Source organism: Nelumbo lutea, chromosome 2, assembly GCF_056320005.1.
Source record: "Nelumbo lutea isolate HS-2025 chromosome 2, American lotus-T2T, whole genome shotgun sequence".
NCBI classification, from domain to species: Eukaryota; Viridiplantae; Streptophyta; class Magnoliopsida; order Proteales; family Nelumbonaceae; genus Nelumbo; species Nelumbo lutea.
This window is the reverse complement of record NC_142685.1, coordinates 103,961,884-104,033,972: the sequence shown is the minus strand read 5'-3', so window position 1 is coordinate 104,033,972 and position 72,089 is coordinate 103,961,884. Positions and strand designations below refer to the sequence as shown.

The window sequence follows — 72,089 nt, the reverse complement described above, 5'->3', positions numbered from 1 at the left end:
CTGTATTCTGTCGGATCAGGGAGAGCTGAACCAGATGTGCAAGTTAAAGTGGTAGAAGGAGACATGGGTGTTTGGATAGCCTTAGATTCAGCCATCTTAGTCCGTTGGAGAAAATCCCTGGTGTATTAGGGTTGTAGGCGGGTTCAACACCTAAAAAATAATTGAGTTGATCAAGTTCCCGTAAAGCAAAGGTAGAACCAAGGGACTGCAAGAGGGAGTTAATTGCTGAAGTGTCATTGTCCGTGAAAAGGAGATCATCGACATACACCAAAAAATAAATGAGAGTGCCTCCATTGCGGTAAACCAAGAGTGAAGAATTAGTTTTAGATCCAACAAATCCATGTGCTTGAAGAAAATTGCTAAGACGGTGAAACCAAGCTCGTGGGGCTTGTTTTGCTTTATAATTGTTATGACCACAGTGTGAACATTGTAGCTGCATTAATTGATGGTATTTGAAGATCTGATGAGTTGTGAGGTTGAAGATCATTCAAACGAATTTTTTAACTAAGAAGCATACCACAAAAGTCATCAAAGGAAAGAGGATCTGCTCTTGTAGTGACAGATGTAACAAATGGTCCATAGTTAGGGCCAAGGCCTCCTAGAGCGGCCAAAATGAGATCTTCATTAGACATTGGGTTGTCTATTGCTGCAAGATTATTAGCAATGATACGACATTCTGAAGGTACTCAGTACAACTAGTAGATCCACTCTTGAGATTTGCTAATTGAAGTCTCAATAGTTGAACTCTCACACGAGAGGATGAGGAATATGTCCGAGTAAGTTTCTGCCACGCATCATAGGATGTAGAACAACTAACAACATGTGCGATAGTGGATTCAGTGAGGGAGGCAATGATCCAACTTAATATCATTCGATAATTTTGTTGCCAAGTATAAATAGGATTGACACTCACTGTGTCTTCAGTATTAGTTCTAGGGACAGGCTTCCTAACATAATGAGGAGGGCAGGGGTTCATACCATCAATATATCCCAATCGTTGGTGAATTCTGAAAATTGGCATGAGCTGAGCCTTCAATTGATTAAAGTTGTTCCCGCTCAACTTGATGGGAAGAAGGTGTGCAATGTTTCCCTTGTTTGATGGACTAAGTGCACTCATTGATCCATATGCTACAGTGGTTGCTCTAGAGGAGGTGCTTCCTTGTACCATGAGAGCCCTGATACGAGAGCTCTGATACCAGGTTAGGAAGAATGCAAAAACTGGACAGTATAGAAAAAAAAGGATTTTCTCTCACTAGATTGATTGTAATTGAAACCAAATATATACAGTTGTCAGTTACAATATCAATTTGAATTTCAAAAAAAGATACAGGGTAAATTTGGTTAGTTATAAAATAAGTAATTAATAGGGGAATTAGTGAATGATTGAGTCAGTTATTGTCGAATTGTACACATAGAGTTGATGCAGCAAAAGCTACACGCATGAATTTGATCCACCGGTGGTTCAACTAGATTTGAGTAATTTAATTAATCACTGTATATTTGGGCAGATCCTTAAATTGTGAGGCCATATAGAAGTACATAACTTCAAGTCATAGCAATTTACATACATGGTTGCTTTTGATTTTTATGGCTCTATATTTTGAACCATGTTTATGTAGGGGTTCCAAAATTGAGCATAATAACGACTTAATCTAGATTATTTTGAAAAAAAAAAAAGATTTTCTCAGTAGAAATGAACAAATAAATTTCTTCACAAAGTGAAAAAAAGAAAGAACTCAGTTTGATTGTGGTTCATATATAGTGGGATAGGTTCAATGCACGGATTCCCTTTATGTCTCCAATTCCATAGGGGAAGTGACCTATTAATTAGTTGCATGAAAGATCAATTCCAGACAAGAAAACTTCCCAATTTCTTTCATATGGTTCGTTTTCCCTTGCAAATGTTATGTTGTTGAAGCATGAACGTATCTGACCAGAAAGAATGTTGTGGGAGAAGCCCATTATGCTAAGCCTCTGCAACTTAGGAATTCTACCTTCAAATTGATTTCCTTCTAAGAGAAGGGCACCTAAATTTGAAAGTTCACCAATCCTTTCTGGAATGGCACCAGTTAAGTGGTTATAACTAACATCTAGAGTCACCAAGGAGGAGCAATTAGAGAATGCTTTTGACATTGGTCCTTTGAGCCCATTATTTTGAAGATGTACTTGCTGCAATGAACTTGGACTAAATTGAAGTTGGTCCAATTGCCATAGTTACATGTGGGACTGGCCCTTCATGACAATTATTAGGCATGGAAAGAGATATAAGTCATGATAAATTTCCCAACCATCCAGGTAGAGGACCATATATGTAGTTATGACTGACATCTAATTCTTGCAAATAATTAGAACTATTCAGCAAGCTATCAGGAAGGTTTCCCGTAAAGAACTTGTTGTCTAGGTACAAAATTCGCATGTGGGTTCATGATTTTTGAACTGCCGTTGACCTGGATGGTTGGACCGTTCTGCCTAGAAACCATCCAAGCAATTGGTTCCGTTTTACCCTAAATCTGGTGCTTGACCAAAAATGGTTGAATCGGTCAGTGACCCATTGACCCAAGCAGTTGAACCATCGATCATTTCAATGGTTTTTAGCTGTTTTTAAATTTTAATTATTTTTTTCCTTTTTTAATTTATTTTGTCATAATGGATCATCCATTCGGACTGGATGGTCGAACTGTCGACCTAGAAACCAATGGCCAGAATGGTTCCAATTCCAAGTCATTTTTTAAAATGTTGGTCCAATCCATTTAAGTAATTATTTCTAGGTTTGGAAAAATAACACTGATATCTCTATTGGGATCGAACCAGAGAATTGTTATGAGAAAGAAATAATTGAGACAAATTTACACAGGGATGAGGTGGAAGAAGAAGAAGAGGGCCTATAAAGTAGTTATTCATTAGATCTAAACTTTCTAATTTGGAATTATTCTCTAACAATCAATGGGAAACTTCCCCTTCAAGTTCTCGTTGTCAAAGATTGAACTATTCGCAAGCCGTGTTGATGGTAGAAGAAGCTTGGAATGGAACCATTTATGAATGTTAAACTTGATAAAATGAGAGATTTCAATTGGAAACTTGGAACCCAATTTGAAGAGTCGATTTCTACAACTAGGTTGTTGTCTACAGAATGAAACACCTCGAGTTTGGAAATGTTAGCTAATGAACTAAATGAAAATGAACCTTGGAAACGATTATAGGAAAGAGAAGTACTCAAGTGAGGTGAGATTAGGGGTGTCAAGGGACTGGCCAGTCCGATCCAATCCAATGTGAGTCTATTATAAATGGACTGGGTCCAATCCAATTCAATGAATGTTTTGGATCAATTTGGATCGGCCCAATTCAATGTCTGGACCGTTCAATCTGTTCAAATTCATTTTGATTTAGATTGGTTTCAACCCAAACCCGGTCCATTGACATATATATTCTTATCTTATATCAGTGGGCCAAATATTGGCTTAATCCAATCCAATCCAAAATAAATTTGTTACGGACGGACTATGTCCAATCCAATCTAATAAATATTTTGGACCAGATTGGTACAATCCAATATGTCTTATTGGTTAGTCCAATCCATCCAAATTGATTTTGGACTAGATGAGATCCAATCCAAAACAGGTCCATTGACACCCTTAGGTGAGACTAGTAATGAACGATGTATCAATGCTTCCTTGGTATTGATTAAAAGGAAAATCCAATAGTCAAAGGGATGTCAAATTTCGCAAACATGGTTCAATCATTTCTAAAGCGGTGGTATATCAGAACCACTGGGTTTGAGTTAATAAAGCTGGTGGTCTGGACCATCGGCTTAGATCCCCTTAGGCCGCCGCCTTAGTGTTACAAGTGACTCCTTCACCGCGCCGTCAAGCACCTACCGTCATGCCATCAGAGTGCCTACAACGTGCCTTCATGGTGTCATCATGGGTGTCATGGGTGGGCTATGTATGTATCTTGTAAGGGGGGACTGCCAATGGCGTTATTGTAATTATTTAGTATGATTTTCCACTCTTTTGATATTTTCTTTTGCACTCCCCCAAAAGCTTAACGTACTCTTTGAGGGGAGGTAGGTAGTCGAGTGAATCGGTAGCGTGTAAATGTTAAGCACAAGATCCCCTCGGCACTAAATTGTGTGCTTGTGAATGCCATCTATTAATTCAATACAAATAGCCTTTTGTTAATTCGTGTGCCATCTTGTTGCCTTTTTGTGTGTGTTTGCTTTGTTGCTTAGGCTTACTCGCCCTATTCGAGTGCCGCACAAGGCCTCAACAATTAACCCCGTGACATTAGGTCAGTTAAAATGTTTCTTCCATTTTTAAGTGGCGGTTTGGACCAACGGCTTAGATCCCCTTAGACTGCCGCTTTAGGTCAGTTAAAATGTTTCCTCCATGTTTAGGTGGAAGTCTGGACCGCTGGCTTAGATCCCCTTAGACCACCGCCTTAGGTCAGTTAAAATGTTTCTTCCATGTTTAGGTTGCGGTCTGGACCGCCGGCATTGCTCCCCTTAGGTTGCCGCCTTAGGTCTTTTTATATCTAAGGCAGCAGTTGTATGACAGTTGCCTTTGCTTTTTTTATTTTTTATTCTTTATATCAATTTGATTTCAACATTTTTTTGGTACCTGTTTAATACAAATAAAAAAATATTTAAATTATTAATTATTATAATATCCAAAAAATTACTTAAATACAATATCCAATTGACATATAAAATATACAAGGAATTTAAATTCTGTGCATAAGGCCCCATGAAATCGCAGACAACACTTAGTTGTTAGACAGTCTTTGTATGCCCTTACCTTCAATCAGAATGATGTACTTTTGACTTTTATTGTAAATAAATAAAGTGCATATTTGATTAATGTTCTTGTGGTGTGTTTCTTTGTTATACCCTTAAACTGGACACTTAATGAGACTTGTGTTAGTTTAGAATGTTCACAGCCGGTGGGTCAGTCTGGGAGACCTATCTTGATAAGGCTGAAACTGATGTGCCACCAAGTCGGTTGGGTGGCCTGTCTCAGCTGCCAGGGTGAGACCCAAGGCACATGCAGTGTAGGATTAATTAAATTTTTGAACTGGACCAGATTTCCAATATTTCCCTGGACTTTTGAGATTAATGGGCAAAAATGGAAAGTTACACCTGACCCCTAGACTCGATTATGATACTGCACTAGGTGTCGGATTGGGCTGTCTTTGATGTACCAATCTGTGAGATCCTTAGCGGGGGTCAAAACCTAGGTATGTTGGGACAGTCTGAGAATTCATCTGAGTGGGTGATCATAGTGACAGGATTAGCCCCTTTGTCGAGCAAAGGTAATGATCGGGGATGCATTCTCTCTGATGGAAACACAGACTATCGGTGTCCAATTTCAATCATTGAGATTTGATTTGCAAAATATATTTTATATGAGATATAAAAGTATATATATTACGATTTCTAAAATGTTTGCAAAAGGTTTTAATTCCCGGGATCCATATAAAAAGAATGTGCCACACTGTTCCTTGCAGCCGAGGGAGATGTCCTCTCTTGTCGGGCAATGTTTGATCATTATGGGCTGATAGGTTAAGTGTAAGGCCACTGAGGGTAATCCCTGATGGGCTAATCTTGCATCAGCCCATAGCCCCTGGGTTTTATATGGTGTCTTGGCCCAAGGACCACTTAATGTAAGTGTTGGGCCCAATAGAAGCCCATGTGATGGGTTTCAGGGGGTGCACTGTCCACAACAGTGTATTCAGCTAGGCCTTGTAACAAAGGCTAGGCCGAATCCATGTGGCTGATGTGTAGATCAATGCTTGTGTCCCACGCCATACAAAGAAGCCCAACTGGGCAATAGTTTGGAAGCAGTTTTGAGCACATAGACTTATTGGGCCTAAAGCCCATTTCGAACTGGCCTAATTTGATTAGTTAAATAGATGGGGTGGATCTGGGATTAAATTAGCATATATGATAGAGTCCTACCCTATCCACTCAGAGAGTCCACATCTGAATTCAGATCTGGAAACCTCCTGATAAGATTAGGAGAAGGCTGATCTAATCTGTAGATAAGATAAGGGTCTTATCCTTATCACTTAAAGAGAGTCCAGATTCAGATAATGATCTAAATTAGGAAACTCCTGATAGGATCAGAAGCTGATCTCTTTAAGCCTATAAAAGCAGGAAGGGGCGAACCATCCAAAACATCCCAGAAATTCCAGAGATACCAGATCTCAAATTATAGAGAGAAGAATACACAGTGTAACTGCGCCTTCTCCCTGTGATCCCTTCCTGCCACCGCCATACTGCCATTTCGTTCTCCAACATTATAGGAGTGGTCAAGATTGGATTTTGACATCAGTCTTTGGTGAAAGGCTGATAGGAAGTTGTGTTCACTGCCTCCATTGGATTCTTGCTAAAGAATTCGGTTCGTGGGATGAACCCTACTGATTCTGCTCCTCCATCCACTATGTCATCTTTAGTGGGAGTAGTCTTTGGTGATCTTCTTTGGGCGTGAACACCTCCATTGAGAGATACTATTTCTCTATATTAGGTATGTCCCTCTCCTACTGTTTCATTTCAAATCTGGTCTAGTTTATGGTTCAAGATTGATCCTTGAAAAATATGATTTTTCTAAAATAGGGAATATGATTCCTAGTTGAAGGGAGAGAAAATTTTTGAAATTCGCCCACCCTATTCCGCAAGATTTGGGCATCCATGTGATGGATCTCTCATCCCTTCAGTGGTATCAGAGCCATGGTTCAAGTCTTGAACCAAATAAACCAGATATGAAACCTGCGCAAATAAGCAGAAGGTGTTCTACCCGATTTGCGCATTTTAAAGTTTTTCTGGGAAATTTGTTCCCAATTGATGGGCGAATGATCTGAAATTAATTTTTATAAATCTGGAATTTATTTAGAATTGTTCTTTAATATTTTTTTGATTTATGGACTATTCATACAACTAGAGATCAAAATCTTGATTGGCGCAGTGAACCTGCGATTTGCAGTTTCTATTCATTCATTCTGGTTTGTAAATAATTTTTTTTTATTTTCTAAACTGAATGTATAGGATTCAATCTGATGTAATATTAATAGAAAATTAGGATTTCTATTTATTTTATTTTGGATCAAAACTGGCGGCGCAGGAAGGAGATTTCGTAGATGGGAAAATCGCTATCTACGATTTGTAGTTTGAGAAACTGCAAACTGGGATCTAACCTCTATTTTGCAAAATGGAATGTGCGAATAGCCCTACCTGACTGATTCTTGTTTGATCTTTTATCAGTATTTAATTTCAGATTAATTCTTTAATTAAATCTTTAATTAAAGATCAAACCCTAGACCCATTCGAACCAGATTGGTCCAAACTAGTTGGACCGAATCTAGGGTTCGATCAAGGCTGAATGTAAACCCTATTTTTCCCACTAATGGGCCTAAGGATTGATAATTAATTAAATGTTTAATTTCGCCCAACCTGTAAAGGCCCAGTTTTAAGTTGTTAAAACTGCTAAAAGCCCACTTTGCGGATAAATCTATATGGGTCGAACTGATCAACCCTAATTCAACCCATATACCTAGATAATATTAATGGTTAATATTATGGATTAAAAATGGGCTTCAAATGGGATTTACAAATATTTAATTGATTGGATCAATTTATCCTTGCATGTGATGTATGGATGTGTGATGTGCTTCAAGCATAGACCATAAGAATTTGGTCCATGCAGTTTCGATAGTGGCTCTTGCGCACACCATGGCTGAATGCACATCATTGCCATGGTGTCCCTTTTGGTCATTGGATGACCTCCCTTAGTGGTGGGTCACACACCTCCTAGAGAGGATATGTGCGGAACCCTAGCCAATTTGGGCCCACCGAAATCTGGCTTTATGAAAGTCAGTGGAAGCCACTTTGGTTTGACCTAGATCAAACTAGGGCGTAATTAGTGTTCCCTCCAGCTAATATGAGTGCATGTGATAGGGAAATTCATATGATGAACTCTCTAAAGGCCTTCCATCATTAGCATGAGGATGGGTCCTTCAGTAATGAGGAAACACACCAAAAAATGGGCTATCCATTTGCTGTTGGGCTTGTCTGAGTGTTTCATAAGATGATAGGGGTGTCATAGACCGATGTGGGAGGGCTCCACCAGAAAATGGGAACTCTCTCACTGTACCTTGGCGTTCACAAATATGAAGGGTAAGTACTCACTTGACAGAAAGGTTTACCTGAAAATGGCTTTGAACCTTGTCTAATAGAGGCCAAAGGGAAAACTCATATGATGAGTGGATATGATCCTTCAAAGAAAGGTGGTGGGGTTATGCAGTTGTAACAGTTGGCTCCGTGCACCCTATGTGATTTCCCACATTTCCAGAGACAACTCGTAGTCTCCATCATTGAGATGGGAGGGAAATCTCAGAGATGAATAAATGGGAATGGAACATAGATTAAAAGTCATATCTATGTAATGAACATGAATCAAGTTAGGTTGTGGACTGATGTTTGCTTTTTTATCAGAAAATGGCAAATGGACAATTTGCAAAGCTTCTTGATGACAACAAGCTGAAGGGCCCGAATTATGTCGACTGGTATAGGAACCTTATGCTGGTTCTAACTTCCAAAAAGTTAGACAAAGTAGCTAAAAATCCTACCCCAGAGCGTCCGGGTGATAGGGCTTTTGAGGCCCGGAGGAGAGACTATCAGGACTGGGAGGAGAAAAAATCCCTTGCCCGGTGTTACATCATTGCCTCATTAGACAATCTGATACAGAGGCAGTTCGATCAAATAGAGCTCGCCAAGGACATATTGGATAGTTTAAGAACAATGTATGAAGAGCAGAATCGTTCTACTCACCAAAAGGTCTTGAAAAAGTTCATGGCTGCTCAAATGTCCAAAGGGCAACAAGTTCACGACCATTGTCTCCGGATGATGTGCTACATCAATGAGCTTGAAGCTCTTGGATCCGAGCTGGATCTTGCGACCCAGATAGACATCATTCTTAATTCTTCACCTCCTTACTTTAATCCTTTCATCATGAATTATAACATGAATAAGCTGAATGTCAGCTTACAAGAGCTCAGCAACATGTTGCAACGAGTGGAAGAACTGATTAAAAAGGATGAGCTTGTAGCTATGGTTGTTGAAGCTAGCAAGACAGGCAAGAGAAAGAGGAAGGCAAAGAAGCCTCAAAAGAAAGCCACTAAAGGTAAGAAGCAGAAGAAAAACAAAGCATCGGACTGTCACTTTTGCAAACAGACCGGCCACTAGAAAAGGAACTGTCCTGCCTACCTGGAATCCAAGAAAGGTAATTTCGAATCTTGTGTTATAGAAATCAATTTATTGGTAGATTCTGCATCCTAGTGTATTGACTCTGGGGCTTCAACTCATGCGTGTAACTCACTACAGGGGTTCAAGGTAAGTAGAAGGCTGAGTGAAGGAGAAGTTACACTCTACTTGGGGACTTCTGCAAGTGTTGCAGCCACGACCATAGGAACCGTGGAGTTAATTTTTAGAGAAGGAACAATTGTACTCAAAGATTGTCTTTATGTACAAAATTTAAGAAGAATTTTGATTTCTATCTCAAAACTGTGTGCGGATGGTTATTCTGTCTTCTTTAGTAATACAATTACTATTAAAAGAAACAACAGATTCATCGCATACGGGGAACTAGAGAGTGGTCTCTATGTTCTACATCCTTCTCTAGAAACTAACATAACCGAAACTACGTCGGATGAAATCCCAAAGAAAAGAGTCTGTGATACAGTTAATCCCATGTGCCTGTGGCATTACCGACTTGGCCATATCGGTGTTGACCGAATCACAAGGCTGGTAAAGGATGGTCCTTTGCATTTTCTAACTGTAAAAGAGCTGTCCACTTGTGAGCCTTGCCTACAAGGTAAGATGACGAAATGGCCATTTAACGGTAAGCCTGAAAGATGTGCAGGCACGCTTGACCTTATACATACTGATGTATGTGGTCCCCTGAGTGTTAGGACACACAATCAACACGTGTATTTCATTACCTTTACCGATGATTTTTCATGATATTGTTACGTATACCTAATGAAACATAAATCTGAATCCTTTGAAAAGTTCAAATAGTTCAGACAAGAGGTCGAGAAACAGTTAGGGAGAGAAATTATAGCCTTCGATCAGATCGAGGTGACGAGTATCTCTCTGACGAATTCAAGGACTACTTAAAGGACAATGGGATAGTATCACAGTTGGCTCCTCCTGCTACACCACAACTTAACGGTGTTTCAGAGAGGAGGAATAGGACCTTATTGGATATGGTCCGATCACTTCTCATACACTCAAAGTTACCCACATCCTTTTGGGGTTACGCATTAATCAGTTCTGAACACTCCATATGAACTTCGGACCGGAAAGAAACCAAGTGTCAGACACTTAAAGATTTGGGGTTGTCCTACACACGTTGAAAGAACAAGTGTAAACAAGTTGGAATCCAAGACCAATCGTTGCCTTTTTGTAGACTACCCGAAAGGCTCTGTGGGTTACCTATTCTATGACTCAAGTGAGCAGAAGGTGTTCTGCAGCCATAATGCACAATTCTTGGAAATCGATTACATCCTACACACCCATCGTCAGGAAGTAGTTCTTGATGAGGAGAGCTCAGGAGCAATGGGAGATGTCCCACAAGTTCCAGGTAGTGACCAACCTAGAAGAACCACTCAGGTATCCAAGCCACCAGTCCGTTATGGTTATGACCAGGATAGTTACTTGGTGGAAACCTTGACTAGTGAAGAGGATCCTGTGACTTACGCGGAAGCTATTTGGACATAGATTCCCAGAAGTGGGTAGAGGCCATGAGAGCTGAAATGGACTCAATAGAGACCAATGGAGTCTGGACTCTAGTAGATCTGCCCTTCGGGGTAAAAGCAATTGGTTGCAAATGGATTTATAAGAGGAAGACGGGCCCCGATGGTAGGGTTGAGACCTACAAAGCTCATCTGGTGGCGAAAGGGTATACTCAGAAAGAGGGCATCGATTATGAGGAAGCCTTTTCGCCTGTGGCCATGCTTAAATCCATTAGGATCCTGCTAGCTGTAGCAGCATACCATGACTATGAGATTTGACAAATGGATGTCAAAACTGCGTTCCTGAATGGAAATCTTACTGAAGATATCTATATGCAGTAGTCACAAGGCTTCATTGCCGCTGGTCAGGAACACATGGTATGTAAACTTAACAGATCCATTTATGGACTTAAGCAAGCTTCTAGAAGTTGGGACATCCGTTTTGACTCTGTTGTCAAATCATTTGACTTCAAGCAGAATCCGAATGAGCCCTGTGTTTACAGGAAGTCTAGTGAGGATAAGGTTACTTTTTTGGTTCTGTATGTAGCTGACATTCTACTCATTGGGAATGATGTAGGAATGTTAACTACGGTGAAAGTATGGCTTTCATAGCAATTCTCCATTAAAGATCTTGGAGAAGCCTTCTATATACTGGGTTTTCGACTCTATAGAGATAGATCAAAGTGGATAATAGGATTATCCCAATCTGCTTACATTGACAAAATAGTCAAAAGGTACAACATGGAGAATTCCAAAAAGGAAATGCTCCTTTCAGGCACGGAGTCACTCTCTCCAAGAAGATGTCTCCCAAGACTTTCTTATTTTTTGAATCGAAGTTTTGTTGACGGGCCAATAGACTTCCTAAAGCCTTGAAAGTTTGTGGTGTAATTATTTCTGTGTATTTCACAGCCCATTTACATACTCTTGTTATCAAACTAGAAGCCCAAACTACTAAAACGGGTTTATAATTTTATGATAGTTAGAGGTGTAAATTGGGTCGGGCTGCCCGTGGCCCGGCATGGCCCAGTACAGCTTGATACAACACAATGACTAATGCATCATGTCAGATTCAGCACAGAGGTTCGTACCGTGCTGTGTCAGAGGTTCAAAACCCATGGGCCTGCATGACATAGCACGACAACACATTGATAGCTTTCAGCAGGAAGTTCTTTTTGTGTGTAAGGGATATTAAAGTTGCTATGCTCTAGTTTGGCCGCCTCCTTTGGGTAGTGCTCCATGAAGGTTAATTAATTTGATAGCCGATCCTGCAGCAAGGTCGGGGTTGATAAAGAGTTCTTTTGTCACTACAAGAGCCCTACAGGAAACTGATGCACAAAGATGACCAACATTAAGTGCTCACAAGTGATTGAAATTACCTTGGCTTTTCAGAAAACACAAAGATGACCAACATTAAGACTTCAAATGTGCCTATGACACTAAAATAAGCCCTATTTGTAGAGATGTGGCTCTTCCCACATCTCTACCCATGACACATTACAGCTATGCATTGAGAATATCTTCCTTGTCAATCATTCAAGGGGAGATGTTACCAATTTCACGTTTTGGCCAAGTGATCTAATTCCTAATGAGATGAAGATCGGGCCAAGAGAAGATAAAGTCGGCATTCAAAGTTTAGGTAGATATAGAAACAAAGAATAAAAGAACAAAAAAAGCATGTCACTACTCATTATTTTTAGAGAAAGGCAGAACCTGTGTAGGTACATAGGTGGTATTTGGTTTGTTTGGAGGACAGTAGGGTATATGTTTCTCATTAATTAATTACCTCTTCAATGCTTATGTATTTTGAGAGGGAAAGTAGCGAGTTCACATCTGCGCCCCAAAATGCCTCACAGCACATCCCCACCATGTATTGGGAACATGGTTACAATGGATAGATTATTGAATAGATTATTGAATAACCTATAAAGACACTAAAATAACACAAAATAATTTTGAAAATAGGATGAAAAAAAATGTAACATGGTTACAATGGCCCCTACAAGTGGTTTTAGGCCTTTATGTGCTTGGAGTAGACTATTATGATTATTAATTCTTTAGAGTGGTTTAAGGAGTGTATTAATAAATTCTTGAGGTTGAATCTATAGCCATTTCATTCTCATTCTATTATGTATTTTTAGGTGATAACTATGATCCCATCCTATTATTTTGTGATTGAAGATGCATTGAGATCAAGGTCAAGATTGTTATATGGTCAGGTTCAACTTCGAACAGCCCCTTGCAACCTTGCATCGAGAATATTTCCCATGAAAAAAATCACATAACTATGGAGACATTCCCAATGCAAGGCTATAAAGGCTGTTGGAACGGACTTTGCTCTGACTGAAGCTAGTCTCGAAATTGCTTCTTTATTATTTACCTTCTTATGATCACTTGTTCAAGTCCCTCTAATGTACAAACCTTGAAAAAACTCCTTAATTGTGCATCAGATAAATTAAAAAAAAAATGGTAACTTGTAGATTGCCACCCAATATTAGGCTTATGTTCGGTCCTCAAAATTTATTTTGCAGCTAGACCCCTTTGGACTTATGGATTTCTGCACATTGCCCACTATCGGTGAATGGTGAGGTTGTAGGAAAGATAAAATTACTAAATTTCCCATCCATGATTGAATAGGCTGAGATTAAAAGCTATCAAAATGATGAAAATGGGCATTTTTTTGGCAAAAAATGGACATGCTCAAAAAAAAAGTTGTAACTCCAAACCTTTGTCAATGATTTCAGCACTATGCTTCTAAACCCTTGTTAATGAAGAAATAGAATTTAAGATCAAGGGTTTAAAAGCACAGCAACCCAATTCAAAAGAAATATGGTGCTTTAGCATGCTCATTTTCATCATTTTATAGTTTTTTTGTCATTCCATCAAGGCAATTTCATACATTGACATTCCATGATTCCATCAAACCAGTTAATGGAGTAGGGGCATCTGCCGAAATCCAAAATCTCAAGCTTGTCGCTAAGCAAGGTTCGGAGTGCTAAGTTTCAACAGCCCCAAAGTCAAGGGTTACAGTTTTTAATTTACCTAAAAAAAAATCCTTAATACTACAGGGACATTGCACACAAAGGTAGTAACCTAAATTTATATCACTTCTCCATTTGTTACGGTTGTGTTTGATTTGAAGGAAAAGGTAGGGAAAGGTAAGGAACCTATACAAGTTTTGTAAAGGTTTTCCTACCTTAACCTACATTTTCCTTCAAACCAAGCACAACCTACAAGAAAAATAATATTTTTTCCTGACTGTCATGGCCTACTGGTATATGCATTCCAAAATTTAGCCAGCATAACCTAAACTAGCCAACATAGTCCTTAGCCTTTATATTAAAGACTAAATTTCATTAAATAAAAGCTAAACACCAGATTATAATAAGATAAGTATGTTTAACAACGAAGGAGTACAAGGGTAAACTAGGATTATTGTTTCTAGAGAAAGGCTCAAAGCTAATAATCTTGGATGACCAGATGGAGACAAAAGCAAGTAAATATGGGTAGGTGGGACAAAATATGTGAGATTTAAATGGATATTGTGGGGAGGAAAACCATTCACCTTTCAAGCAGTTAGTCCTAGCTAAAAAGTTGGCTATTGTATTAGTTTAGCTTCCTTGTCAAATGAGAGAAATAAAACAGAAATGGTTGTTTCTCACTTAAGATATCATTCTTCTGCTCGTTGTGGTATTATTATTTTGGAAGAAAACTCCAGGTTCTTTAAAGGGGTTTCATGTTCTAGTCTCCAAACTCGGAGATCAGCTATCTTTTCAGAAATTCAAACTCTTCTCATGGGGATACATCTAGGAAAAAAGATGAGTGAGAATCAAATTATAGTGAAATCTGATTATGTGCAGCTAGTAAACATGAAACCACTACACACAAGTAGATATTATCGCAATTTTATCTTTTCATGTAATTTTACTTGTTAGATTGATCATATCACACCATATGATTTACATGAGGTTACAATACAACAAACCCAACTTTATTGCTACGATTAACCCTGGCATGTATGGTGGATTCAAACTGTCATGGTGGCAAGATGCTGCAGCCATGAGAATCACATTGTATTGTGAACTTTTAGATCTGTAATGGAGGGTATGAGGTTCTCAGACCTCATGCAAATCAGGCCCAACTCAATTAAGGTTATAACATGATAGGCCTATCTTAATTTGTCCATGTTTTGGGCTGAATTGCATTTTGCAATTGGGCTCAACTCAACACATGGGATGGCATTAAGTCATAAGAATGTTATGTCACTAAGTTATTTATTGGGCCCATTGGTTATAGTGGTAATTAAGTCGAGCCCATTTACTTTTATGATATGTTATGTTGTTTAATTTGTTAAACTTGCTGAATATGTTGAATTTGTGACATGGGCCATAAGCAATTGACTATGTCAAGACTTAATGTGATTATCCTATGTATCATGGGTGGATGTACATCTTTCCCATGATAATTTTAAGATAATTGAATGATATCCCTTGATGAATTGGCCTTTTATTAGATTCCTCCCCAAGAGGGATCCTCTCATTGCCACTTACCTTTTGAACCAATCGGAAATCTAATTGGGAGTCACTAAGGCTAACTGAACCCTAGATCCACTTAGGATTGAATTAAGTTCCATCATATGTTTATTAGACTATCTTTGAAGGCCTTCCATCAATAGTTTAAAGGTGAGTTGATGTGGTAAATGGAGATGCAACTTAAAATGTGGCTATCTACTTGATCATCAATGCTCTTTGATCACTTCATTGGATGATAGGGATGTTATAGACTATTAGAAGTGGCCTACATAAAATGGAAAACACTCTCACAAAACCTTGCGTCACCGATTTGATAGATTACACTTACTATTGGAAAGGTTCAACCAACAAATGGCAATGGATCTTTTCTGATAGAAGCCAAAGAGGGTATCTATTACATAAATGGATAACAAGTATTCTTCATAAAAATTGATGGGATTATGCAGTTGAAACAATTGGCCCCATGGACCTATGTGACTTTTCACATTTTAAGATGTGAAAACACCTCTATCTCTAGATCTAAGGGAATTTTCAAAGATGAACAAATGTAAATGGAATATAGATGAAAACTCTTCTATGTAGAGACACATGAAATAATGTTGTGGGATAACTAATGCAATTTGGAATTATAGAAAATACAAATGAATCTTTTGCCAAACTTCTCAACTATAACAAGCTTAAAGGGCATAATTATGTTGATTGGAGACTGTTACCTCAAAATCGTTCTCACATTTAAGAAATTGGATAAGTTCACTTAGAATACACTAGAAGCACTTAGGAATTGAAACTTTAAAGAATAAATAAGAGAACATAATGATTGATAGCATAAGAATTCTCTTGCCAAATGTTATATTCTTTCTTCCCTACACAACTCCATCCAAAAACAGTATGAAAATGTCTACCTATAAAGAAGTTATAGAATGATTGAAGTCTTTATATGAAGAACAAAATCATTCTTGTTGGATGAGTTATAAATCAGATTAGATATGGCCGAACTAAATCTATTGGCTTGCCAAAATTTTAAATATTTTCTAACCAAACCTAGGAACCGATTTCTTGATGATTTTGAAATAAAAAATTTCGAGATGGATCTTGCAGTAAACCTGACCAGATTTGAAATCTAAATTTAAATTTGATTATACCTGATATGGAATCCACAAGTGAAGTCGATTTAGCAATGTAGTTTCTACACTTTGAACTTCTAATCTTCTTGGGACTGATGTAATAGTGTGAGCCTTCTTAGGATTGATTTTTTCTCTAAAAACATAGTTAGGAATAGAGGAAAAATATCCCTACTAGGGCTAGAATGGACTAGGCTTTTATGGGAGAAAGGGAGGTAAGAGAGAGAAAGAGAGCTGGAAAGAACTTATGATAGAATGGTTTGCCCATCCCTCTCTTCACCTATATAGAGCACTCTTCTAGTCCTACTAGGAGCTGAATTCAAATTAAATTTGGATTAAGGTTTATCATTATGGATAAACTCTATCTTATTAAAATAATGGGTGCTCCATACCAATATCCATAACTTAAATTCACCCCATGTCACATTAAGTTGTCATGTGCCTATTTAATTAATCACATTAGTAATGGGCCCATTTTTAATGGATCACTTTCCTATGAATTGCAGGGCCATGTAGACCTGAACAATGTATGGTGTGGGACTTACAAAGGTTTCAAGAAAGTCCATAGGGGTTTGGTTGGGCTCAGTTGCGCCCAACATTTACATATAAATGATCCTTGAATTCAACCACCCTATAAAGACCTAAGGACAATGGAGCTATGTAAGATGAAGCCCATCACCCTGTAATGGCCTCTTACACCTAACCACATAGCCCATGATAATCATAAAACTACTCACAAGGAAAGGTCTTTCCCTTGACTGCAAAATGCAGTGTCACACTCTCTGCGCGTGTGGATATCACGAAGTGGAGGCAGACTTTTGAGAGATTGTAATGGGGACCTCTTATTGACTTTTGCAAGGGGAAATTTCCAACACAAGGGTTAAGGCACAGGCATGGCAATTCTTTATGGAGCTCAGATCTATTACCTAGGAATGGCAATAGGTAGGGTACCCGTGCAAATTGCCCTATCCATTCTCAAACCCACCTATGTATCCCTGATTTCAAACCCGTCTAACTTTTCCTCTCAATTTCCCAAACATGTCTAACTGCACATCCCCACCTTGTATTAGAAACATTTTCTATTAAAAAAAGTTTCTCAATGCTTATAGTGTGACTTGAACCCGAATTAATTAATGATATCATCAAATCCCTTAGCACTATTTTAAGCTACTAAGCCATCTTGCCTTTTTATGCTATTTAATGAAATAAAATAGATTTTATTAACTTTTGTGTTCATCAAAACAATAGATCCATATATATGATTAACAATTCCAACTAAAAAATAAAAGAAATAATATTTAAAATTAGCATTTTATAACTAAATGAAAAAAAAAATCTATCAAATCCAAGTTGAAATCAAATGATGATTTTAATCCCAAAAATTTATACAAATAAAATATTAATAATAGAATAATTATCTTACTACTTAAAATTTATAAATTTGTGCATGATATATAATATAATAGGTTCATATTTATGCATCCCGGGAATCGGGTATCAAATACTCTAAACTCAAAACCCAAACCCTATTGGGTTTTAATTTAAAATCCCAAACCTTATAGGGCTTTAATCTAAAATCCCAAACCCTATATGGTTTTAATAAACAATCCCAAACCCTATATGGTTTTAATAAAAAATCCCAAACCCTATAAGGTTTCGATAAACAAGTCCTATTAAGGTCAGGACAGGTTAGATACCTGGAAATTCCCACGAAATTTCCATCCCTACTCAAACCCCAAGCTATTCCCACATCTCTACCCATGACACATTACAGCTATGCATTGAGAATATCTTCCTTGTCAATCATTCAAGGGGAGATGTTACCAATTTCACGTTTTGGCCAAGTGATCTAATTCCTAATGAGATGAAGATCGGGCCAAGAGAAGATAAAGTCGGCATTCAAAGTTTAGGTAGATATAGAAACAAAGAAAAAAAGCACAAAAAAAGCATGTCACTACTCATTATTTTTAGAGAAAGGCAGAACCTGTGTAGGTACATAGGTGGTATTTGGTTTGTTTGGAGGACAGTAGGGTATATGTTTCTCATTAATTAATTACCTATTCAATGCTTATGTATTTTGAGAGGGAAAGTAGCGAGTTCACATCTGCGCCCCAAAATGCCTCACAGCACATCCCCACCTTGTCTTGGGAACATCTCCCAATAACAAGTATGGGAGATGATAGGACATCATTAGGAGATGTTCCTAATACAAGGTGGGGATGTGCTGTGGGACATAGTGGGGTGCGCCCTTCTGGGGCGCAGATGTGACGAGTCTTCAGAGTAGTTTTTTGTCGGAAAATGTTCACAGTGCAAGGTGGAGATGTGATGTGGGGCATTTTGGAGTGCGCCTTTGTGGGGCGCAGATGTTAACGAGTGTTCAGAGTAGTTTTTGTCATTCCGCTGTTTCCCCATTTGTCATGGACCTTGAACCTCTGTTGGACTGTGTTGCCTTTCTCTTCTACCAAGTCCAAAAAGTATCTATGTGATCTGCACAGCTGAAATCAATGAGCGAACCACTCAGATAAGCTGTAAAATCTATAACCCTTGTAGCTTTCTGGGTTGAACTCTGGTTCTGACAATGATAAAATTTCATCTCATGTAGATGAAGTATCCAAATATGCTAAAAATGGAGTTCAGGCATTTTATTGTATTAATTTATGTATCCTTCATAATGACAGTCAAAACACATGAATGATTCATTGATTCCACACACATGTGAGGGATTGAGGTTTTGTTTTAAATATTTGGTTCAGCTCATTTGCAGAATTAACCCGTAATAGAAATTATGTTGTTAGCCAATTGTTTGGGACTTTGGGTGTTGCATTATATTATACGTAACACCATAAACTTGGCACTCTGTCCGTCTGGAGGACGTGATATTATGCAATAAGATGAGAAGTGGAACAAAGTGGCCACTCTCTGACTTGAAGCCATGACTTACGCTTCTCAGCCTGAGATTTTACCATTTCACCAAATAATGGCAAGAGATTCATCTCACCCGAATGAATATTTCCCCTAACCTTAGTAATCTTTTTTTATTCTTTTTGGGTTGTATGGACTCTGTACCAAGATCTTGAGGAAAGTTCTAAAACCTACTATTCTCCGGTTGCTTCCATTTGAATAGAATACAGATTTGCAAAGATTAGTTCTCTTTTAGAAACCCAATGGCTTAAACCCAGCTAGCATAAAATTTAAAGGAAGAAAAGAAAACTGAAGATCCATAGAGGTCAACCTTGTCAATTTTTTTCTCTTTTTTGTTTGTACCCTTTTCAAATTGAGACTAGCAGTTATTGATCTAATGTTGAAATAATAAAATCTGTTCACATGATAACATTTCTACACTATAAACAACAATGAGGTTTCAGAACTTTCTAAAACAATAGAGAGAAAAGCAAGTAAAGTGGACAAAATGAAGCCATTCACAAAATTAGATGATATATGAAGCTAGCACTTACGAGGAGTACAAATAAATGCTCATGTGCAGACCCAAAAAAACAAGCACAGAACTTGCATGCTGAATAACTTCCTACCATCATATTTATTAGAGTATTGACAGAAGGAAAAACATTTCCAAAAGAGGGGAATGTAGAAGCTCAATGCAGGACTCATTATCATGCAATTCAAGCAGCAAACATGCTGAATATTTAGCTATTCTTAATCTGTTCAGACTTTCAATAATTAGGTATATTTTGAATGAGGCTGGAGAAATGTGTTGGACTGCTAGTGCATTAATGGAACACAAACAAGACTTAGAAGGGTGTTTGATTTAGTTGAAGTTTCTTATGGAAATATAGACTACAGTGAACTCATTCTGTAGCTACAATAACAGACTTCAAATGTGCCTATGACACTAAAATAAGCCCTATTTGTGGTTGCCTGGTCGGATAACTCCTTCTGGTAATTGATTGTAGTTTATAGTCCATTTAATTTGTTACAACAATTATACAAGAAGGGACAAAAAACCAAAATGCATCATAAAGTTTGAGAAGAAGGTCAACGAAATATTCTAGTTGATTAGTCAATTTACACATATTAACACCTTTGTTGCTTTATTGATAAAAGCAATACTCAATAGAGCAAAGAGAAGATTCATCTAATAAGCTGTTATTGAAGTTACTTAGGAGATCCTACGAACACCATTAGTTGGTACGAACAGGTAATTGTGAGATTATTTTATAAGAAAATGATTTCTAGTATTCCATTTCAAAATACAAAAGTAATAATCAAAGCATTTCTAGTATCATGTAATTCCCACATGTAAGCAAATCAAAACATCTATCTGGCTCACAAGCTTTTTTAAAAGAAAAGACTAGATTAGAAAAGGTTTCAAGGAGACCCAAATTCCTCCTAGACAGATTGCAAGTTTGCAACCAGACATAGGGGATTTGTACCTCCCCTGCCCATCTTCCAACCAAGAGCCAAGGCCAACTGGAGAGGGCTTAACAGGGACTCCACTTGAGGGGCCACTCCTAAGTAACCCCTCCAACTGGCCATGAACCTCCCCTTACCCCTTAACAATGAACAACCAGAAAACAAGAAAAAGGAAACCAGCTCTAGTTCCGATTTTTATTTCACAAAACATTTGGATCTAGTAAACAATGCCTAATTCTAGTTAGGCAATCTCAATAATCTTCTTTAACTGCAACACATGCCTCATGAGGGAGGTCTTGCATTGATTGCAAAACATAATTCTCCATCCTCTCACATCAAAGCTTGCAAGAATATCCACAATTTGTGGTTGCCCTCTCTGTATTCGTGGAGAATTTCCACTTGGTCCTGTTACACATGAAAAGATACAGAAAGAGCAAAGAATATAAAATAAGTATATTGAATTGGTTAAGAGAAGAAATGAATTTTAATCTATAATGTACCTGAATATGCTACTGCCATGATCCTATGCAATGAACTTGACTCTATCTTATTTTCATCTGAAACATGCAAACTCATTTAATAGATTGGTTTCTAAATTCTAAGTGGTCCACAGGAGTTCTGCAATTTTTGATGGGACTGAACCATGGTGTCAAGACAAAAATAAAAGGTATACCACATAAGAATAACTGCTGCTGCTATCCAGAATGCTGGTCCCTACATGATATAGACCTAACCTTTGGCAAATTTGCACAAGGTGGCTGCTCTCATATTTGAACCCATAGCTCATATTTCTCAACATGGGATTTTATCATTAAACGATGGTCCCTACATGATTCTTTAGATGTACAAGAAAGAATGTTACAGGCAAGATGTTCATCTCACACTAATCAAATTTTGCCTTAACCTTACTTTATATATCTTTATAAGTTTATATATATATATAAGGAAAATTCCCAATCAGTACCCTGTACTTTGGCTGAAGTGACAATTAGGTCTCCAAACTTTAAAATGACACAATCTAGTACCCAAACTTTCAAAATGTGACAATCCAGTACTTTCCATTAACCAGTCCGCTAATCAGCTGTTAGGTGACATTTGAAAACTCAAAAATGCCCTAAGAATGCCATCTAATTTTCTTTATCAACCATCAAAAAATTGACAACAAAATGAACAGTCCCAAATTCTAGATTCTTCTAAACAGTCACCAACTTTGTTGAATAGAAGAGGCTAGGATTTGGGACTGTTCAGTTTTTTGTCAACATTTGGATGATTGATAAAGAGAATTAGATCACATTTGAAGGGCATTTTTGACTTTTCAAATGCCACTTAACGGCTGATTAATGGACTGGTTAAAGGAAGGTACTGGATCATCACATTTTGAAAGTTTGGGTACTGGATTGTCGCATTTTAAAGTTTAGGGACCAAATTGTCACTCAAGCCAAAGTACAGGGTATTGATCGGGAATTTTCCCATATATATCTACATATCTATATCTATATATATAGATATAGATAGATAGATAGATATAGATATAGATATGTATGTGTGTGTGTGTGTGTGCATTGTTAGAAACCCAATGGTATAAACCCACCATGCATAAAATTTCAAAAATGAAAGTAGAATAGAAGACTGAAGATCCATAAAGGTCGACCTTGTCAGTTTTTTCTTTTTCCTTAGTACTCTTATCACATTAAGAACATCAGTAATTGATATAATTTTGAGATTCCGAAACCTATATTCATAATAACATTTCTACACTAAACAATGTGATGATAGAATTTTCTGAAACAATAAAGAGGGAAAATTGAATGGACAAAAAGAAGCTGTGCAACAAACACAAAAAATAACACTTACAAGGAGTACAAAATAAATGTCCATATACAAACACAAATCACAAGCACAGAACTCATAAATTGAATATTTTCCTGCCATCATATTCATTCAAGTATTGGAGCAGAACAAAAAATTCCAACAGAGAGGAGTGTAAAAGCTCAATGCAAGGCTCTTCACTGTGCATTTCAAGCAGCAAACAAGCTTAATATTTTGCTATTATTTATCTGTTTGGACTTTTAATAATAAGGAAGCTTTTTGAAAAAGACTATACTGTTCCCACTTATTCTGTAGCTACGAATACAGACTTCAGATGTGTGCCTCTGACAATGACACCAAGATAGGCCCCATGTTTGGTTACCTGGTTAGATAACTCCTTCATTTAGTTGATGATGATCTATATTCCTTTTACTTTGCTATGACGTTTATAACAGAAGAGGAAAAAAGCAAAATGCATCATCTAAGTCAGAACATTAAGGTTAACAAAAATTCTAGTTCACTTATCAATGTAATCGGATCTTATAGCTGCTGTAATTCTTCAAATTACATAGGATACACACTAAAGAATTGTATTGCATTACCCAAAAAATAATAATTAATTAATGTAACTTGGTGCTCCTCTTTTTGCCAAGAATGAAAACAAAAGCAAAAGACAGAATATATCATTATTAATAAATTACATAGCACGAACCATTTATAAACAAGAGAAATTAATGAATAGAGCAATTAGTTTTTTTTTTATAAGTATAGAGCAATTATTTTATTACCATGAAATATATCATCTGTTGTCACTTGATCTGCAAGGAATAAACTTGTTCAACTGGAACAAAGTGCAGTTGAACCCTAAAAGGTATTGCCCACGGAGTGGTTGAAATGAAATCACATAATTCAGAATTGTAATGATAATGAGTGCTCCTTGATTGAACCTGAAGCTACAGATAATACAAAAAAAAAAAAAAGAAGGCGTTAACATCAAGTCCAAAAATGAAGATAAAATAAGCCCATGGAATTGGCTATAAAGATGGAGTGAAATGATTACAAACCTGAAGAAATGGGTTGGCGTCAAGCTCAAGGACGTTGTGGATGGAACAGTGGTAAGGGATGATGACAGAATATGATGTTGAAAGTATGGGAATGTGAAAGTTGAGACTGTGTTTCCTTAATTAATTCTCTGTAGATCAGTAACACAACCATATATGAATATCTGGGACATGAGATATCATAGCCCAATCTTCACCTGTATTGATTGAGCATCTTTCCTCTAATTGAGGACATTGCATAATTTGTAGATTTTGTAGTTCTGTTAGGTGCTGCATACCATCAGGTAAAGATGACACATTAGGACACCACCAAATAAGAAGCTGCCTAAGGGATTTGAGGTATCCCAGCTCCTCTGGCAGCCTAACCAACATCGGAACATGGTTAACCTCCAAATTTTCAAGGGATATAAGACCTCCAATGCCCTCCAATGAATGTAACCCTGTACAATATTCAATACATAGCGTAGACAGTTTTGTTAGACGATTCATCCCTTCAGGTAGAGATGATAGATTGGGACATGTAGATATATGAAGCTTTTCAAGGGATATGAGGTCTCCCAACTCCTCTGGCAGTCCAACTAATTTTGGCATATCATCAATCTCCAAAACTTTTAGAGCGATAAGACCTCCAATGCCCTCCAACGAATGTAACTCTGGACAATTTACAAGTTGTAGTATTTGTAGTCCTGTCAGAGTCCACATACCTTTAGGTAGAGATGACAGATTGGGACACTGCCGAATTTGAAAATCGCGAAGGGAATTGAGGTCTCCTAGCTCCTCTGGCAGCCCAACCAATTTTGGCATATCGTCAATCTTTAAAATGTTTAGGGCTATAAGACCTCTGATCCCCTCCAATGAATGTAATTCTGGACAATCTGCAATCTGAAGTGTCTGTAGTTCTGTTAGACACTGCATACCTTCAGGTAGAGATGACAGATTGGGACATTGCTGAATTTGAAGTTCTTGAAGGGAATTGAGGTCTGCCAACTCCTCTGGCAGCCCAACCAATTTTGGCATATTTCTAATCTTCAAAATTTTTAGTGCCATAAGGCCTCCAATTCCCTTCAATGAATGCAACTCTAGACAATCTGCAATCTGTAGTTTCTGTAGTTCTGTTAGACACTGCACACCTTTAGGTAGAGATGACAGATTGGAACACTGACTAAGACAAAGCTTCTGAAGTGATTTGAGCTCTCCCAGCTCCTCTGGTAGCTCAACTAACTTTGGCATACCTTCAATCTTCAAAACTTTTAGCATTACAAGGCCTCCAATGCCCTCCAATGAATGAAACTCTGGACAGTCCTTGATTTTTAGTTTCTCAAGATCAGTAAGGCACTACATCACTACTTGATGACACAATGATGTCAAACTCTTACACTTTGAAATTTCTAAAATCCGGATACAACTCAAGCCATTCATCGCCTCCTCTGGAAAAGACTTTAGGTCTTCGCAGTGGGTAATTTGCAAAAGTGATCTCCTTACTTCAGGTCAAAAAGAAGTAGAAGAGGAATTTGTAATTGTTGCCATTGGGATTTGATCTACTGTCCTGTTCTTCAGTATTAACTCTAATAGTTTGGCACTATAACCATCTAGTTTCACTTGTTCACCAGCTGGCATACCCCAGAGCTGGCATACCCCAAGGCTCTGCTGCATCATCATCATCATCTATTAATATTGACCAATTCTCCAATTAGGCATGTCCATGAGTTGGAGATGCTTCAGGGATGGGAGGAATCCTTCTCCTTTTCTCAATTTATTGATAATATTCTTGAGGTTTTCCAATTTATCTATAAATAGAACCTGGAGAAATGGGAATGGACCTAATAATTCAAGACATTCACACCTCAAACAGTCCTTTAACTCAACTTTCACTAAATTTGGGAGCAACGAAGATTTAATCATCCAAGAAGCATCTGGTTTCAGTTCTTGAACATTTGGGAGCGACAAAGATTTGATCATCCAAAAAGCATTCAGCTTCAGTTCTTCAACAGCAGGCATACCCCATGGAATACTTTCCAATTTAGGACAGTTTATTATGCTCCATTGCTTGGGAAGTAGAGGGAACAATGATAATGATTCTTGTGGCTCTGCTACACCATCATTAACATCATCTATTACTAATGACCAGTTCTCCAAATTAGGCATATGCATGAGTTCAAGATGCTGTAATGATGGGAAGAATGGTTCTCCTTTTCTCAATCTACTGATAATGTTCTTTAAGGATTCCAATCTAAATAGTCTTAGGACCAGGAGAAAAGGGAGTGGACCTGAGAAACCTAGAGATTTGCAGCTAACACAATTCACTAAATCAACTTTCACTAGATTTGGGAGCAATGACGAATTAATCATCCAAGAAGCAAATTTCATCCCCCTATATCCCTCTATGATCAACTTCTTTATATTTTGATGTGGCTGCAATTGTTCCAATACATTTTCCTCCTCTATTGGTGCTACCTCATTATTCCCATACAAAACCCACAATGCTACCTCATCCGGAGCCACCGACGGTGTTATTACCCCATTATTCCAATCCGAGGGCCACCATGTTAATTTCAAGGATCGAAGATGTGGCTTATCCTTCAAGTTTGCTTCCTTGGAACCCATTCTATCTCTTACACGTCTAAGTCCCCAAATAGTAAGCCCACCGATGAGTTGGTTCAGACCATGCAACTCCTTGATATGTTCCCCATGTAGCTCAAACCCACTGTCTGCTATCATCCTGATTATTGCAGTTACATTCACTTGGGAAGGATGGATCCTGAACAAAGAAATGGAAAAGAAAGCCACCCAAAAGCCCTGATCCGAATGTGCATATGTACCCTATTACTGCAATCATGAACATGTCAATTCATATGAGATAGTAGGCTTTAAGTACTCTTTACCATAAGATAAAATGGGTCAAGCGTAGTCAGACTTGCAACAGTCTTAACTTTTGAAAAAGTCGTTGACACTAGAAAAGCCAAGGATATTTGCAAATTTACGAAGATGAAGAAGAAGGCAAACTGTATGCTGTAGTCATTGAGCATGAAGAACTTTAACCCTGCGAGTTAAAGAAATCAGTAGAACCTGAAAAGAAACCCAAGCAACAAATTAAAAATGAAAAAGGAAAATCCCCATCTGATTGCACTTTACCCATCAATGAACCAAAGATCACCAAACATAACATGTAAGCTGATGATATGAAAAGAAAATATGCATAAGAAATCATCCAATAGGGACCATCCCCAAGTCCATGCATTTTCATCATGATTCTTAGATTCAGTTCCTTCTTGTGAACAAGAGATGTCAATATTACCTACACCAAAAGGAATTCTTGAGAAGAAAATAACTTTTAAAAAACTTAAAAGGTTAAAAATAAACTGAAATGATGACAACTAATTTAGAATGAAAATACACCATAGAGTTTTAAAGTGTTGGAATTCACATATGGGTGGTGTATACTGATTGAAAGGGACTTGTATGCTGATTGGAATTCACATATTTGTAATCAGAAGATCAGCATTTTAATGTGTAACCCTACCTAGATTCAAATAGCAATCTAGACTAGATATGGAAAGTCAATCCATAATCCAACATGAATGGGAAATGATTGGATATCGATACACCCCCTAATCTGGATAGGATCTCAACCTGGATTCAACTAGGCTTTTTATATTTGGATTTGGATACAGTTGCATCTGCTCAAGATCTAATCCATTTCATGTACTAGCAGCAATGCATATTTCTCAACCAAATTCAACAATTGTGATTTTTTTTTGTACTGCAAATATGTACTGACCTCTCATAAATATATGTACTGACCACATATATTTAACATAAACATTTAATTCCTCACAGATCAGGACAGTTAAATAACCAATCAAGACAACAGTTGTACTAGGGGTGAAGTAAGATGTTTTAGACTTATCGATCAAAAATGGGAAAAAAAAGGCATACTTGAATATGGCAGGGGCTTCTCTATGTTTTCCCACCAGAATCCTGCTCATTATATGGGTGACACCAAGATAATCATCAGTGAGGGGCCCAATGTGAAGTTCACTGTTATCCTCTGAGGAGTAGACAAGGTAAGCCACACCGTCATCATCTTTGAAAATCGTCCTGTCCCTTCTGTCAAAACCATGGGGCTGCATGCTGTAAAGGTACTCAAAAGGGCCTATTGGAGAATTGCTAACAGCTACACCCACGGATGCTTTGGTGTAGTTGAGTGACTAAGTAATCATGCCCATATAAATCTCCACTCAAACCTTTCCCTAGATATCAGGCCACCGAGGCAAAATGAGGAACAGATTTCTCAGTTCAGCCCTCTGTGGCTTCTTATCTGTCCTTGTATTCTTCTCTGAACCCTCTCATCATCAACCACTTCCACCTCTCCCAAACCCAAGACTCCTGACTACCTACGCAGCTCTCCAGGCATGGAAACATGCAATTCTGTCCAACCCAAAGAACTTCACTGCAAACTGGTGTGGTCCCCATGTCTACACCTACACCAGAGTGTACTGTGCACGGATGACTCTCATCTATTCCTGCACTGGACTCATTTCAGACAATTATCCAACATTCCTTGCACTAAGAATGCACCCAGAGATCCAAACCTTCTTCTAATAACTAGCATTATATATGGTATTCAAAGGAAATAAGCACTTTACAAATCAAAATATAAGATAGAAGCATGAACAAAATCCCACAACATTTCTGCAAAAAGAAGCATGCTCTTCAGCTTCCTTAGTATTGGTCTTATGAGGGTTTGTAGATAAAATGTTCCAGAGATTTCAGTTTCGGGCATTCTGATATTCTTGTTTACTGCCTTTCTCTTTGATTGAGTCCATAGCCAAATTGGACATCCATGCTGTCATAAGAGAATATAAAGGAAAGTGTTCCAGATGAAGGATGAGAGTTGGACATGAATGGTGTTTTTTATTACTGTTGATTTGATTAATTGTTTTAATCTTCTTTCTTTTCTGTTTATTCATTAACAAGTACTGACAGTGGATGTGTAAAACAATTAGGAAAGTTGGTGGATGGTTGAGATGCTAGTGAGTAGCGACTGGCTTGAATTGCTGGCCTGCTTAGCAGGACTTGGTGGATGGGTTAACTTATCATGGCACAGGGATAAGGCCTCAACAAGTGTCTATAAACTGGTGATAAGGCTATTCCGTTCTAGGGTAGTAGACCAGACTAACCACCTATAGAAATTAGAACAAAATTTGTCAGTCTATAGTCAAACTATCAACCTACAGAAATTGGTTCCTGTGTTCACTAGGGTCAGCAATGCTTAGTATATTTTCTATCTATGTTTAGCTGATATTAGCTATATAATAAAAGTATTGATTTTTTAGATTGGTTAATATAAGTATATATTTGACTTGTGATTTTTTTCCTTTTAGATAAAGGTGTACAATCCACTCAGAATTTAATCAATTATAATTATCCTTGAACACTAGAAATTTGTATTTGTGATAAAAGCAGGATTCTTGTTTTGATCAACCACAATTAATTTTTTATATAATTATATATTGTAAAAATAAGGTATAACTATCATGTTCCAAGCACCCCTTGAGGGAAGATAGCCTTTTCTAGCCAAGCCACCACTAAGAATTTCAAACTCCATCATTGGAGAATTAATCCTCAAAACTTCTAAATTCTATTCACCCCTGCCTCAGTGAGGCTACTGGCTTAACATGGTGTTCACTTGAACCAAGGGGACCAATTGGGAAAAATGATCCATGTGGAAGAATGACAAAACTTCAGAAAGGGTACTGAGCTAACCTTGATGAGGACCATCATTTGGGGCTAGAACTAGCACCAATCCCATAGGGTGTATGTTTCACTAGTTCACTTCAGGTTTGAATTTCTGACACACCAACACTAATTCACGTTTGACTGGTTAGATATGCCTGACCACTGAGGCCTTTCTAGCCCAGCAGAGCTCAACTAGATTGGGGCCTCCTTGCCTCTATGTCCAGAGGCAAACAGGTGGAGTCTTTGCTATGTAACCTACTCCAGCCAATTTCCCAGTCAACTGACAACGACGACATTAGGCAAATATAACTTGTGATTCACAAATATTTACATAAAAGTACTGTTGTGATCAGGACTCAAGGGTCTTGATTCCAAATATATAACAAGGTGCCAAAAATGCTCAGACGGGCTATCCCATCAGTTGTCAGCAGTTGAGACTAATAGCTCTATACTTATTACACATAAAAATTTAGATGCAATTGTACGTTTTCAAATATTATTTCATGTCAATACTTCAAGTTGAAACTTGAAAGCTAAAACTCATTGCTTGTGTCGTGCCATGTGTGCTGCTATAATCGGCATACAAGTCAACTCAAATAATTGGCCTACTGTTGCATGAAAAGAAAAAAGCCATCGATGCAGAAGACTACTGAACCAGAAAATTGATAAAACGCTTGCTTAGAAAACTATTCTCCATTTCTTTTTTCCTTAATGGATAAAAGAATAAAGTGATATTAGCAGTCCTTCTTATTTGATGGAGAGAGAGAGAGAGAGAGAGAGAGAGAGAGAGAGAGAAATCATACTTCAAATGGGGAAGTAATTTAATACCTAAATGTATTCTCTTCATCTTACCTTATCAATATAACAAAATAAACAAAACTGGATGAAATACATACAAGTGAAATTTACAGAACCATTGGAAGACATAAAAATCAAAACTCCCCAAAGAAAAAGGTGATACAATATCATCCAGAAACCCTGTGAAGGCACACTTGAAGGTGTGGAATATAAGGTAAAAAACAGGCACACTTCCTCTAGAAACCCTGTGAAGGCTATGATGTCTCAGTTGAACTTGGTCCAAGAGAACTACAAGCACATTTTGAAGGGTGTGACAGGAAGCATAGGCCCTGGAGAAATCCTTGCTTTGATGTGACCTTCAGGTAGTGGAAAGACAACCTTCCATATAATCCGGCTATTAAGAGGAGGTTAGCCAAATTAGAAATCTTGTCGCAGCTCAGGTCAATGATTTAATCTATTTTTCATGTGTATTAGTTTAATTCCAACCTTTGGGGTCTGTCCCAGATGAACTGATCCAGCTCAGCTATCAATTTAGCTATATAATCACCATAATCTTTTATATGAAGACTGTATTTTATATAATACTGGAGAACACTTGAATTTACAAGATCGGATTTGTAACCCAAGATGATGTTGTCTTCCCTCAATTAAAAGTGGAAAAAACCTTGGTTTTTGCTGCATTTCTCAGACTTCCTAGCAACATGAGCCAACAACAGAAGTTTGCAAGAGTAGATATGATTGTGAAGAAACTAGGCCTTGAGAGGTTTGTATGAGGTTTCTAATGCAATTAGATCTAAATTTCCCCATTGAAAATTTGTGATGAACACTCATGTTATAAGGTCTAAGATTAATTAGATGAAAATGAGGCTTGAATGTGTATGAAGTGATTTACATGATTACAAGTTATAATGAGTAACTGTGATTGCCCTCTCTTTTTCATCATATATGTTGCCATACAAGAATAGGAGGAGCATTTGTGAAAGGAATATCTGGAGGCGAAAGGAAAAGGACTAGTGTTGTTTATGAAATTCTTATGGATCCCTCATTGTTGTTGCTTGATGAACCCACTTCAGGCCTTGATTCCACCTCTGCAAATAAGCTTCTTCATATTCTTCAAGGAATTGCTAAGGTAACGTTTTCTCTTTTATACTTCCTAGAACTGAAGCTTGCTAGAGAGGAGGATGACTACTCTAATGGTTGCACTCAGTGGATCCATAGGCAGGAAAGACAATTATCATTACAATTGATCAACTTTCAAGTAGAATGTTCCACATGTTCAACAAGATTTTGCTCATATCAGAGGGATGTCCTCTGTATTATGGGAAGGCTAAAGAATCCATGGATTACTTCTCATCATTGAGGTTTGCACCTCAGATAGCCATGAACCCTGCAGAGTTCTTGCTAGACTTGGCAACAGGGCAAGTTAACGACATAAGTGTCCCAAAAGACTTGGTGACAATTTCTATAATATTTGGTTTTTCATTTCCATTTTATGAGTTACAACAGCAGTGACTAAAGGACATTAATGTTGCTTATCTTGTGATGAAATATCAATCTATCAGTATGTACAATTGAAGTACAAAGTCTGGGTGGAACCTAAAGAAAAAGCAGAGAACCAATGGCATGGAAAAGATGCCACAGCACCTTCAGTTAGCTATTCAAGTTAAGGAGTGGACCATGAGTTGGTGGGAGCAGTTTATAATATTATCAAGGAGAACATTTAGAGAGAGATACAGAGGTTACTTTGACAAGCTAAGGTTTGTGCAGTCCCTTTTTTCTTCATGACAATATTCTCTCAGTACTATTGATTGTAGTATAACAAGCCAAGTAAGTAGAGAACCTACAAATAATTTAACTGGGTCGTCATCTGTCAAGTCAACAACTAATCTGATCTAATTCTGTACTTAGGGAGCAGGGGAACTCGTTGCTGATGCTGTTTTAAGCATCAAAAGAGCTGGGATGATTGCCTCTTTGGTCCTAATGTTGTTTCTCCTCACTGGAGGTTACTATGTCCAGGTACTCAATCATACTTGTATCAGCAACAGTAAATGAAAATTTCCTTAACAAAGAAATATAGAAAAACAGTGTTCCAGATAAGGAAATAAATACCTGGAGTTGACATTTTAGATTTTCACCAGCATTTCATTCAGACATTTTTTTTCTTTCTATTATTTATTTCATTTCTTTCTTTTGTGTTTTTTGATGCTTTTTATTTTGGTGAACAGTCACTCAAACCTATCATGTTTTTGGAAATATATGGACTAGGGAGAGGCTACATAAATAATTTAAACCTGAATGAACTATATTCAATTACAACCCTGAATAAGAAGGAAATTAGAAAGGAAATAAATCTCTATAAAAGGTAAAGCTCTACCTCAGAAAGGCAAAATTTAGGTACAGCAGAATGGAAGAATAAAATTCAGGCTGCTGAACCCCGCTGATATAAGGAACCCAGACAACAATTACATTATGCCTTATAAGAGCTATAAATCTAGATCAAGTGCTTATTGAGAGGGTGTTCAACATCTAGGTCAGCTTTCAGTATTTTACTTCTAATAAAACAGGCCCACACATTCTTCAAAAACAGTGTTTTTTAAGGAAAGAGACATTTGGGAGAAACTAAGGCCATTTGGTAACTTTTATACTTTGCATTATACCAGTTTTTTTGTGAGGGAAAACTCTTTTCAATTTTTGAAAGATATCTTTATCATCTATGAGAAACTTCTCCAATGTGATATTGTTTAACACTGCTTGTTCCAAGCCTCAAAGGAGGGGGGTTGTGTCAGCCTGTCAGGTTGAGGCTCATTCCAAAAGGTATATAAGGTAGTCTTGCCTTGAGTCTCAACTTTGAGGCTCATTCCGAAAAGTATAAATAACACACTTGCATCACTCTTTGGGAAACTGTTGAGAATGGCTAGACAGGGGTGTTTTTGGTTTTGGGGTGTAAACAAGCCTTATACTAACAAGTAGTGATTTTCTTTTTCAAGGAGTTACGAAATTCTCAATTCGATTTGGAATAAAAACTTCAACTCATATAAGAACAATTGCTTATGCAATTTGCAACATCATCTAGTGAAGTTTTTACTCCTGGTCCAAGGGTATTGCGACACTTGTCCTAGTGAAATCTCAATCATTCTAACCTTTATCAATGACATACTAAAAATGATTGGTTAAGCACCAACTTTTACTTTTGTCACAAAAAACTTGTTTGCTCTTCTACTCCAGGAATTAGACTCTTTAGGATGTTGTGGTTCTCAACATGGGATCCTAGTTAATGTAGCTCTATTGATGCCACAAGAAGTTGAATGAAAGCAGAAACCCCACACTTCAGCCCAAGTTCACAATTTGTTGGTATTTCAAAGGATCTTTAAAGATACGAGACAATGAAAGATACTCATAGTTATAATTATTTATATGGAAGAAATAGAGTTAAAATATTAATTATTAGTATAGATAAACAATGCATTGGTTCAGCGGAGTGCAAAAACTCTCACAGGATTTTGGCAAAGGCTAAAATTAGATATCTAATTTAGGACTTCATATTCAAAGTTTAATCAAGATCAGGATTCTGCATTCGCGAAATTTACCTCGGGCCTGGTGGTGCTGACACCTCCAATTGCAAAGCTGGAGCTTGGATTCAGAGGTGACAAGCATCTTTGGCCGTGAGATGCATTATGTTACTTTGCAAATGCATCATACAAGAAATAAGGCTATAAAACACATCCACTCCAATTGTTTGTAGTAAAATCAAACTAAAACAATCAGCATTTAAGGTAAAGAGTTAGAAAATTATTGAGTGGAGTAAAGTTCTCCACTCACTAAAACATTTTCTTATATAAAACTGCAACTCCAAATACAACCACACATGAAACAGTGATTACAGTTTTCACCATCGTCTTCCTCATCTCTTTTATCTCTTCAAGTATTTCTCTCATCAAATCCTTCAGTTCCCTAATTTCTCTCTTCACTTCCCCAATTTCTCTCTTCACTTCCCTGAGCAAATCCTCGTTTCCCTCCTTTATTTTGTTTTCAATGTACTCCATTTCTTTCATCGATGTTTTCCACGCAACATATTGTCTCTTCTCAGCTTCTTCAACTGATTCTTTGACTTCCTCTGTTTTGTCATCGATTTTCCTCCCCAAATCTGCAACTCCAGATAAACAATAAAATAAGAGAAAGAAACCTAAGTCAAATGAAAGAAATAGAATATATTAGTGTTACCTTCCTTTGCTCTAGTGGCTCCCTCTCCTGCTTCTATTGCCATGAAAAAAAAATGTAAGAGAAAAAAAAAAAAGCTTGAAAAGAAAGAAACGTAGAGAGAAATAGAGCTTAATGAAACGAGAGAATGGTAAGGTAGACATAATAGAGGGACTCATTTTATAAGTAGTTGTGGGCTCTTGTTTGAAAACAGATCGGTTCGTTACGTTTAATTTAGTTTTGCCAACCGAACTGGTACTACCAATTTGTCTATTTTATTAACTGAATCTGATTGAGATGCATATAAAACTAATGTTTCAAAAAATGATTCGGAACCAGAGTCGTTCTAGCCACGATTTTCTAGGTCGACGGCTGTGAGTAGAGGTGTAAAGTGGTCCACACTTTGTGCAGGTCGTGCCATGCTGGCCCGCAGGTCGTCATGGGTCGTGCTGCCCTCCCCGATGAAAATTTTGGGGGTTGGCCCGACACGGCCCGTGGGTCGTGCCAGGCCGTGCATTGGGCCAAAGCTATTTATTTAAAACAAATTGACAAAAAAACTTAAAATTTTAATTTTATATGAATTTTGTGTATAAAATTGCTTATATATGTAATAATTAAATAAATTAGTATAATAAAATTAAAAAATATTTATTTTATTAATATACTATGTACTATATATTATTATATAATTATAATTTATATAATATTATATAACTATATATAGAATATATAAAATACATACATATATATATATGGGTGATGCTGGGTTGGGATATGAGTTAGGTTGTGTCGGCCCGCAGGCAACACGGCCTGCTCAGTCGTGTCGTGCCGTGCCGTGCATGGCCGAGCCGCGGGCGACATGGCCTGATTTACACCTCTAGCTGTGAGCATTAGGAAAACGGCTCACCTAGGTTGGAAATAGAGTCACCATCCATTAGATATGAAAATGGAGGTGATGGGACCTCCAAGAATGATTTTCAAAACCGTTTGGTTCTAACAGTGACTCCAAAACCAGTTCGAGTAAGACTCAGATGGGAGCGGAAAGAAATTAGGCACCCCTCTCCCGAGCCCAATTGGTGGGGCCCACATGGGATTTCGCAATAAGCACAAATTAGAGCAAACAAACCATTGACCAAGAACAATTAATAGACAATGAAGCTAAACAAACTCATGAACAAACTATCACAAAAATAAAAAATCCTCTACTTAAATATGTCGTTATTTAATTTCCTTTTTCTTTTTAATTGAATTTTTATCATTTGCTTATGTTGTTTTCTTATAGAAACATATTTTTATTTTTATTCATTTTTTATTTTCTATATATATTGAATCTTTTAATTTTTTTTATTTTTATTTTTATTTATTTATTTATATATTTATTTTATTATCTTTTTTAATTATATTTAAATTTTTACTTTATTTTTTATTCTTTTATTTTTATATCATTTTTTCTTCATTTCTTTTATCCTTCCCCTTTCGGTGACTTGTCCTCTCCTACCACCTAAACATGTCTAAATCTATACTAACCTCACCTTTCAACTTTGATCTAATTTAATTAATATTTTTTTTTCCTTTTTTTCTTACCTTGTCATTTGTTCCCTCTTGTCATCTTTGCTCTCACCTTCCCCCTTATTCATTGAATTAATTTTATTTAGAAATATTTCATCTGAGATGAATGACCCTCCGGTGAGTGAGAACCTGAACCTGATAGCCACCTCCGACCATATCTCCCTATTACCCAATAACTCATTGAATTCGACATCTCTTACTTTAATTTGAAACTCCCTATTACCCAATAACTCAGTGAATTCGACATCTCTTACTTTAATTTTAGTTTCAAGAGGTAGAATAGTTAGATATTAAATCAATATAATATCAACAGGGATTTGTAATCAATATAATTTTAATTTCAAGAGGTAGAATAGTTAGATATTAAATCAAATCTTGGCAATATAGCAAAATAAGTAAGAGGAAAAACAGTTTGTGAAGAGAACCTTGGGAGAGGAATGACTCTAGCTGCCGCTTCTAATAATCTTGGTTGATCGATGACAATGGAGAACAGAGGACCTTTGACTAATTTTGGGAACCGAAAGGATGAAGGGAACTGATGTTGTTGTTGGGGAATAGGAATGATCTGATAAAAACGGTGAGAAATCACCGAAATTTTGATGAAAACAAAATAAATTTCACAGTTAAGAGGTTTTCCCCGTGAGTGGTTCTACTTCAGAGAGAGATTGAAGACGACCTGAAAGTGATGCCGGTCAGGGAAAAGGAAGAAAGCAAGTGAAGGGAGAAGAAAAGGGAAGAAAGAAGAAGAAGATAGAGAGAGGGAGAAAAGAAGAGAGAGAGAGGAAAGAGGGGCCCAAAAAAGATTGAAACAATTTTCGCCGCTGGTTCAGCATCCAAAGGTAGAAGAAGGTGAACAGTGCCTCTCTTCGAATTGGAAAAAAATGGAAGAAGAAGAAGAAAAAGGAGAAGGAGAGAGCGAGAGAGAGGGAGAGAGAGAGAAGAGATCGATGGCCGGTGATAATGCAGCCGCCGCTCAGGTACTGTTTGAACAAGAGTGACGATGAACAGTGTATCCCTCGATTAGGGCGAGCGTTGGATTTCTAGAGGGGGCGATGGCAGCTTCGTACTCTTTACCATAAGATAAAATGGGTCAAGCGTAGTCAGACCTGCAGCAGTCTTAACTTTTGAAAAAGCCGTTGACACTAGAAAAGCCAAGGATATTTGCAAATTTATGAAGATGAAGAAGAAGGCAAACTGTATGCTGTAGTCATTGAGCGTGAAAACCCTGTGAGTTAAAGAAATCAGTAGAACCTGAAAAGAAACCCAAGCAACAATTTAAAAATGAAAAAGGAAAATCCCCATCTGATTGCACTTTACCTATCAATGAACCAAAGATCACCAAACATAACATGTAAGCTGATGATATGAAAAGAAAATATGCATAAGAAATCATCCAATAGGGACCATCCCCAAGTCCATGCATTTTCATCATGATTCTTAGATTCAGTTCCTTCTTGTAAACAAGAGATGTCAATATTACCTACACCAAAAGGAATTCTTGAGAAGAAAATAACTTTTAAAAAACTTAAAAGGTTAAAAATAAACTGAAATTATGACATTTCATGTACTAGCCAGCAATGCATATTTCTCAACCAAATTCAACAATTGTGATTTTTTTTTGTACTGCAAATATGTACTGACCTCTCATAAATATATGTACTGACCACATATATTTAACATAAACATTTAATTTTGAATCCAAGACTTGGTGACAAGAACACAAAGGTCACATTTCATGTAATATGTTAAGAATCACGACCGATAAGCTTAGTTCATAAGTTATAAACTTATATTGTTGTATGACATCGAACATATTTTTATAAACTTATATTGTTGTATTGATGGGTTATTTCCCCATCACAAGGATCATTTGTGCATGGGTGACAAATACTTGATGGTGTACTTGACCATGTCAAAGTGAGGTAAGTTTGCTCTTATTTACTTCTTCAATGATTCTGATGAAGAAAGTGATTCAAAGGTAATTCTTCAACATCATATCTAGAATGTGTAGAGGTAGCTCCACCAGAATTTTTTGAATGTTTGATGCATGAAGAAATCCCTGAAGTTAATACCAAATATTTCTTTTCTACTAGATCTTGTAGTTGGTTGAGTAGGTTTTTGTCAAGTTAGTGGAGTGTTCATTTTGGTTTGGGAGTTGACCTGTTTCGAGGGGGTAGACAAGCCTTATACTGACAAGTAGTGATTTTCTTTTTCATGGAGTTACGAAATTCTCAATTAAATTTGGAATAAAAACTTCAACTCATATAAGAACAATTGCTTATGCAATTTGCATCATCATCTAGTGAAGTTTTTACTCCAGGTGCAAGGGTATTGCGACACTTGTCCTAGTGAAATCTCAATGACATACTAAAAATGATTGGTTAAGCACCAACTTTTACTTTTGTCACAAAAAACATGTTTGCTCTTCTACTCCAGGAATTAGACTCTTTAGGATGTTGTGGTTCTCAACATGGGATCCCAGTTAACGTAGCTCTATTGATGCCACAAGAAGTTGAGTGAAAGCGGAAACCCCACACTTCAGCCCAAGTTTCACAATTTGTTGGTATTTCAAAGGATCTTTAAAGATATGAGACAATGAAAGATACTCATAGTTATAATTATTTATATGGAAGAAATATAGTTAAAATATTAATTATTAGTATAGATAAACAATGCATTGGTTCAGCGGAGTGCTAAAACTTTCACAGGATTTTGGCAAAGGCTAAAATTAGATATCTAATTCAGGACTTCATATTCGAAGTTTAATCAAGATCAGGATTCTGCATTCGCGAAATTTACCTCGGGCCTGGTGGTGCTGACACCTCCAATTGCAAAGCTGGAGCTTGGATTCAGAGGTGACAAGCATCTATGGCCGTGAGATGCATTCTGTTACTTTGCAAATGCACATACAAGAAATAAGGCTATAAAACACATCCATTCCAATTGTTTGTAGTAAAATCAAACTAAAACAATCAGCATTTAAGGTAAAGACAATTTAATATATTTTTAAAAATTTACCATGTGGTTGATACTCAATATATCCTTTTGATCATTTTTGTCATCAAAATAAATATTGGGTTGATGAGGAGTGGGTGCCTTGCCTTGAGCCCACTCGAGACTGGGGACAGAGTAAGGAAAATTCGAGGATTTCCCATCCTTCATGAGAAGTGTGGGCCTTGCCCTGAATTCGCCTGACACAAAGGATAAGGCAGGGAAGTTTGAGGACTCCTCGTCCTTAACGAGGAGTGGGTCCCGCCTTGCCTTGAGCTTTGTCGACACTAGGGACAGGGTAAGGAAAATTCAAGGATTTCCCATCCTTGATGAGGAGTGGGGGCCTTGCCCTGAATTCGCCTGGCACAAAGGATAAGGCACGGAAATTTGAGGACTCCTTGTCCCTAACGAGGAGTGGGTCCCACCTTGCCTTGAACTTGCCTGACACTAGGATGGGGTAGAGTGTCTTGACTGCGGAGCGGAGACAGGGATGGGGTGCTCCACCCCATTGCCAATCCTACATAATTGTTAATTATTAGTGAAATTAATAAAAATGCTAGCTTTTGTAATTATTTCTATTTATTTAAAGTCAATCAAAGTTTCATTTAAAAATAATGAAAATAATAATTGTTATTAAAATTCCTACAAATGGTTAATAAGATTAAATTTATTAAAAAATATTTGTCCATATTAATTAAATTAACAATAACTTCTTTTTGTAAATCAACATTAAATGAAAAATGCACTTATTAAAATTTTAAATATTAATAATAACATTGAATATTTTTAGTTAATTAACAAAAAATTTTAATTATAAATTTATCAATTAATTAATAATAAATAAAATTATTCAATCTTTTAGATTTTTGCATGCATGGCATGAGTCCCCGCTAGTTAAATATAATTCTTAGCATCTGTAGTGTACTACGTTATGCTGTATATTTGATCCAGAAGTACTAAAGCAATCATAAAGCTACATGAAAACAGCCTCAATCCAATCTACCAGTCTACACGACTGTGGTTGTAGGACATTGGTACAAAAATTTGTCACCTAAATCATTTATTCAGATATTATAGAGTTTTCAATTTCGGTTTAAAATGGAATGCATGGAGTTTTCAATATCAGTTTATTGGATCAGCCTTGATTCAGGCAATACGCATATAAAAGTAGTTTATATATACCTATCAGGCTATCACTAATATCAGTTTATCAGGTCAGCCTGGATTCTAGATCTTTCCAATAATAATTTATCAGGTCAAATTCCAGAGCACTTGATCAGGGATGTTCCAGCTTAGCGTTTCTTAAGTTATCGTGCAATAATTTGTATGGAAAAGTACTTCCTACAATTACAAACCTAACTAGCTTGAAGTTATACCACTCACCCACCAAGCATTTGGACACCTTCCGATCGCCCATTGGCCCGACGGCCTAGGCTGATGGTGGGAAACAGTGGTTCTAAAAAAGTACCATTTCCCATCATCGACCTTCCTTGAAGATTCCCCTATATTAGTAGATGGCCAATGGTGGCAACCAAAATCTATTACATGATTTGAGCTATGATATCTAATTCCTCTCTCTCTTTTTTCTGAAAAAAAAAATTCTTTTAGATGGTCGAGGAGTTGTAACCCCGTTTATTGGGTCACTTCATCTAAACATTGAATAAATGCTTGATTTTCTTTTTGCAACAGGAAAGCTTAAATAGAAATTTGCAGGGATCATACGTGCACCTTTAATTTACAACTTATTTTATAAAAAGAAAAAACAATTTACAAGCAAAAAACAAAAGACTCAGTCGTGGGCATCTAAATCATGTATCATGTATCGAGAGTTTTGCATAAAGGGTGTTTAGATCACTGAGTTTCTTATGGGAATTATGGTCAAAGAATTGAGAGATGGGTGGTGTATATCACGTCTGCGATTAGAGGGGCTTGCAGTGGTATTTTGGTTTTATTATCAGTTTTCAGCAGTTGGATTTTCAACACTAAGGTGTTAGGAGGTTTTCCTTTTATAAGGGGGGTTTAAAGTAATTTTCCCTTTAAAATATTTATATTAATTAATAAATAGCTAAATATAATTAAAATTAAATCCATATTCAATGAATATTAAATAATGTTATTATCAAAAGTTAATAAATATAGTTAGTAAATTACCAAAAATTAATAAATACTATCATTAGTTAACTCATCATAACTTTTTAAAGTATTTTGGGTAAATGTTGTTATACTTATGTTAATTAACAATATTTTATAAAAATTGGAAACCCATTAATTAATTTCTATAAAAGTGATAATGATATTTAGTAATTATCAAAAAAACTAAAATTTGAGTTATTATTGTTATTATAGTTAATAATCGAATGTAGGGAATAAAATATTATAATGTTGGAAAGTGAAATTATTAATTAATTTATATTGGAAAATAAAAGACATTGTAATTTTGTTAGTAAACTACTTCATAAAAATAAATATTTAATGAAAATTTAAAATAATTTTCAATAAATCTCCACAATATTTTCAAAAATTTTCATAAAATAACATTTTAGAAATTAAAAGATAAAATATTGCACTTTTAGAAAAATTTTGAAAGTGTATTTACAATGTATTAAATGATTATTGTAAATTATTAGAATATTTTTAAAATTTTAGGAAAATTTATTACATTTGATAGACTTTGGAAAGCTATTGAAAAATTATATAATTTTCATTGTTAATTATTGAAAATTTTTAAAGATAAATGAGTTGGGAAAAGGGAAAGCTGTAATTCGAACCAATAATTACACAAATTAATAAGATAAATTAGTATAATAATGGAAAAGGAAATTATTAATTCGTTTATATTAGCAAATATAAGATAAATTAGTGTAATTCTATAAGTAAACATTTAAAAAGTAATTAAATTATTTAATAACAATTTAAAAATAAATTTGAACAAGTATTCAAAATTACACAAATGTAATAAAATTTCCAAATTTTTCATAAAATTAATTTTTTTTTTGAAAATTAAAGACAATTTAATATACTTTTAAAAATTTACCATGTGGTTGATACTCAATATATCGTTTTGATCATTTTTGTCATCAAAATATATATTAGGTTGACGAGGAGCGGGTGCCTTGCCTTGAGCTTGCTCGACACTAGGGACAGGGTAAGGAAAATTCGAGGATTTCCCATCCTTGATGAGGAGTGGGGGCCTTGCCCTGAATTCGCCCGGCACAAAGGATAAGGCACGGAAATTTGAGGACTCCTTGTCCCTAACGAGGAGTGGGTCCCACCTTACCTTGAACTTGCCTGACACTAGGATGGGGTAGAGTGTCTTGACTGCGGAGCGGAGACAGGGATGGGGTGCTCCACCCCATTGCCAATCCTACATAATTGTTAATTATTAGTGAAATTAATAAAAATGCTAGCTTTTGTAATTATTTCTATTTATTTAAAGTCAATCAAAGTTTCATTTAAAAATAATGAAAATAATAATTGTTATTAAAATTCCTACAAATGGTTAATAAGATTAAATTTTTTAAAAAATATTTATCCATATTAATTAAATTAACAATAACTTCTTTTTGTAAATCAACATTAAATGAAAAATGCACTTATTAAAATTTTAAATATTAATAATAACATTGAATATTTTTAGTTAATTAACAAAAAATTTTAATAATAAATTTATCAATTAATTAATAATAAATAAAATTATTCAATCTTTCAGATTTTTGCATGCATGGCATGAGTCCCCGCTAGTTAAATATAATTCTTAGCATCTGTAGTGTACTACGTTATGCTGTATATTTGGTCCAGAAGTACTAAAGCAGTCAGTAAAGCTACATGAAAACAGCCTCAATCCAATCTACCAGTCTACCCGACTGTGGTTGTAGGACATTGGTACAAAAATTTGTCACCTAAATCATTTATTCAGATATTATAGAGTTTTCAATTTCAGTTTAAAATGTAATGCATGGAGTTTTCAATATCAGTTTATTGGATCAGCCTTGATTCAGGCAATATGCATATAAAAGTAGTTTATATATGCCTATCAGGCTATCACTAATATTGGTTTGAAAGTGTTTTAGGTCCACGTCTCGTGCATGGAAACTAGTTTAATTGATCAAATTGAGTTACTAAGTTTAGTATGCTAATTATGTTAAGTGATTGTTAATTTACTATTATTTAAGAAAACTATGTTAGAGTTTAAAGAATAATTTTACTCTTAATAATTAATAATTTAATGACTAATTATTAACTATTATACCATCATAAACCCCTTTATTGTTATTAGGGATGGCAATTTTCTCCATTTCCCTGATCCCTGTGGAGATCCGCCCCGAATGGGGTGGGGATGGGGATGATTTTCTCCCTACAGGGGCGAGAATGGGGAAATTTTCATCCCCGTTAGAGGGGACGGGGCAGGGATGGGGAGAGCACTCCCTGTCCCACGTGGTCCCCGATCCCCGCCATGTGGGATCCCCACTAATATATGTATATATGTATGCATACGTTATATATGTATATATGTACACATACATCTAATATATTAATATTTTTAAAAATATGGTTGAATCTTTTCTAATAGGACTAAATTTTTATTATTTTAATTTTATTTTTTAAACAAAATAAAAAACAAAAAAATGGTTAACATTATAAAAAATCACAGGGGATGGGGATCCCCGTGGGAACAGATAATTAAATTAATTATTGTTAATGTAATGACTCTAATTTGATAAAATCCTTTAAGTATTTTGCTTTAAAATGAATAAAATTTATTTTTTAACATCAAAAGTGACCTTTAAAATTTTATAGTCTAAAGTAGACTTTCAAGTTTCATTTTAAAAATTATTTAATTTATATTTGAAACTCTAAGTAATAAAATTAAATTTTAATTTAATCTATAAATAACAGAAAATTACATTTAATGAACAGAAATTAGTCAAGAAGATAACCAAAAATAAAGTATCAATAATTTTGTCATCATTACTTATAAAAGTGCCTGCTGTTTGTCATTCGTATGCATCCTTAATCCTTGAAACACCCAAGCCGTTTGTCATACATATGCATCCTTAATCCTTGGAAAAGACAACGTTTTCATCGTCCGGAAAAAATTATAAACTTTGTATTGTTTTTCTACAGAAACCACCAAGGTTTTAGGTCAGATGTTTGATCATCTAGGTCAAATAGTTCAAGCGGTTGATAGATTTAACCCTTAGATAGGAATGTTAGGGTAGAAATACATACATACATAAATACATATATATAGTGGCCATGGGCCACTTTAATAAAGTTAATTAAGAAATTAAATAAATAAATTAAATGAATAAAGAAAATGAAGTTAATTGTTTAATTTAATAAACAAAACTAATCGATCTAAATGAGTAAATTAAGCCAATTAAGAACCTAAAATGGAATCACTTTTGTCATTGTTTTTTAGGTCAATGGGTTGATTGTTTGGTCCGAATGGATCATCCTTATCACTACGGTTGATTGTTTGTCATCGTTTTCTAGTTATGAATGAACTATCATAGCATTGAGGGGGTGACCACATACAAACAACCCTCTTCGATTCTTCGGCTTGGATCGATTGGATATATTGAGAAAGTCTAGACATATTGGCTTCAAGCGGAAATAACATATTTCGAATTCAAAGCCCTCCCTTCAAGGCTTCAACCCAACAATGAAACACAGATAAATGTGAACTCCGCCTCAAAGAGAGTGTTTCATACTCAAATTTACTTAACCTATTTAAATATCAACTCGATAAATAATATTCATTTAAACTATTTAAGCTAAAAAGAAAAGGAATTAAATAATATTCATTATATATTTTCAAAAAAAAAATTAAGTGCTTTTACGGTAAGGTCTCCATTTAATAAAAGAATGCATCCCCACCCCCTATAAGCAGTTAAGGAATCTAAGAATTGATCAAAACTTAACTTTGAAGAAGGTCCCTAGAGTTGGCAACAACTAAGTGAAGTCGCCAAGGGATTTGGTTTAGTCTACTCCCTAGAATTCCCCTCCAACCCTAAAATTTGTTGATTTTCTTCTATTGTTTCACATTCATTTTTAATTTTCAAGGTGATTTCAATCACTTGTGAGCAATTAATGTTGGGCATCTCTGTGCATTAGTATCCTGTAGGGTTCTTGGAGTGACAAAAAACTCTTTATCAACCCCGACCTTGCTGCAGCATCGGCTACCAAATTAATTAACCTTCATGGAGCACTACCCAAAGGAGGCGGCCAAACCAGAGCATAGCAACTTTAATATCCCTTACACACAAAAAGAACTTCTTGCCAAAAGCTATCAACGTGCTGTCGTGCTATGTCATGCCGGCCCATGGTTTGGGCTTCCAGTTTGATAACAAGAGTATGTAAATGGGCCCGTTGAAGCCATACAATAAGTCAAAATGTGAAATAGACAGAAATAATTACACGACAAACTTTCAAGGCTTTTGGAAGTTTATTGGCCCGTCGACAAAACTTCGATTCAATAAATAAGAAATAATTTAAAATACTCCCATCCGTATTTATCTTCCAATAGCCAAAATTCGGAAGCTGCTACACCAAAGGGGAATCGGCATTAGTCTAATATACTGAGGGAACATAGATCTCCATTCCCATCACTGGGTCCCACTATACTAAATATGAGATGTGAAATCGGTGGAAAAATTCTTTGTTTCTAAGTTGAGAGTGACTAAATAGATGTAGCTTTTGGAAAAATTAATTCCAAAAGTCTTCAATTGTGAATTTTGAGAGTAAGTAAATAAACATAAAATGTGAAAAATTAATATTAGTTTCAAGTCTTTAATTTTCGGAAAATAAATTTTAAAAGGCGTTCATTGAACAATCATGTATGGTTGCAGCAAAGTATTTGATGTTATGTTTGATCGTAAAATTCCAAGTCGAGAATGATCAAAGTAGATGTGACTTGTGGAAAAATCAAGATATATAGTTTGGTCTTTAATTAGGATATGTGGTGTTTGTGACCAGGTCAATTATGTCTCATGCGGGGCTATCCCTCCTATTTAATTTAATTAGGATATGAAACCTAAATTGTAATTCAAATTACATTTTTACCCTTACAATAAAGAGGATTAAACTAAGAAATATGGGCATTTTAGTTAAAAGGAAAGTCCAAAGTGCTCAATTCATCTAACCAACCAATAATGATCAATTATACAATCAAACCCAAATTAATTTGTTTAAAGTTATTTTCAATTCATGATATTTAATAAGAAGACACTTTAATTCATGTGCTTTTAATAAGATATAATGTTTTGATCATTTTTAGTTTAATTTACTCTTTAAAATCCAATTGTTATCCGAAATTTATTCCTGATATCCATTATGTTTGAAGTACGTAGAGCTCCATTCGCATCGCTGGACCCCACTACGCTAAATATGAGATATGATCATATGAAAGATGAGAGTGAAATTGGTGGAAAGTTCTCTACTACTAGGTTGAGAGTAACAAAATAGATGTAGATTGTGGAAAAATTAATTCCAAGTCTTCAATTTTGTGGTCTTTTTTATTTTTAATTCTGAGAGTAAGTAAATAGATGTAACGTGTGGGAAAAATCAATTTTAAACATCCATTGAAAAGTCATAGTCGGAGAAAAATTATTTAACGTTATGTTTGATAATAAAATTCTAAGTCGAGAGTGACCAAATAAACATTGTGTGACTTGTTGGAAAAATCAGGCTTTAGTGTTTGGGTGCTAGGGATAAAAACAATTCTAAGTCTTCAATTATGGGGCACATGTAGCAATTTGTGGGCCCTAGTTACTGTATAATTCTTAGCATCTTCACTACGTTATGCTGTATGATATTCGATGCAGATGTGCTAGAACAGTCAGTATAACGCTACATAACAACAATTTGCCACCTAATCATTAATTCAGATTGAGAGTTTTCAATATGATCAGCTTTAGATGTGCTTCATACAGTTTATGCTTTACCAGTTGACCCGGATGGTTGAGCCATTCAATCCGGGAACTGGTCAGAGGGAAAACTTATTTATATCAGTCTTAGATAGCTAAGGTCAAACTGGGAAAAAACTGGGAGAAAAAAGGGTGGAGAGAGAACTAGAAACTGCAAAAATATGAAGTTGTCTTAGATTGGTCCGCCTCTTCCTCTTTTATAATTTCTTATGGAGCTATCTCCTAATCTAATTAGGAAACAATTCAGATTTAAAACAAATATGGACTCTAATTAGAGATATACTTTGTCTATTTATAAGATTTGATGCTCCATACCGAAATTCACCCCATGTCACATGATAACATGTGACAGTTTAATTAATCATATTAATTTTGGGCCTTAGGCCCATCAGCTATAAGGCTCACAACCAAAAGGTGTTGCATGGCCAACTTAGGGCTAATTTGTATGGCATGTGACCCCACAATGACCTCACATAAGTCCACATGGTCGATCCTATCATTCACTTTGTCCGACAAAGTGGTCGATCCTATCATTATGATCATCCACTCAAGTGAATTCTTAAATTGTCCCAACATACCCAGGTTTTGACCCTCAATAGATTTCACTAATTGGCATATCAAAAGCAGCCCAATCCAACACCTAGTGCAGTACTATAATTAAGTGTAGGGGTTATATCCAACTTTTCAGTTTTGCCCATTAATCTCCAAGATATAGGACATAACTGAAAAATGTTCCGAGTTTAGTGTTTCAACCAAACACACACTGCATGTGCTTTGGGTATATCCTTATCAGCTGAAACAAACTATCCCAACTTCTTTGGCAAGAATATCAATGTTAGCTAAACACACACTGCATGTACTGAATTGTCGCATTTTAAGTTTGGGGACCAAAGTAACAACAGAGACAAAGTACAGGATACTAATTGAGAATACTCTCCTTTTTTTGTGAACATAAAGCTCCATTCATCACTCGACCCCATTATATTAAATATGAGAATGAACTTGGTGGAAAATTCTTTGTTTCTAACTTGAGAGTGACTAAATAGATGTAGCTTGTGGAAAATTTAATTCTGAGCATTCAATTTTGTGGCCTTTTTTCAATTTTGAGAGTAAGTAAATAGATGTAACGAGTGAAAAAAGAAAAAATAGGTTTCTAACTTGAGAGTGACTAAATAGATGAATTTCTTCCCCAAATCCACTAGTTTGAATAATTCTAAGCATTACTAAAGTCCTCTTGTTGGTTCCTGAATAACCATTGTAAGTTCCTGATTTACTAGTGCGAATACTTTGGAAGAAATCCATGCTGTTGTAAATTCCTAAATAACCTAAGGGCATTAACGGTAAAACTTGCTTTACATAGGCCATCAACTATGGTGTTATATGTAGTTGGAGATGGAGAAACATTGCTTAGGATCATATCACAGAAGATTTTGTTAGATTCTACTGATTGTCTAGATTTAAAGAAACAGATCATCAAAATATTGTAACTCTATATGTTAAGAATTATATCATTTTGAAGCATTTCTTCGAACAAATTGAGACGTAGTGGTAGTAAGCAATACCTGGTGGCACCGATAATCAAAGCATCGTAAGTAATGGCATCTAGGTTGATCCCAACTTCCCTCGTTCTACCAAGAATTACGTATGCTTCATCAACTCCAACTAATCGACAATAGGCCACAACTAGATCTGTTCATGGGTCAGGGTCGGGCTGGGCTTTTGCTCTTTATTAACATGAATTTTTCAGGCCCGAGCCCGAGCCTGATCCTCATAAAAAGCCTGAAGCTCAGGCCCGAGGCCGAAGCCCGACTTGTGAGTTTGAGCGTGGGTGCCCTCTGAGGATTGAGAGAATGGTGCCTGTTGAATTCGTCGATTCCTGGGAGTCTGAGAGTGAGAATAGAAATTGAAAAAGTGAGAAGATAGAACTCATCGCTCGAGAGACAGAGAGAGAGAGAGAGAGAAAGAGAGAAAGAGAGACGGTTGCCCTGTCTTATAAAGGGTAAAAATGGTATTTTATTTTTATTTCATTTTGGTTAAATTTATTTAAATAAACATTAGGGTCAAATTTATTATTTTCCGCTGTCATCTAATTGAAGATTGATTAAATCGTTTGGAAATTATAAATGATGTTTTAGAAAAATTTTAATTTTAGGATAGATTTTAGTAAATCCATGAAACTATAAAAGGTGTTTTAATAAATGACCATTTCTATTTTTAGTAATGATTTTATAAGAGGTTATTTTCTAAAAAGACTAGAGGGAGAAGGGGCTAAATATTTTCATGTCTATTTCATCCAAAGTTCCATTAAAGTTTCTTGAGCTAAACGGGATGGTTAACGAGTAACCACGTATGATGTAGGGGACCCACGTATGACATGGTTAATGCTAATGGGCTTTATGCCCCTACGTCAAGTACTAGAGTGTTGTGGCCGAATAATTGGATAGCCATGACTCATAAAGTCATAAGTCATACATATATGGACCGTTGCAACCATGACAATATATTGCTAAAGCGTGGGACTTACGTCTATCCATCACACAAAAGAGACTCCAATTTTACTTCAAGTCTATAAGATGTAGAACTTGTGGGTATGTTGTGGTAATATGTAGACCACAACAATTATTATTCATTTTGCTCTAATTACAGCTACCTATATATAGAGGAGAGGGGAGTTAGAAAGCTGAAACAGGGGAAATCCATCCATTTCTCAAAATCATGGGTGGGCTTTGAGGATGAGAACATTATGGGCATCGCTTATGGTTATACTGCTGCTACATCAGTTTCATCATCATCATCATGAATCAATGGCATGTTTGGAGCAGGAGAAGATGGCTCTTTTAGCTTTCAAGGCTTCTGTTCCATGGACTGATTATGATGATACTTCTTCCGGCTGTCTCCCATCTTGGGTTGAGGACGATGATAATGATGATTGTTGTTCCTGGGAGAGAGTTCAATGTAATCTTACCACTGGCCGGATCATCCAACTCTATCTCTGTTATACCAGAAGTCGGGCATATGATGATGATGTTCATCTACCAATTTGGCTTTTAAATGCTCCCTTTCAAGAGCTTCAACATCTTGACTTATCTGAGAACGGGTTTCGAGGTTTGGCAGACAATGAAGGTATTGCTAATTAATTAAGAAAACTGCAATTTGTTTTATAATCGTCTTTCAATTAAACCATGATTGTCAACACAAGCCCATAAGTAATATCCAGCCGTTGAGAGCGAGATGGATGGATGTATTTATTCTTATTGCAGGGCTGGAACCGTTGGGTAGATTAAAGAGGCTGGAGGTTCTTCTCGACTTGAGTCTTAATGCTTTCAACAACAGCATCCTGCTGTCTTTGGGTGCCCTCAAATCCCTCAAGAATCTGTCTCTCAGTGAGAACAATTTGGAAGGGAACTTTCCTGCTGAAGGTATATTGAATTCAGATGAGGCACATATATTATCTTTATATGTAATTATACTCTCAACTTTCATTAATGATTAATGATGATGTGCAGAACTTGCCGGTCTGGAGAATTTGCAAATGTTGGATTTGAGTTGGAATGGATTCAATGGCAGTGTTCAAGCAATCCAAGGCCTGACATCCCTTTGCTCATTGGATCTTTCTCACAATCAATTTGAAGGAAGATTTGACACATCATTCATTGCTAGCCTCACTTTTCTTGAATACCTTTCTCTTTCACATAACCGCTTCAAAGGTTCATTTTCATTTCATTCCTTCACTAACCTTTCCAAAATTGACTCATTTGAATGTGAAGATAATGGGCTAATAGTTGAAGCCGACGACTATCCAACCTGGGTTCTATCCTTCCAATTAAAGTCTCTTGCATTATCAAGTTTCACATTCAAAATTGATGCTTTTCCGAGTTTCCTCTACCACCAGCATGAGTTGATAGTAGTTCAACTCTCTAGCAACAATTTAAGGGGGGGATTTTCCATTTGGTTGCTAGAAAACAATACCAAACTAGGCAGCTTAAATCTAATGAATAACTCCTTTACAGGCCCTCTTGTTCTTCCTCCTCATCCTTGTGTAAATTTGTCTGTTTTGATCCTTTCTAACAATAACTTCTCTGGTTCAATCCCAACAAATATCGGTGTAATCTTTCCAAATTTGAATACCTTAAAGTTATCACAAAATTGTTTTGAAGGAAAAATTCCTCCATCAATCGGTAAAATGAAATCGTTATGGTTTCTAGATCTTTCCAATAATAATTTATCAGGTCAAATTCCAGAGCACTTGATCATTGGATGCTCCAGATTAGGGTTTCTTAAGTTATCGCACAATAATTTGTATGGAAAAATACTTCCTACAATTACAAAAGAGACCACAACATTATTGGCCATGCGTGGGACTTAGTCTATCCATCACACAAAAAAGACTCCAATTTTACTTCAAGTCTATATGATGTAGAACTTGTGGGTATGTTGTGGTAATATGTAGACCACAACATTATTTGGGTGATATTCACGTTACACATTATATATGGTTTAGGCTTGTTGTTTAAGTGATCTAAACAATTTAAAAATGTTAGATTTGAGTGGAAATGAATTCACCGGCACTCTAGCAATCCAAGGTATATAAGCCTTTAAATCTCTCACGAATTTCTAAGTAGTTGGATTATCTATTTCTTAATCAACTTTAATTTTCTTTGTTAATATTACTAAAAAATTTGATGAATAATTTGAAGAATTAATAGGGCTCGAGAACTTGCAAAGGTTGGATTTGAGTGGGAATAAATTCAATCAGATTCCACCGATCCAAGGTATGTATTACATAACGTGTGTGATATTCATCATACATCCATATTTATAAAATAAAATAATGTTGCACATCACAAACACAAAGTTGATGCATGCCAAAGGCTGTGGTGATTTGGTCGGTACACAGATGGTCGTCTATCATGGTCTCTTGCAACAAATTAGTAGGCAATATCCCACCTGAAATTGGAGATTTAAGTGATATTCGTGCATTGAACCTGTCACACAACTATTTAAATGGGCAAATCCTACCAAGCTTTTCAAATTTGAGAAAAATAGAGAGTTTGCACATTTCCTACAACAATTTGACAGAAATGATCCCTCCTCAAATGATTGAACTAAACTCTTTGTCGAATTTCAATGTGGCTCATAACAACCTATCCGGAAGGACTCCAGAGAGAAAATGACAATTTGCAACATTCGAGGAATCTAGTTATGAGGGCAACCCTCTTCTTTGTGGAGAATCCTTAAAGAAGAATAATTGCACAAACAGTTCCACGGCACCACCATCTATGCAAACAGCTCCTGATGGCATGGACATGGGCATGGACATGGACAGCTTTGCTGTAAGCTTTATAGCTTCTTATATAACAGTGTTGTTGGGTTTGGTGGCAGTCTTCTACATAAACCACTATTGGCGACGAGTTTGGTTTTATCTAATTGATGTTTTTATTACCTCTATTTACTACTTTGTTGTGGACAATATCCATAAACTGTTATCTTTTTCTTATTAATTAACAATTGTATATTCAGTTTTTTTCTTTTTTTTGAGAAAATATTATTTCATTGCTCCAAATAAGATTTCAGTTTGGTGAAATGGAATTAACCAGAAGTTGGGATTTCTCAAAAGAAAAGAAAACTTAGAATTCATCAGTACATCTCGGATCGTATTCTCTTTGAATGTGATTTGCTGGGTACGTACCCTCAAATTCCTCAAGTGTCTATTTCTTAATCAACTTTAATTTTCTTTTTTAATATTACTATCAAATTTGATGAATAATTTGTAGAATTAACTGGGCTCGAGAACTTGCAAAGGTTGGATTTGAGTTGGAATGAATTCAATGAATTCAATCAACACAAAGTTGATGCATGCCAAAGGCTGTGTTGATTTGGTCTGTACACAGAAGGTCGTCTATCATGGTCTCAGCTGGTGTAAGGCGGGGCCCGTTTCAACAACTAGAGATTACTTCGGGTTGTAGTTTGCGTTGACATTTTCTGCTTTTATTTCAGACCTCAAAAGGTTTAACAAGTTGGAGGAAATACATTTAGATGCCAACAATTTTAACACAACGATTATACAATATATTGGCCTGCTTGCACCGGTAATTAAGAAATTGTATCTCAGTGGAAATCCATTGATGAGTGGATCAATTACCCGTGAAGGTATGTTAATTGTAGATTCATTAATATATAATTGCTAAAGTTAATATTGTATTGTATAGTCTTTTAGTTTTATACTTACAGAAGTTAGAATTTTGGTGGTAGACCCTTACAAATTAGAATGTTGCATGTGCAATTTTAGTAATTAAGGAAATACCAATCAAATAACTTAAGGATTATATTTTAGCACTGCTCTTTACCAAAGGAGGATGCACCCAAGGCCAATTTCTTCTTACATATATATGCTTTGAATCACCATGCAGGGTTGTGCAAACTAAGGAACCTTCAGGAGTTGAATCTTAGTGGCAACGATTTCGTGGGTAGTCTCAACCATTGTTTAGGAAACCTCACATCCCTTTTTGCATTGGATCTTTCTTACAATAAATTTGAAGGAAGCTTTGACACATCATTCATTGCTGGACTCCATCCTTTTTCTCCTTCACATAATCGCTTCCAAGGTTCATTTTCATTTCATTCCTTTGCTAACCTTTCCAAACTTGACTCATTTGAATGTGAAAATAACGGGCTAATAGTTGAGGCCGATGACTATCCAACCTGGGTTCCATCCTTCCAATTGAAGTCTCTTGCCTTATCAGGCTTCACATTCAAAAATGGTGCATTTTCGAGTTTCCTCTACTACCAGCATGAGTTGAGAGTAGTTCAACTCTCTAGCAACAATTTAAGGGGGGAATTTCCCATTTGGTTGCTAGAAAACAATACCAAACTAGGCCGCTTAAATCTAATGAATAACTCCTTTACAGGACCTCTTGTTCTTCCTCCTCATCCTTGTGTAAATTTGTCGGTTTTGATCCTTTCTAACAATAACTTCTCTGGTTCAATCCCAACAAATATCGGTGTCATCTTTCCAAATTTGGGAATCTTAAAGCTATCACAAAATTGTTTTGAAGGAAAAATTCCTCCATCAATCAGTAAAATGAAATCGTTATGGATTCTAGATCTTTCCAATGATAATTTATCAGGTCAAATTCCAGAGCACTTGATCATGGGATCCTCCAACTTAGCGTTTCTTAAGTTATCATACAATAATTTGTATGGAAAAATACTTCCTACAATTACAAACCTAACTAGCTTGATGTAGTTATACCTGGATCACAATCTCTTTGGTGAAAATCTTCCAGATAGCTTCTTGGATGGTTCCCAACAATTGTATGAATTAGATATCAGTCATAACAACATATCTGGTGCACTACCTAGATGGTTGGGAAATTTATCAAGTCTTCAATCTCTTGTTATGCGTAATAATCATCTTGAAGGATCAATTCCAAGTGAGTTTTGTCAACTACAATACCTCATATATTTGGATATCTCTGAAAATAATATCCATGGCTCGATTCCTTCTTGCTATAGCCCACAAGATTTGGAACATGTGCATCTCCAGAAAAATAGGTTGGAAGGACCAATGACAAATGCATTTTCAAACAACATTTCCTTGGTGACATTGGACATTAGGGAAAACCACTTAAATGGTGGAATTCCATAATGGATTGGTGGGCTTTCATCTCTAAATGTCATGCTTTTGGAAGGACAAATTCCAATTCAATTGTGCCAGTTGAAAAATCTCAACATAATAGACTTCTCTCTCAACTCTCTCTCAGGTTCGATACCTTTTTGCTTAAATAACATCACATTTAAAGGAGAATCAAACTCAAATGGAAGAGATTCAGAAGTTGAGCTTACTGTATTCGGATATGGTGAGTTATATTCATATAAAAGTATGTCATTTGGATCTGAAAATGATTTGGGTGGTGAAGACGTCAGGGTGGAAGTAGAAGTGGAGTTCACTACAAAATTCCTGTACGAAACTTACAAGGGTGTTGTTCTTGAGCTCATGTCTGGAATTGATCTCTCTTGCAACAAATTAGTAGGCAATATCCCACCTGAAATTGGATATTTAAGTGATATTCTTGCATTGAACCTGTCACACAACTATTTAAATGGGCAAATCCCACCAAGCATTTCAAATCTGAGAAAAATAGAGAGTTTGGACGTTTTCTACAACAATTTGACGGGAATGATCCCTCCTCAGATGATTGAGCTAAACTCTGTCAAATTTCACTGTGGCTCATAACAATCTATCCGGAAGGACTCCAGAGAGAAAAGGACAATTTGCAACATTCGGGGAAAGTAGCTATGAGGGCAACCCTCTTCTTTGTGGAGAACCCTTAAAGAAGAATAATTGCACAAACAGTTCCAAGGCACGACCATCTATGTAAACAGCTCCTGATGACATGGACATGGGCATGGACATGTACAGCTTTGTTGTAAGTTTTATAGCTTCTTATATAACAGTGCTGTTGGGTTTGGTGGCAGTTTTCTACATAAACCCCTATTGGCGACGAGTTTGGTTTTATCTAATTGATGTTTATATTACCTCTACTTACTACTTTGTTACGAACAATATCCACAAACTGTTATCTTTTTCTTATTAATTAACAATTGAAAATTCAGTTTTTTTTTTTTTTTTTGAGAAAGTATTATTTCATTGCTCCAAATAAGAATTCAGTTTGGTGAGATGGAATTAACCAGAGGTTGGGATTTCTCAAAAGAAAAGAAAATTTAGAATTAATCAGTACATCTTGGATCGTATTCTCTTTGAATGTGATTTGCTGGGTACATACCCTCAAATTCCTCAAGTGTCTATCACTTGTAATTAGCAATGAAGAAAGAATTGGTTAAGTCTACTCCCTAGAATTCACCTCCAACCCTAAAATTTGTTTATTTTCTTCTATTGTTTTACATTCTTTTTTATTTTTCTGTTTTATGTGTTTTCTAAAAAACCATCAAGGTAATTTCAATCAATTGCGCGAGCACTTAATGTTAGGCATCTATGTGCATCAGTATCTTGTAGGGTTCTTTGAGTGACAAAAGACTCTTTATCAACCCTGACCTTACTGCAGCATCGGCTACCAAATTAATTAACCTTCATGGAGCACTACCCAAAGAAGGCGGCCAAACCAAAGCATAGCAACTTTAATATCTCATACACACAAAAAGAACTTCCTGCCGAAAGCTATCAACGTGCTGTCATGCTATGTCATGCCGGCCCATAGGTTTTGAACCCCTGGCCCAACACTGTATGAATCTCTGTGCCGGGTCTGACATGGTGCATTTGTCATTGTGCCATATCAAGCTGTGCCAAGCCATACCAGGACACGGGCAACTTGATTCGATTTACACCTCTAACTATCATGCAATCATAAACCCCTTTTGGAAGTCTATTGGCCCGTCACAAAACTTCGATTCAATAAATAAGAAAGAAGCCCGCTGTAACATACATGACCCCAAGTGTTATTTCGTTGCTCCAAATAAGAACTCAGTTTGGGGAAATCGAATTAACCAATTAACAATTCAAAATACTCCCAATCTGTTGACCAATTAAAAGTTTTCTCTTATGTAAGCAAGGATTTATACATACATACATATAAGCATACCTAATTATGCATAGAGAATGTTTTTTTTTTCAATAAGGCAATTAGTCAAAACAAAAATTGCATTAAAAGGAGAAAGAGATATACAAAAAGTAACAGCCAACAATAAAAAATTAAAGCGGACGCTCAAAGCTATACAAATAAAATAGAAAAGACCACCTACCTGAGCTTAAGAACCAGGAAAAAACCTACTGAGCCATCACAATAGGACCGACAGAAGAAAACCATCCAAGAACCACAACTCACCCAACAAGGGTCCCAAGAGTAGACAAAACCAGCTATACTCATTTACAGGAGTGAGTATTTGATTTATTAAATTGATTAAAATTGAACCAATAAATAGAATTTTTTAATCAAATTTGTAAAATGAAAAATCGAACAAATTGAATTGAGGAAAAATCAACATAATCAAAAATGAAATTTTCGTTTCGGTCTTTTGGCTATTTTGGTTAACAATGTTTCAATTCTGAAAACCAAAACCAAAATTTCTAAAAAATGAATTAATTGAACTGAAATAATTGCAAATTACCATAACTTTTTTTGAAGTTTCTGACTGTTGTTTAAATACCCCCTGAAGTTTGATAATTTCAATCACATCCCTTGAACTTTATGACAGTTGCAAGTAGACCCTCTCTGTTCGAATCTTCTAAGAAAAGATATAAAAATGTCTGAAATACCATGCAGTTATTATTGGGGCTGGTTCCTACAGAAAAAACAATTCATACTTTATAAGAAAAAGAAAAAGAATTTACAAGTGCAACTTTTCCTGTGTGTGGTTGATACAAAGGATAAATTTGAAAAATAAAACAATTTTGAAAAAGAAATCGAAAAAACTTAGGGTGGTGATTAATATAAAGAAAAAGTTTGTAAATAAACATTTTGGTCAAAAGTAACTATCATGATGTACCAGGCCACTATGCGGGCGTGCCAACATGCCATGCTAGGCCATGGGTCATGCTATCATAGCCCACATTCTCGTGCCATGCCATGCTAGCTTATGTGCCTTAAAACCCGAGCCTAGCATGACCTAGGGATATGGGTCAGGCCGTGACATGGCCCGGTTGCTACAATGACCAGGCTTGCTTAGCACAATCCATATCGTGCTGGGTCATACTAGCCCACGGGTGGCACAGCCCACTTTAATTGGTATTTGCCACAGATGAATATTTGGGAAGCTAAGTGTTACTACCACTAGGGTACAATCTGTAATTTACCCACGTATAAATGATCCATAGGATATGTGACACTATACCATATACCACACATGTCAATTTGGCATGCACATGTGGCATCAAAGTCCAAACACAACCCCACCTACGGAAAGAAAATAAAATTTAAGTTAAAGTGAATTAATCTTGCCAAACAAGAAAAGAAAAAGTAGGGCTGAAACGGATTGGATCGGATTCGGCAATGGGTATATTTGATCCGATCCAATGAGAAATCTGAATGATCCGATTACGGTAACAATCCATAGGATTTTCAAGAACATGATTCGAATTCAGAATTGGATACCTTATCAGATATCCAATTCAAATCCGATCTGATTAGAATTGTAATAAAAAATTTTGTGATATAATATGAATACTATATATATATATATATATGTAGGGCTGCAAGTCGGTCTAGGTTAGGTCAGGTTGGGACCAACCCTAGCTTAACCCTAAGTTCTAAACCCCAACCCTAACCCTAATCCAACCCGATATATCTAACCCTAACCCTAACTAAGTTCCTTCAACCCTAAACCAACCCAACCCAAAATTCAGCTTGGGTTGGCTCGGGTTGGGCCCAACCCAACCTTCTTCCCATTTCTTAAAATCTTGTAGAACTTGTCAATCGCATATTTTAACTCAAATTTCACTACATATATTGATCTATGTTTTATTAGTGTTTGTTTGTTGATGTTTTCATTAGTTCTTTTAGTAAAAAAAAAAAAAACAGAAAAGTAAGCATTTGAAATGACTAGTTTATTATGAGTTATGACTTATAGGTAGCAAAGGGCTGAGAGGAGAAGAAGAATAAAATATGTTATTAGGGTTTTAGTCTTTTGGATTGGGATTAAGTTAAGTGATTATCTTTAAGACATGATAGTATGTGATGGGGCTAAACAACTATTATGCATCTAAGCAAATCTGTGTATGGTATATCATATATAATATATGTATTTATATATGACATGTATTATAGAGTTCGGTTCAGGTTGCTCAAGGGGTCAACCCTAATTCAACTCAAAGTAAAGTTGGGTTCATGAATTTCAACCCTAGCCCTAACCCGAACATCAGCCTGGCTCAACTCAACCTGACTTCTAAGTTGCAGCCTTATATATGTGTTGTATGGGATAAAATTCTAAAACACAATACTGTATTTGGTTTGATAAAAGAAAGAGAGAAATAGAAATTTGAAGTAAAGGTCATAAGAATTTTATGAAAGTCTTAACCTCCATTTTCTGTTTTTCTCTTATTTCCTATCAAACCAAACATATCTAAAGGCTTATATAGCGAAAAGCAATGGATAAAACAAAAATTATTATTAAAATACATATAATCCTCCAACACCTAGTCCCATAGTACCGGTAGATTTCATCTCGGTATTCCAACTCTCTATTTTACTTCAAACAGTTCAACAGTAAGAAAAAATAGATTGGAAACCTTCAAAAAATAATTTAATATCACACACATAGAAACCAACCCTTCCGGAAGAAGAAAACCCTACCTGGAGGGAAATCTCTCTCCTCCCCACGCCTCCCAACAGAGAGAAAAGTGAACCGATCACTCAAAAAACATAATAAAATTTGGACTCACATAACTACTATGGTCCCCAGCTCCTATCTAATAACTAACATAAAACATCTACTCAGAAAATATCATAAAACTAATTGATCTTCAACAGTTTTCAATAGTTATTGGAATAATATTTTTTGAAAAATGTATTAATTTTAAAAAGTATTAAATTTTTTGAAAAATTTAATAACTTATATTTTATTGTCCATTAAAAGTTAATCACAATTCATTTTCTTTTATTTTCAAATATAAATTAATCAATAATTTTCTAAAAATGTTATACTTTATCAAGAATTTTATGAAAGTGAAATAGTTTATCTTTTTTTTTTCAACAATTTTCTAAAAATGTAATAAAATTTTGACAACTGAATTATTGATATTTTATTTTTCAATATAAATTAATGAATAAATTAGTCAAAAAATTAATTATGTTTTAATTTTTGGTAAATTATTAATTTGTCATAATTAATCAATATTAATTTACAGAAATCATTTTTTGTTAAATTGATAAAATTAATAATTTTCAATAAATTGTCATAATTAACCAATATTAATTTACCAAAATTAATCTTTTTGGTAAATTACAATTTTTTATTAATTAAATTTTTGTTAAATTAATTTTACAGAATTACCGAAACTAATCTACAAACTTTAGTTACCAAATTTACCTAGAATAGTATTTCTAAATTAGTTACGAAACTGAAAAAAAAGAGCTTACCACGATTAATTACAAACCTATAAAAATTAATTTTTCCAAATTCACCAATATTAATTTTGTAAATTAACAAAATTGTATTATATTAGTTTTCTCTAAGATTACCAAAATTAATAAAATAATGGTTTTACAAAACTATCAAATTTATTGATAATAAGATCTTGAACGCCTTCCCCTTCCATTACTTCTAACTTGGTCAAAGAACACCGATCATTAAGGACCAAAGTTTGAACCTTTCAGTTCAGGTGTGTTTGGTTTGTTATAGAGTTCCGTTTTCTTAGCATCTATCCATTGCAAAGAATCAACAAATTATCTCTCTCTCTCTCTCTCTCTCTCTCTCCTCAATCGACGCATCAAGCCTTAAGGCCCTTAACACCAAAGGTAGGGAACCTTTGAAATTTCTCACAACGATTCCACTCTCATCTTTCATGTCCATTCATCGTAGGTAAGGCCAAAAGCTCTAGGTCCATCCTATCTTTCTTTACCAACTAAATTCTATTGTTCTACTATTACTATTTTTCCTTTATGTATGAATTGCAAATTCTATAATGTATTATTTTAATGTGCTTTTGCTATTATTCTAAACTAATATATTGTTTGCAACTCTGTCTAGACTTTTTTGTTCATAAAGCTAAATTTAGATGATTCATGTCATGAATATGAAGCAATTACTCTTCTTGATGCACTTTAAGTTATATTTGGTTTGATAGGTAATAAGAAGGAAACAAAAAGCTGAGAGACATCATAGACATTCAATCACTAGAGAGGGAGAGAAAAAAAGCCGATGCAAATAAATATTTTATGGATTTTTAATAATAAATTTGTCATTCTCAATATAGATCTTTCTTCCCATCCTCACACAGACACCATCATCATGGCACCACACAAAAATCTATCTATGTATCTATTCCAAAATTTATGATAGCTGAAAGACAAGGTATTGAATATGCTTCGACCAATCAAATTGTCCCCTTTAACATTAATCTACATGAGACTCCAAAATCCTCATTGTAATTTTAATATTTATTTTATTTTATTATTTTAATTCCCTAAATAACGATACCATCTCATTGAATCACTCGTAAAACCTGGCCCTTTCCTAAAATTTCTCTTATACTATCTCTTCCACATATTTTTTTTCTAAAGCATCTCTTAAATATTATCTTACATCCCCAATGGACTATCTAACCTCTCTCTCTCTCTCAATCTCTTTCCACTAGGGATTCGAGCTAACCCAAGTCGAATATCTGGCTATTCGAGCTCAGCTCAGTCATAAATTATCAGGCTCAAGCTTGGTTCGAACTAGTGACTTGAGCTCGAGCTTGGCTCGAGTCAAAAGGTAGGAAGTTCAAGCTCGAGCTCGGTTGCCTTTGATTGTAAAGCCGAGGTGTTGATATGAGCTGCCAAGCCGAGGTCTCCCTCAACTGATGAGGTACCGAGCCGAGGTCTCCCTTAGTTGTCGAGGTACCAAGCCGAGGACTCCCTTAGTTTCCGAGGTACCGAGCTGAGGTCTCCCATAGTAGCTGAGGTGCCGAGCCGAGGTCTCTCCTTCAGTAGCTGAGCTGAGGTGACACCTTATGTACACGTACTCGACTAGGCTCACGAGCCTTACGAGCCGAGCTATATTAAGCTCGAGCTCGGCTCGATTAGCAAACAAGCCCATATGGTAGGCTCGAATTCAGCTTGAAGCTCAGTTTAGACCGAGCCGAGCCAATCTTTTCATGAGCCAAGCTCGAACAGCTCGTGAACAGCTCGGCTCGTGGCCACCCCTACTTTCCACCTTCCCATTATAGTGTATAATTTAAACTTTAAAAATTTAAATAAGATAAATCAAATATATCTTATATGCTAATAAGAAAAAGTAGATAATAAAATAAGATAAATCATAAAAGCAAAGTAATAAAAGTTAGTAATTGATTATAAAATCTTATTATAATTAAAACGGCTTGCCATCCCAACATTCATTAATAATTTGTAGTTTGCGTTGACGTTTTCTGCTTCTATTTCAGGCCTCAAAAGGTTTAACAAGTTGGAGGAAATACATTTAGATTACAACAATTTTAACACAACGATTATACAGTATATTGGCTTGCTTGCACCGGTAATTAAGAAATTGTATCTCGGTGGAAATCCATTGATGAGTGGATCAATTACCAGTGAAGGTATGTTAATTGTAGATTCATTAATATATAATTGCTTGGAGATAGTTCAGTCTTATGCAACTTTGGATTTACATTAATGATATATATGCAAACCTCCTCCACTAATATTTTCTAAATTAATATTTTTCATTTTTTTTTTGCTTTATAGAGTTTGATACTTGGAGAAATTTGGAGCTATTAGATTTAACTTATTGTACGCTCAACAACAAATTTCTCGAGAACATGGGGGGAATGATTTCTCTCAAGTTCTTATCAATTGCTTCAGCTATTGGACTCAATGTCACTTAACTACCACATAAAGGTAAGTTAATTATTGGCAAACCAAAAATCTTTTGATCTATTTTGTGTCATTTCTTATGCTCTCTCTAAATAATACACGGTTAGTTATATACAGAATCATTATTTAATTTACACATATATGCTTTGAATCACCATGCAGGGTTGTGCAAACTAAGGAACCTTCAGGAGTTGGATCTTAGTGGCAACGATTTCGTGGGTAGTCTCAACCATTGTTTAGGAAACCTCACATCCCTTCGCGCATTGGATCTTTCTTACAATCAATTTGAAGGAAGCTTTGACACATCATTCATTGTTGGACTCACTTCTCTTGAATACCTTTAATCCCTTCCAAGGTTCATTTTCATTTTATTCATTCGCTAACCTTTCCAAACTTGACTCATTTGAATGTGAAGATAACGGGCTAATAGTTGAAGCCGACGACTATCCAACTTGGGTTCCATCCTTTCAATTGAAGTCTCTTGCCTTATCAGGCTTCACATTCAAAAATGGTGCATTTCCGAGTTTCCTCTACTACCAACATGAGTTGAGAGTAGTTCAACTCTCTAGCAACGATTTAAGGGGGGAATTTCCCATTTGGTTGCTATAAAACAATACCCAACTAGGCGGCTTAAATCTAATGAACAACTCCTTGACAGGCCCTCTTGTTCTTTCTCCTCATCCTTGTGTAAATTTGTCTGTTTTGATCCTTTCTAACAATAACTTCTCTGGTTCAATCCCAACAAATATCGGTGTCATCTTTTCAAATTTAGAAGTCTTAAAGCTATCACAAAATTGTTTTGAAGGAAAAATTCCCCCATCAATCAGTAATATGAAATCTTTACAGATTCTAGATCTTTCCAATAATAATTTATCAGGCCAAATTCCAGAGCATTTGGTCACGGGGTGCTACAACTTAGTGTTTCTTAAGTTATCGTGCAATAATTTGTATGGAAAAGTACTTCCTACAATTACAAACCTAACTTGGTTGGAGTTGTTATACTTGGATCACAATCTCTTTGGCGGAAATCTTCCAGATACCTTGTTGCATGGTTCCCAGCAAGTGTCTGAATTAGATATCAGTCATAACAACATATCTGGTCCACTACCTAGATGGTTGGAAAATTTATCAAGTCTTGAGTCTCTTGTTATGCATAATAATCATCTTGAAGGATCAATTCCAAGTGAGTTTTGTAAACTACATCGGCTCAGATATTTGGATCTCTCTGAAAACGATATTCAGGGCTCGATTCCTTCTTGCTTTAGCTCACAATATTTGGAACATGTGCATCTTCAGAAAAATATGTTGGAAGGACCAATGACAAATGCATTCTCAAACAACACTTTCTTGGTGACATTGGACATTAGGGATAGCCACTTAAATGGTGGAATTTCAGAATGGATTGGTGGGCTTTCATCTCTAAATGCCCTGCTTTTGAAAGGGATTCAATTTGAAGGTCAAATTCCAGTTCAATTGTGCGAGTTGAAAAATCTCAACATAATGGACTTCTCTCACAACTTTCTCTTAGGTTGGATACCTTCTTGCTTAAATAACATCACATTTAAAGGAGAATCAAACTCAAATGGAAGAAATTCAGAAGTTGAGCTTACTAGATTCGGATATGCTGAGTTATATTCATATAAAAGTATGTTTTTTGGATATAAAAATGATTTGGGTGGTGAATACATCACGGTGGAACTAGAAGTGTTCCGGTACGAAAGGATCAAAATTCCGGTACGAAACTTACAAGGGTGTTGATCTTGAGCTCATGTCTGGAATTGATCTCTCTTACAACAAATTAGTAGACAATATCCCATCTGAAATTGGAGATTTAAGTGATATTCGTGCATTGAACCTGTCACACAACTATTTAAATGGGCAAATCCCACCAAGCTTTTCAAATCTGAGAAAAATAGAGAGTTTGGACCTTTCCTACAACAATTTGACGGGAATGATCCCTCCTCAGATGATTGAGTTAAACTCTTTGTCGAATTTCAATGTGGCTCATAACAACCTATCCGGAAGGACTCCAGAGAGAAAATGACAATTTGCAACATTCGGGGAATCTAGCTATGAGGGCAACCCTCTTCATTGTGGAGAACCCTTAAAGAAGAATAATTGCACAAACAGTTCCAAGGCATCACCATCTATGCAAACAGTTCCTGATGGCATGGACATGGACATGGACACCTTTGTTATAAGCTTTATAGCTTCTTATATAACAGTGTTGTTGGGTTTGGTGGCAGTCTTCTACATAAACCCCTATTGGGACGAGTTTGGGTTTATCTAATTGATGTTTGTATTACCTCTACTTACTACTTTGTTACAGACAATATCCACAAATTTTAACTTAGTGTTGTTTTGATAATATTTTAGCTTTTTAAATATATAGATTACCGATCACTTATTCTTCCAACTCAAGTCTCATAGTTCGACAAATTGTTATCTTTTTCTTATTAATTAACAATTGTATATGATGAAGTGGTACCAAAATACTCTTGAGAAATACATTTCTCCTACTTCATCCTTGTAGATTCATTTATTTTCTTTTCTTTTTTTTTTTGAGAAAGTATTATTTCATTGCTCCAAATAAGAATTCAGTTTGGTGAAATGGAATTAACTAGAGGTCGGGATTTCTCAAAAGAAAAGAAAATTCAGAATTCATCAGTACATCTCGGATCGTATTATCTTTGAATGTGATTTGCTGGGTACATACCCTCAAATTCCTCAAGTCTCTATCGATTATAATTACCAATTAAGAAAGAATTGGTTAAGTCTACTCCCTAGAATTCCCCTCCAACACTAAAATTTGTTGATTTTCTTTTATTGTTTCACATTCTTTTTTATTTTTCTGTTTTATGTGTTTTCTGAAAAACCAAGGTAATTTCAATCACTTGTGAGCACTTAATGTTGGGCATCTCTGTGCATCAGTTTCCTGTAGGGTTCTTGTAGTGACAAAAGACTCTTTATCAACCTCGACCTTGCTGTAGTATCGGCTACCAAATTAATTAACCTTCATGGAGCACTACCCAAAGGAGGCGGCCAAACTAGAGCATAGCAACTTTAATATCCCTTACACACAAAAAGAACTTTCAAGGCATTTGGAAGTCTATTGCCCCGCCAACAAAACTTTGACCCCAAGTGTTATTTCGTTGCCCCAAATAATAATTCAGTTCGGTGAAATGGATTTAACCAATTAAGAATTCAAAAATACTCCCATCCGTATTTATCTTCCAATAGCCAAAATTCGGAAGCTGCTACACAAAGGGGGAATCGGCATTAACATCAGTCTTAATTTGAACAATCTGTTGACCAATTAAAAGCTTTCCCTTATGACTCAATTTTTTTTGACAGATAATATTTTAATAAATGAAAGAATAATAAAAGTAAGTTTTAACCAATTAAAAGAAAATGAAATCATGTCATTTAGTCTAATATATGAAATGATTGTTGAAATAGATGCCTCTATATTTCTTGAATTCTATAACCAGATGAAAGTATTTCTTCATCAATCTCATCTGCAATTACACGCCTCTGGGATCAATATTTAGGAGGTTAAATCCATTTACAACTTTTCTATTTAGTGGAGAAAATGCATAAAAGAAAGCACTTTTCCAATTATTATTTTGCACTTATATTTACACAAAGATCACTAGAGAGATGCATGCTCAGCAAACCCCTCTGAAATCTCATTAATTATAAACGCCAAAATACTTTGAAAAAAGAAAAATTACATAAAAAATCAAACTCAATAAAAATTCTGAATACAGTAGACTTAACCAAAAGACAAAAGATAGCAAAACAGAAGAAATTATGAATGAAACCACTTGGCATTGCCATGTGATTGATAACTTTGTCATCGTAAGAAGTGCAAATACAAATATGCATGGTACATGAAAATATAAAGTTGGTTTAATTTTGTATTAATAGATTTTGCATTCTTAGAAAATGGTTTTGATTGTGATTAGTGCACAAACACGGATCACTTTTGTTTTACATTGATCAATTTTGAGTGCAATGTTTGCATCTAATTTAGGTTGCAAACCTTCCCCCATTTTGAATGCAAATATGTCTTAGAATTCATAATTATTATCATTTTCAATGTACAAATGTATTCTTATCAAATGCCTTCAAAAATTGAACTAGATCACAATCTTGTTTTGATTCAGGTTGGGCCACAGATAACCTACCTATGGGTGACATTGCCAGCTAGTTAAAAGGCTTTGAGTGTGGAATCAATAAGATTTAGGATCAAGAAATATGGAGATTTCACCACCAATTAATACAAGGGTCCATAAATTATAATTATGTGTAATACATATTTGAAAGATTACCTAGTAGCAAGGATTAAAATATCAATACGGTATGCCAATACGGGGCATATTGTATCTGTATCATGTTATACCGGCACAGAATATGCTACGATTGGAAAGATACACTATCATATCAGTGTGTATTGTGCAGCATGATATAGTCTGATATGGAAGAAAATTGACCCTTAGTTTGAAAACAAGCCAAATTCAATATAAAAAAGTGCTACTAGCGTAATTCAAACCTAAGACCCCAACTCGCCTAATGCCTAAAAACGATGCATCTTTAACCACTTAGCCAACTTTTATTCCATGCCATTAAATGGAATACATTAACTTTTATTACATAATATCTACATAAAATCCCAACAACCATCATACACTTATCTTCAACAACTCCAATTACAAATTAAAAAGAATAAACCAATGGAATAAATAATCTATCAAATCCACATTTATATCAAAAATTTGATTTTTAATTTAAAAAAATTTAAAAATATTAATAATAGAATAATTATTTTAAGGACTTTTTGCAAAAGAAATTGACCAAGTTTGGTTGATTGACAATTTCAGTTACATTTAGAAATAATAGCAAATTGAGTGAGTGGGAGAAAACATGAAGTTTTTAGGACAATATTACCCTTTTGTTAAAAACAGAATCCACCAAACCCAAAAAGCATTCATGTTCCATTCGTCTTCTCCAAGTTCGAATTTGACTCCATCCATTTAGTTGGAAGCTTCTCCAAGTTCAAATTCTATTCCATCCATTCAAACGACAGCTAACTAAAGGCATTGACTCTAGCCATTCAAACAATTTCAGATTGGGAAGCATCGACTCCATCTGGCTGGGAAGCATCAAATCGATCGATTCAAATTACGGTTGGCTGGAAAGCATCGACTCCATCCATTCAAACGACTTCAGATTGGGAAGCGTCAACTCCATTTGGCTGGGAAGCATCAATTCCATTGATTCAAACTATGGATGGCTAGGAAGACAGATGCCATTGAGCTCGTCAGGAAATGTGACAAATGGCAGAAGCATGCCAACATTTACCATCAGCCTGCTACCGACCTCAAGTATCTCACCAGCCCGTGGCCCTTCGCACAACGGGGCATTGACATACTTGGACCGTTTCCACCAGCGACAGGCCAAAGGAAGTTCCTAGTGGTAGCAGTGGATTACTTCACCAAGTGGGTGGAAGCCAAACCCCTTATAACGATCACAGCCCAGAATGTCCAAAACTTCTTTTGGAAGAACATTGTGTGCCACTTCGGGTTACCCCGGGTACTGATTTCTGACAACGGCAAGCAGTTCGAGGACATCAAATTCTAGAACTGGTGCCAAGACATGGGGATCCGACAGAATTTCACTTCAGTTGCACACCCTCAAGAAAACGGTCAAGCAGAAGTCACAAATAGAGCCATCCTCCATGGAATGAAGGCATGATTGGACCGAGCTAAATGATTGTGGGCAGACGAGCTACCCAGTGTTCTATGGGCTTACCGAACTACGAAAAAGACCACCACAGGAGAAACCCTCTTCAACCTCACCTATGACACCGAGGCAGTTATCCCCGTAGAGATTGAAGTGCCTATGCTGCGACTGGAAGCATACAGTGACCAGACGAACGAAGATGAGCTGCGTACCAAGCTTGACCTACTCGGTGAAATAAGGGACCTCGTGTACATCAGGACCACAACATACCAGCAGAGAGTAGCTCGGTACTATAATGCCAGGGTCAAGAAGCGAAACCTCCGCGTCGGCGACCTGGTCCTTCGTAATGTTATGGTACCTGAGCCCGGCGCTGGCAAGCTCGGGTCTAACTAGGAAGGACCTTACCGAGTGAAGCGAGTGCTCGGAGAAGGAACGTACGACCTCAAGACCCTCGAAGGAAAACAAGTACCTCAGGCATGGAAATTTGTCAACCTAAGACAATACTATCTGTAACAATCGAGTAGGCCACGAGCCACTACCCGAGCCTAAGGGCCAAAATGCCGAGCTGACATGGTCTTGGTGCTATAAAACCCTGTCGCCTCTTCAGCATAGAAGAACTATAAGAGAACGGATTATAAGACGCTCCTCTAGCCTAAGGGCTAAAACGCCGAGCTAATGAAAGACCTCGGCACCACATAAGACTTAGCCGCCCCATCGGCATAGGCTAAGTACTTGCAATGCCTAAGGCGCAGGCAGTTCATCCACGAACCTTGTGACATGTGGCCCACCCCGGCATGCAACTAGTTGAACCCGCTTAGGACAACTGAAGTCAACTTAACCCGGGTAAAGACAGGTCGGGAATGTACCCTACTATGTCACTCACCTCGGTGTACATAAGGCTACCCCTACTAAGTATTGGAGTACAGTTCAGGATCACGGCAGTTGAGGAACCCTCACTTCGGGTAATTAGTCTGATAGCCTAACAGTTCAGAACAAAGCAACCACTTTGGCAAGTAAAAGAAAAAATTTGCACAAGTGTTTAGCAAAGTAAATTTTTTTTTTTATTATGAAAATTTCATTACAAAAGTTTTGTTACAAGAAAGAGAAAGAGAGAAGACTAAGCTTGTAAATACAGGGACCAAGCTATTTTGGAAGCTCGTTGTCTTTGCCAGATACCTCCTTGGGGGTAGTAACCGGGCCAGCATCCTCTACTTCATCGTCAGCGCCTTCATCCTCGGAGTCTGGGTCATCCTTCGACTAACGCACAATGTTATCGATGATCCGAGAAGTAGTGATGGCACTCGTATTGAGCTCGGGGTAGAGGTGCCTGATTAACCACCAATTGAGCTTGAAGCCCCTGCGGTAGGCCTCGGTCATCACGTCATCAAACCTCGAAGATTTGGCATAGTCAATGACGGCTTGAACTTTGGTCTCCTTGAGGGCATCCTCGAAGATCGCCGTCTTCTCCTTAATGTCTTCCTGGAGGTCCTCCACCTCGTGCTCCAGCTTCCCTTTGGCTTCTTTAAGGCCCTGCACCTTGAGCTTCAGAGCATCCTATTCTACCTTAAGGGTGTCCACCTCGAGCCTCAAGACCTCTTGGCCGACCTTGTCCCGTTCAGTTCGGCCCTCAATCTATCCTTATCTCGAGCCAACTCGCTCTTCTCTGCTAGAAGCACCTCGATGAAGTTCTTTTGAGCCAAGGCGTCACTTTCCAAGTGATGGACTTGCCTGCGAATGGCCCTTAGTACTGTATGGGCTGCATGGGATGACTTCTTAGCCTCTAGAGCCCGCCTCAGGTGCCGATCTGATTGAAGGGTCAAGGCACATACGGAAGAGTTCACCTGCAAAAGGGAAACCAAAAAAAAAAAAAAGGCTCACCACCATAGTATGAGTGGTAGCTCGGGCACCGAGCTGACCAGGAGTAAGGTCAGCCTAGTTAGTGACCTCCTCCAGGTATGCAGTCAATTTGCTCTTCTCCAGGCTGCACTGGGGGTTCAGGACGGTTCGGCTCCCCTGACCCTCCGAGTTGGACGCCGTCATCTCCACGTCATGGGCAGACTCCTCGGAAGCATCGACGGTAGCATTAGCAGGACGGTCCCTACCGGCAGTCTCTGCAGAGTGAGCATTAGCAACAGCCTCCGTGGCACTCCCGGCGACAGGCTCGGTGGACTTAGCAGAGGGCTCTGCCACCATTTTGGGCCTCTAAGGCACCGTGTCTCCCTCCAGGTCGATGACAGGTGGAGTACCTCGGAGCTCGGGCTCCGGAGCTGGGGCCTATGGAGGTTGAGTCTCGACAGAGGGTTAAGGAGACTCGACGCGCGCCTTCTTGGCTATGCGCTTCTTTCTCTTCATCTGGTGGAAGAGCCTCTGGTTGTCTAACTTCTCTGCCTCCATAGGACCTGCAGTGAAGCTCGGTGTTAGCAATCCTGAAGTAAACATGCAGACAAAAAACCAAAGTGAAGCAAAACCTACCCGAGCTCAAGCCGGCCTGGATGAGCTTCTCCTCGGATGTGAACTCTTTATAATTTAAACCGAGCTGAGCCAGTGACTGGAGTGCCTTCTTGGTCTTCCCATCTAGGATGACACCGGGGTTTTTAACAACCACCCTCCAGTCAGTAGGGAAGGGCCACCCCATGCTGCTCCGAACTACGAAGTAGTCCCGCTTCCAAGTCAGGACTTTACTCAGGAGCTTGTGCATGAGCTTGAAACCCGAGTGGGGAGACAGGTAATAAGACCGTCTATGCCCGGGGAGAGTGCCCGAAGCACTCTTCTTTATGGCCAAAATGGTGCTAAGAACGTCCAGGTCGATGGGAAGAGATCGGTCAAAGCAAAGAGAAATGGTCCCAACCACATACCGTATGGAATTTGGGTGAAGTTGGTCCAAAGTGATGTTGAAGTGCACCAGCACCTCAGCAATCAAGCGGTGAAGAGGAAGTCGGAGTCTGGCTACTAACTGCTCCCTAAAGACCCTGATCTCATCAGGACCGTGCTCCCATGGGAAGTTGCTGGTAGGGAGACTATATGAATACACCCCGGGAAGATGGAACCTCTGTATGAGGTCTTGGAGCCTCTCCAGGGTCATGATGGAAGGGTCGAACTGGTCTAGCACCCGACCTCGGTGGGAGGTGGATGCCAGATAACCCGAAGCCACCCGTACATCGGGCGGCTGGGTAGCCGAAGAGCCACCCTGAGCCGAGGTACCCACCTCGGGCTCATCGGCTAGGCTACCTACGCTAGGTGACATAACAGGTAGAAAGGAAAATAACAAACTGGAAGGAAAAAGGAAGCTCGGGAGACTCACCAAAGGAACGCGACCGGACTAGGAAAACGGGACGAACTGGAAGACCCGAGCTTAGAAGCCTCTGGCGCGAGCTCAAACACTGACGCTGAAGACTTTGTGGCGAAGAAATGGCCAAGGGTCCCCCTCTATTTATAGCCACGGTTGCGGGTTCCTCGAGGTGAAAACCGTTTAACGCGTTTTTGACGTCCGCGAATTCCAAATCATGTGAGGTCCGCGCGTAAACTGAATGCGACCCGGGTCTCTCTTGATCAAATCGGGCACTGGACCGGTCCAGCTGGACTAAGTGCACGACGAATTGGCATGACTACCGAAGCCAAATCCACCCGGCACGTCATGACCTCCCTGCGCTGGGTCAACGCCGCCAGCACAGGGAGTGGGGGGCAATTGATGGAGGGTGATTTGACCCGACCTCATAGCACGGGTACACGTGGGTGTGACCTTGCTCAAACAGTGACTCAGTGTGATAGCGCAACACACGCAACCGCAACTCGAAGGGAAGGTACCACCGAGTTCAGCCCGACAACTCGGCAGGATAGACTACTCGTCGGGAGCCGCCTGGCCTATACCTCCTCCCCGGGGCTAGGGCACCTTGGGCTGCCTCCGAGCTTGGGGTCCCTT

General features: G+C 36.8%; 2 protein-coding genes, 2 long non-coding RNA genes and 1 pseudogene across 5 annotated transcripts; 3 read left to right on the top strand and 2 right to left on the bottom strand.

Annotated features, from left to right (window-relative positions):
• Window positions 1-20,606: 20,606 nt before the first annotated feature.
• On the bottom strand, window positions 20,607-21,425 carry LOC148872459 (uncharacterized). Its single transcript, XR_016106630.1, has 2 exons — window positions 21,307-21,425; window positions 20,607-21,211 (listed from the first exon to the last, which is right to left on the bottom strand). It is a non-coding gene; the product is annotated as an uncharacterized LOC148872459 (long non-coding RNA).
• Window positions 21,426-27,951: 6,526 nt separating this feature from the next.
• On the top strand, window positions 27,952-33,879 carry LOC148872458 (ABC transporter G family member 26-like; annotated as a pseudogene).
• Window positions 33,880-33,920: 41 nt separating this feature from the next.
• LOC148872457 (uncharacterized) lies at window positions 33,921-37,436 on the bottom strand. 2 transcript variants are annotated; one of them, XR_016107073.1, is made up of 3 exons: window positions 36,405-37,275; window positions 34,435-34,467; window positions 33,921-34,357 (listed from the first exon to the last, which is right to left on the bottom strand). XR_016107073.1 is itself a non-coding variant. In XM_088968934.1 (3 exons), the coding sequence occupies exons 1-3, from the start codon at window positions 37,409-37,411 to the stop codon at window positions 34,032-34,034; spliced, it is 474 nt and encodes a 157-aa protein (XP_088825060.1). In that variant the 5' UTR covers window positions 37,412-37,436; the 3' UTR covers window positions 33,921-34,031. The 2 variants fall into 2 exon arrangements, 1 of the variants encoding a protein (XP_088825060.1); XM_088968934.1 differs by lacking the exon at window positions 36,405-37,275 and adding an exon at window positions 37,297-37,436.
• A 12,174-nt stretch (window positions 37,437-49,610) lies between these two features.
• LOC148872456 (receptor-like protein 1) lies at window positions 49,611-55,134 on the top strand. Its single transcript, XM_088970127.1, has 7 exons — window positions 49,611-50,021; window positions 50,159-50,317; window positions 50,405-50,605; window positions 52,896-53,048; window positions 53,309-53,503; window positions 54,185-54,331; window positions 54,701-55,134. Exons 1-7 carry the CDS (start codon window positions 49,631-49,633, stop codon window positions 55,132-55,134), a joined length of 1,680 nt encoding a protein of 559 aa, XP_088826253.1. The 5' UTR covers window positions 49,611-49,630.
• A 6,933-nt stretch (window positions 55,135-62,067) lies between these two features.
• Window positions 62,068-63,072, top strand: LOC148872455 (uncharacterized). The gene is made up of 3 exons (XR_016107089.1): window positions 62,068-62,148; window positions 62,297-62,449; window positions 62,588-63,072. It is a non-coding gene; the product is annotated as an uncharacterized LOC148872455 (long non-coding RNA).
• Window positions 63,073-72,089: the final 9,017 nt, after the last annotated feature.

Coding starts and splice junctions, on each gene's coding strand:
- LOC148872456 (XM_088970127.1), top strand. CDS start 49,631: ATGAGAACATTATGGGCATCGCTTATGGTTATACTGCTGCTACATCAG. Junction 50,318..50,404: donor AGGGAACTTTCCTGCTGAAG/GTATATTGAATT, acceptor GATGATGTGCAG/AACTTGCCGGTCTGGAGAAT. Junction 53,504..54,184: donor TTCACATAATCGCTTCCAAG/GTTCATTTTCAT, acceptor AAAATCTTCCAG/ATAGCTTCTTGGATGGTTCC.
- LOC148872457 (XM_088968934.1), bottom strand. CDS start 37,411: ATGATGAAAATGCATGGACTTGGGGATGGTCCCTATTGGATGATTTCT. Junction 34,468..37,296: donor GATCTTTGGTTCATTGATAG/GTAAAGTGCAAT, acceptor TCATGGCAATAG/AAGCAGGAGAGGGAGCCACT. Junction 34,358..34,434: donor AGCCACTAGAGCAAAGGAAG/GTAACACTAATA, acceptor CTGGAGTTGCAG/ATTTGGGGAGGAAAATCGAT.